Source organism: Nesoenas mayeri, assembly GCF_963082525.1.
Source record: "Nesoenas mayeri genome assembly, chromosome: Z".
In the NCBI taxonomy this organism is placed as follows: domain Eukaryota; kingdom Metazoa; phylum Chordata; class Aves; order Columbiformes; family Columbidae; genus Nesoenas; species Nesoenas mayeri.
Genome location: NC_137542.1, coordinates 11,042,317 through 11,093,539, shown reverse-complemented (window position 1 = coordinate 11,093,539; position 51,223 = coordinate 11,042,317). Strand labels below are relative to the sequence as shown.

Below are 51,223 nucleotides of genomic sequence, written 5' to 3'. Positions count from 1 at the left end.
TGCTTGTATGGAACTAATCCTTTGGAAGGTCAAGGAGGATAAGAAAAGGAGAAAACAATGATGATTATAGCTTTGGAGGAACAAGGTGTGGGGGGGAAATCTACTTCAGTTTGGCTTGCTGCTCTGTAATGCTTCAGTATTATTTTTCTGATTTAAAAAAAGAGGAAAATGAAAAAAATCTAATGGGAAAACCTGACTGTATCTGCTTCTGAGGCTTAAGATGTACAGGAAGGAGAAAACACAAATGCACAAAATACGAGTAAGATGTTCAAAGTAAGTTCTTGTGTTAAACAGCAAACCCATGCTTTTTTTTTTCCTGTTCTGTTATTATTTTTATAATTACCATTACTACTGTGGCTGAAAACTAGCATTTGCAGTAAGTGAAAATAATTATTTTTTTAAAATTCTGGATATAATTTTTGATTTTGCCTTGTTCAGCCTCTGAAATAAAACTTAACTCACACAGCAGAAACTTAAGATTGTTTTATTTATCTTTCCATTCCTGCCTCTCTCTACCTCTCCATCTACTTTGAGAGGGGAAACAAACTTGGTCATTTTTAATGTGGTAATTGACATAAAAAGGCATAATGGTAGAAAAGTGACCTCTTTTTGTAGCAGTATAAACTGGTCTCTTTTAAATAAGTTTAGCCTGCAGGAAGCTTTTCAACTGTAAAATCAATAAGCTTTGACTTGAAAGGGTTCCCAAAAAGCAGAGTATTTCAAGAAGTAAATATATTCACTGCTTCAGCTAAAATTGGACTATGGTCCAATACATAATTCCATGTCTCCCACTTAAGATAGCATTCAGAACCTGCTACCTTCAGAGGAGGATTTTAAAGTCTGTTGCCCCTTATTGTTGTGTTAAGGAAACATAAGGAAATTTTGTACAACACTATCCCTTGAGATAAAGTTCTGCTTTTCACTGATTTGTGAAAGAAAGCAGAGGCTGGTGAGGAAAAATGGTCTTGACTGAGGACTCTGCAAGAGAAGATTTGTAGTCTAAAGAAAATCTCACAGTTCTCACAGATGTGCCCTGAAGAATGAGTACAGTACATGATTAATCTATATTGAAGGTTAAAAATCACTGCAGCTGTTTCTCACCCATCAAAGTGTTGGGGGATGTGTCCTGTGAGATACCAACAGGAGACAGCTGTAGTTATAAATGGCATTGCCTATTTATTGTTGTGTGTCTGCTGCTCAGAATGTCAAAAATAAAAAAGCTGCTGATTTTTTCACCCAAGAATAGGTAATACTACTTTCAACATTAGTGTCTTGTATACAGGCTCCACTACAGCTTAGAGAATGGGATTTGGCATGTCCTTTACGGAAAAGTAGACTTGCTCATAGACCCTCCCAGCTTTGAAAGTAGGTCTTTTTACTAAGGATTGCTTTTATTATTTCACTTTGAGTAAACATAAGGAAAGAGATGAATGTCTGCTCTGTTCAACCTACTTAGCAGAGAAATCTGTGTTAGTCATCCAAAAGTTGTTGGCAGTAACCAAGCTGGTAACTCTTGAGGCTCTATAGGCCATCTAAGGAACTTTCATCATCTGATTTGTCCTTGTCATTACTTCTTCTTGTAGTTGACTATTGAATTTTTAAAACTAAATGGATAACATACTGTGCACAATAAGTAAAATAATTTTATATACTCAGTTCTTGTAAAAATAGCAAAATACTTTCAGCATCAGGAGATGGTTTTAATGAGATTTCACTAAAATGGAAAAGTGGTATATATATAAAAATACATTTATATATATACTGTGAAGTTAATAATTGGAACAGTGACTTAACTGACTCATTTCTGTCACCTCTCTCCTGCTGGCTGCCGTAAGCATACATTTCTCTTTCCCACATATATTTATGATATAGACTTAGCTACTGCAAAACCTGACCCAACATCTTCAGGAGCTGGAAGCTTAGTTTCTGTTTTGGAGATGTGAGAGGCTGGTGTGGTCTGGTTGGACCTCTAGAGTTTACAGAGGGACTTGCTGAAACTATCACCTCCTACCATGGGAATATGACTGCCTGTGTGATATATTGTGCTACTAAGCGAGTATGTGAGAGAGCTCTGAAGTATTGTAAGAAAACATTACACTAGGTTTGCTTGACTGAGGATTTTAAATTACAGCCTGGAACAGTTTGGCTTGCTTTGTTCCAGCTGTTTAATCAGTGTTCCCCTGTGTCCAACCCATCACCTTGCACATGGGAACAGCAGATCAGTGTCTGACTTGGGGGAAAGCAAAATGGTGTGTTGGGAGCTGGGAATGTCATGTAACAGCCCAGGGAGGAAATTAGCAGCAAGAATTCAAACTTGGGTTTCACCACAGCTGAACTATGCCCTTGCAATTTAATTGCTCATGCTCTGTAGCTGGTCCTCTGCTTGTTTTCTGGATTCCCCTTCCCCTACCTTGTAGAGTTGACAGAATCACAGTATGGGTGGGATTGGAAGGTGTCACCCAGTCTAGTCCTCTGCACTGTCCAGTCAGGCTTTGAATATCTCTAAGGCTGGACACTTTACAGCCTCTCTGGGCAACCTCTTCCATGGCTTGACCACCCTCAGTGGAATTTCCTTAGATTTCTGTTTATGCCGATTGCCTCTTATCCTGTCGCTGGATACTGCTGAGACAAGGCTGCTTCATCTGCTTTTGTTTTTTCCATCAGGTATTTATATGTTTTGATGAAATGTATGTAATAGTCAATACTTTATATTTCAGTTTCAGCAAATGCCTGATCATTATATTTTGGGTAGCGGAGAGGGGCTGTGTTTGGCTTTGAAGTTGTGTCAGGTGCAGTCTGTCCACAGGGAAGTAAGAATTAAATATCCCCATCATTTTTAAGACCAGATGTGCACCTTTTTTCTGTAACTGAGGAGCAGGAGAAGTGCAGCCATTGAGTGGATTAGCTGAATTCAGACATCCCCAAAGGGTAGTTATACCTTACTGTTCAGACAATATAATCAGAGTTAAGGTGATTCTTTGGAGTTTTTGTTATCCCTCCCCTCATGATGGTATCTAGTGAACCTTGCATTACACTATCTGGTGATGTCTGTTCTTACATTGTTTCTTAGCTTACCTGCTGAGTACAGTGTGTTCCTCTGTAGGTCTTGAGTTTTTCTTGGACACATTGAGGACTTTGTCTACACTGAGATTGCTGAACAATCAGAGCTGTTGCACTAAATGAAGTTGAGAATGGTGAGTGGGAGAGGGCTTGGTGAAGAAGTTGTATGGAGGCGTTGCTCCTTCCTTTTTGTTCTTAAAGGCTCCACTTTTTCTGCTCAGGTGTCTGATAACTTCTTTTTAAACTACAGATAACAGTTGATTGTAAACAGTTACCTGCCATTCTGCATCACATACTCCTCAAGGCATGGCCAGCTCTACTGGTCTGAAACACTTGTTTTCTTTCCTAGCCAAAAGCTTGTACAGAGTATGAGCTTGATAACTCTATGTGAGAGAATATGGGAAAACTAATGGTGTGGTATTACAAAAAACAGCTTAAGGAATAGCTGATAATACGCTAAGCTTGTGCATAAATGTTGACAGGTGTAAATAGATGGAGTTATACAAAGAATGTTAGGACATAGGGTATTTGAAATAATGCAAAACTGTTGGCACTGGTAGCATTATGTTCTTGACAGCAAAGAAACAAACGGAGGTCACTTGGGGAGGAGGGGACATGGAATGTGATGTATTGTGCTATGGAAGGCAGAACACACAACCTGGTAATGGTTAAGCTGAAAACAATATGCCACCTACTACCATAAATCAGGCTTTCCAGCACTGGATGCAGACAGTAAAATCTAGGTATTAAACTTGAGATACACAGTGGATGTCGTAAGCATAGAAGCAATTTGTCTGTCTGAGACTCACAGAACTGGAGAGTGTTTTTAACAGCTGTAGTTCTGTGATGTATAGACTGAACAGAGACATCTCAAGCTGTATATTTGGATTATTGTTTTCTTTTGTGTATTTTTTGAAATGTCAATTTAAAAAAATATATATACATTTCATTACAGCAGATTAGAATCTTAATGCATGCCACAGTGTTAAATTAAGGTATGGCGAACATTCATAAGGACACTTAAATGACCTTCAGCTAAATATACAGTGAGACTTGAGCACTTAAAATGCAGAGAGTGTTCAGACCTACTGGGTTGGTGAATTACACTGATTCTTTCCTTATGTGGCACATGGGTCCAAGTAAAAGTTTGTCACAGAAGAAGAAGTTCATATCAAGTAGCAGAATAGAGGGTCACGTCTGCTTGTTAGAGAGGTGTGAGACAATGAGCTGTTTTGGGCCCATGAAAATTTCTGTATAGAAAGCAGAACAGTTCCAGCAGAAGTTGCTAGCTAGCTTTACTTAGCAGCCTAGAAAAAAAACACGTGGAAATCCATTACTGTTCACCTCACTGGACTGCTAATGCAATACTGATGCTTCAAAAGTGCCCTGCAAAGTGGTCTTTTATGAAAAATACAATGGATTTTTTTTTCTTTTTGAATTTTGGAGTTGTTCCTTGGACCAATGAGCCTGTGCACTCTTTGAAAACTTGGATTGTGGCACCTGTACTCAAAGTGGAAGCTCTGCTTATCTCAAGGCCACACAAGTGCTCTCATCATCCTGTTTGTTGACTTATTCCCTTTTAGTGAGGCTCTCGGTGTTTTTCCTATTTCAGTCAGCCTGGCATATGCCAGTAATGTTACTCTGCTCTGATATCCTTGCCTTGTAACCAACTGAATTCCCACCCACAAGCTAAGTATAAGAAGGGGAAACCTTTTTCTCTTTCTCTCTCTAGCATCTTCCTCCAAGTCTTGGAGGGTGAGCTGATCTACCCAGCTAGAAAGTTGCTGGTCTGATAGTCATTTGCTAGCTGGTGAGCCACAGGGGGCTGAGGGGAACATATGTGCAAAGCATGATGTGAGCTGAGATGTGAAGTTTGAACAAGGTAAGTCCACAGGATCCCACGTGATCGACTTGATACCATAAGCTCAGGCCAGTCCTGCCTCTATTTGTCTGATCTTCTAAGGACTAGAAGATCTTTCTGGCAGGCCAAATATTTTTGAAGCATTTCAGTACATTATTTTTAAGAGGCCATACCACACTACAGGCTGCATAAGGGATAAAATAAGCAAAAGTAAGTAAGCCCTTCTTTTATATAATAGGTAGTAATCTATAATTATGCAGTGAAATTATTAAATGAAATACAAATTGAGTAATCCCCATGTATATCCCCATTAATTGTAAACATGTGTTTTACAATATGCATTAGGTTGGTGCAAAAGGAATTGCGGTTTTTGCATTGTTGAAAATTGCTGTTTGATATTGCAATACATTCTTAAGTAAATGTGGTTATGTTATACATCATTTTAATGTGCTTTTCTTGCTTTATTTTTTTTTGCTAATGACTTATTACTTGCTGTTTATTTTATATTTATCTTAGATTATGGAAATGATGTTAGACAAAAGCACATTTGAGCAATTTTCTTATTAGAGTTCAAAATGGGTAATAAAGCAGCAGAGACAAACTGGTAACATCCAAAACACACTTGGCCCAGGAATTGCTAATGGACATACAGTGCAGTGGTGGGTCAAGAAGTTTCACAAAGGAGATGAGGAGTGTAGTGTCTGGCCGTCGGAAGTTGACAATGAAAATTGAGAGCAATCGTCAAAGCTGATCCTCTTACAAATACACAAGAAGTTGTTGAAGAACTCAGCGTCAACCATTCTACGGTCATTCAGCATTTGAAGCAAATTGGAAAGGTGAAAAAAAGCTCGATAAGCGGATGCCTCATGAGCTGATCGACAATAAAGAAAAATGTGACTTTTAAGTGTCATCTTTTCTTATTCTACGCAACAACAGTGTACCACTTCTTAACCAGATTGTGACATGCAACGAAAAATGGATTTTATACAACAAATGGCGATCACCAGCTCGATGGTTGGACCAACAGAACCTCCAAAGCACTTCCCAAAGCCAAACTTGTGCCAATAAAAGGTCGTGGTCACTGGTGGTCTGCTGCCAGTCTGATCCACTACAGCTTTCTGAATCCCAGTGAAACCATTCCATCTGAGAAGGATGCTCAGCAAATCAATGAGATGCACTGAAAACTGCAAAGCCTGCAGCCAGTGTTGGTCAACAGAAAGGGCCCAGCTCTTCTCTATGACAATGCCAGACTGCACATTGCACAGCCAATGCTTCCAAAGTTAAACAAATTGGGCTACAAAGTTTTACCTCATGGACCTTATTCACCCAACGTCTCACCAACTGACTGCCACTTCTTCAAGCATCTGAACAACTTTTTGCAGGGAAAATACTTCTACAACCAGCAGGATGCACAAAATGCTTTCCAAGAGCCCATTGGATCCCAAAGATCTATATGCTATAGGAAGAAACAAACTTATTTCTCATTGGCAAAAATGTATTGAATGTGATGGTTCCTGCTTTGATTAATAAAGGTATGTTCGAGCCTAGTTATAATGATTTAAAATGTGGAGTCCAAAACTGCAATTACTTTTGCACCAACCTAACAGTATGTTCCTCAGTCCTAGGCTTCGTGATAATTGCTGTAAGGCTGCCTTCGATAGCATGAAACACTTCAAAACATAGGCGTAGTTTGCATATAGGCAGACATTGACTGTTAAACTGGACAATTAAAGAGCAATAGCATGCCTTATATTTTACAAGTGTCAATAGAATTTTTGAACAGATTGTTTCTACTAGCTCACTTTAACATTCACATAGAACTCTTACTTAATATTTACTTATCTTTGGAGAGCATACTGGATTGACATCTGCTTCCAACTCCCATTGTTGCATTAGGATTAGCATTTTTCTTTGAACCACAATGAAACCTCCATGAAATACTGCTATAATATACCAATTCTGCTATCAGTAGCTCTTGTTAAGTGTCAAAAATATCTTAAGATGGCAATACCTAATGCATTACAACAATTGCATGTATACACTGTATCTACATGACTGGGAAAAAAGAAAACCCTGCATATGAAGCAGCATATTTCATGACTTCGGTCTGTTTCTACTCTGAATAGTATATACACTTTGACAGCCTGTGGAGGCAGAGGTTACTGTGTGATATACACATATCTGTAGCAAAACAGTATGACTATGCTATGTACAGTTAGAGCTATACACAGTTCCACACAGCACATCACATTTTGGGCTCCAGCAGATTGAGTTTTGCTTCTCTTCAATGCATCGTTGGTTACTGAAGGTTTCGCCTGTTTTAAGCAGCTTCTTCAGCAGAGCAATCAATGCCTGCATAAGTAAACTTCTCGTACAGGGTAGTATTCACATAGGTCTGGGAAGGAAATAAACAGAGAGTGTGATGGAGGGTGCATTACCTTGAGAATCCTAAATGGTACTGATATTACTCATGGCCTAATTCTTTTAGAGGGATTTGTTCTTACCTTTCTTTCTTCTAACATCCTGTTCAGTGACACCAGTATCTGAGCAAACGATGGTCTTTCGTATGGTTTCTCTCTCCAGCACTGTCTCATTAGGTCATACCTTTAAAAATCAAGCATTTGATAGTTTAGATACATAAGTTAAAGCTACAAATTCATGTTTATTGGAAGACTGTGCACACCCCATTTTTCAAAGGAAAATGGATTTACACATAGCTGGAGTTACATTTTTCACAGCTGATTGCTGTTTGAGTAGGTTTTTTTTCTCTGGAATAATCAAAAAGGTGTCCTTGAGCTAAAGCCCAGCCATGGTGTATAAAGAACAGGATATGCTGCAGGAGCAGAGAGCTGGGAAAAGGTTCATGGCATATAATGTGTATTTGGTAGGAAAGGACTTAAGTAATTATTTCCACTTGTACATCCTTTAAAAAAATTATATTTTCTTAATGTAGTTTCTCTGTTTCCCTGAAAGAAAAAAAAAGGGCCTGGATTATTGGTTTCTTGTAGACATGATATATTTCCTATAGCAGATGTGTTATTCTGTTTCGTTCTTTTTACCAAGGCAGTTACTTACACTTCATCATCACAGTTGAGAGGCTTTTCCAGTCTGTACCCTTGAGGCAGTTTTTCATAGAGTTCTGCACAGGTCATTCCACAATACGGTGTTCCACCTAAAGCAGCATTTAACCATTGACATCAACACAATGGTTTTTTAATTAAGTTTCATTTCATAGTAGAAGAGAAAAAGAAGACTATCTTAGTAACAGGTAAATTAGGCCAATGTTAGGGAATATTTTGCAGCTACGTTTTTGTTGGTAATGTTCCCCATACTGCTTAACGCATAGCATCGAAGAGAAAAATAAAAGCTAGCATAAACTTTTATAATCTGTGGTGCTGGCCTACATTTCTCTACAACTCTAAGGACCTGCAACTCATTGTGTTTGAGCTGGTTTTGCAATACCCTTGATGGCAATAGGCAAGACATTCCTTCATTAGCATGGTATTAAGAAGATCATGGAGCTACTACTGTTAAGCTGGTTTTGCCCCTTTTTGCAGATGTTTGGTTGCTTAGACTCTTGGTTTTCCACACTGTGGTGTGTTAGTTCCCACCTGTACCTAGCACAAAACCATTTAGTAAGGAAATCTGGTAAGAAATTAGAGAGCAGTCAGTCATGGCGAGTCACACAATGTGCACCTCCGTCAGTGTGCATCTCTTGGCCAGCAGGCCATGGGGCACACTCCGAGGCAAATCATACAGGCCATGTAACATGGTCATTTTGAATGTTTTGAGGCCATATCACATACATCATGAATGGACTTGTGTGCAGAAATCAATTCTAAATTTTATTTGAAGATTAATATTCAAAACTTTTGAGAATACTTGGAGTAGATGTTTGCCCCTGCCCCCAATAGCCATTAAAATATGTCTTGATTTAAAACTCAGGAAGGCTAAGGAAAAGCCATCCGTCAAACTCAAAACATTGAATTAGAGCTATAAATCACGTGATATACTGGATTTTATATTTACATAGGGCATAGGTTTTACAGTGCAATGAAAACATGGTCGTTATGTTTTTCTCATTTAGAATGATACCTGAAATAAGAATGTGACAATTACATTTCCAAGCATACTGAAGAAAAATAAAATTTAGTAGAATGAAACAGGAAAAATAGAAATGTGTTGGAATGGAATAAATTTTTAACAGACGGAGCTGGCTTGGCTCAGATTGGTTTATTTGTGCAGTACAAAATTCAGATGATACTTACCTAAACTAACGATTTCCCATAATAGGACACCATAGGACCATCTGCAACAGAGGAATATTATGGAGTGCAACAAGAATGCAGTAAGATTTCATATTTTAAAATGGTAGATAGTTTTGCTAGTATTCAGAGAACACGGAGAAGTGTGACTAATTATTTTATATTTTTAAATTGTTTTTTGTGTATCAATAGAGAATGTAGAATCAGAAAGCAGGAGTGAGATCTTTAGCAAAATTTATTCCCTCTGAGTCCATCAACCAGAGTCTTCTACTAGACTGTGAGATCTCAGAAAACAGCACTATTGCAGAATTGCTTTTCCAAATATCACTTCCAGTTTCCTGACTAAAATACTGAGCTCCTCAGGGTCTCCCAAGTATGCGTTAGATTTATGATTTCAAATGAGGAAAATTGTTAAAGTAGTAGACTAAATCCAATTAGCTTGTGAATGCAGAGTTGGTTCAGATGCTGATGATTCAATAAAGTAACTTTTTTGTTGTGTTTCTTATTTTTGCTTCCATTGCTCACTCACGTAGACATGACTACTGATTTTTTTGAGCTGAGTGGATGTCCCACCCTAGCTGTCAAATTTTCCTTGAAATTGAAAAATATTTCTTTATTACAGAAGGACCACTTGAAAACATACTTACACATCACTGTTTGTGGTGTATACACTGTAATTCAAAGACTCGATTGCCATCCATCGCACTGGAAGCCGACCCTGGAAATTATTTCATGAAAGTTTATTTGCTGGTGGTTGGAATAGCAGTATTGCAATTCACACCCCAACAATTTTTCTGTGTGTTACCTTTAATGAAAACTGACTTTAAGCAAGTAAGCTTAATCAAGTCAATAAACTTATTTCTTTAACTTGTGCATTTACTTCTCAAAGGGACAGTTTACACATCAACCAACGTGAAGAGAAAATGGAAATAATTCCTGAGTAATATCTTATGATGCCTCTAACCAATGCTGTTCCCTTGACCACCCAGTGTTAGTCCTGGTCTGTGACTACATGATGCTTATTACACATCTTCCAGATCTTCCAGAGCATCAGCCCTGACATGCCTCTGTGGTTACTAACTTGCTAGCTTTGGCCTCATTCAACAGAATCAGACCAGCTTGCCTCAGCTGGACAAGTTTTGGCATGAAAATAGTATTTTCATAGCTGCACAGATCCAGCCACATGCACATATCCACTTCATACATCATAAGTATATTATATGGTTTATATAAAATGTTTTTACTAATCTTCTAACTGGCTGCAATATTGATTATTTTACTGCCATCCATATTTATAGAAATAATTTTGAATCACGCTGTATATTACATTATAAACATGGTATACAACTGATTAACATGTAATATATGTATATGAATAAACACAATATAGATATTTATACATGTTAATACATAACATTTAAATATTCACTCCTGCAGTACCTGAGTCTGCATTTTTGTTCATATGACACAACACAGAGTAAGAAACAAGGAAACAAAAAATGAGGAAAACAGACTCTATCAGTTTCTTTTGATCCTTACCATGGTCTTCTTAACATAAACTTCTTGACCTCTTGATAAGCCAAAGTCAGCTATTTTTGCAACATAGTTTTCTCCTACCAAGATGTTTCTTGCTGCTAAATCTCGATGAATAAACTAAAATTAAAAAAAAAAAAAGAAGAAAAAAGAAAAAAGGTAGTCACCACAGTATCTGTGAGCTTTCCATGTATTATCTTAGTACTATATTGAAAATTGCAAACATTCAGAATAAGAACAAAACTCAAAACAAATGGCTTGGTATGCCACTACCAAGCATTATCTGAAGATGAAAGCAGTTAGTTACAGTGTTCTTTGTAAGTGGTAATGCCTTTTCCTTGATTGCCCATGACCATAGCATTTGATAGCATTGTGGTTTCACCCAAGCTAGCCATACAAGCAAGAAAGCCACTCAGTCACTCCTTCCTCGCCCCCAAAATAGAGAAGAGAATTGAAAGGGAAGGGAGAAACTTTGATTGAGATAAACACAGTTTAATAAAATCACAAAATACTAATACACTACTAGTAAATATATATAAAACACAATATAAAAGTTACTCAGTGCAGTTCCTCACGAATTCCATCCACAACGAGCAGCCAGTCGCAGGAAATAGCACCTGGTCCCAACAGCTGATCGCAGGGATAGAAAAGAGGAAAAAGGCAGAAAGGCCCAGAGGCCTCTGCAAAACAGCAGGATGGCAAAAGGCCAAACTAACAAAAGTCCCAAACAGAATTCCCCTGATCAGGTGTCTTAGAGTGAAGAGAAGAGCCAGAGAATACACGACAGAGAAAACACTGGAAGATCACAACTCTCCTTAAATATGAAGCCTGGCACTAATGGGATGGAATACTCTTATTGATCAGTCTGGATGTCAGTCAAGCTCTGCCCCATCCATGCCCCACTTCCTCGCTGCCTCACACCTGTGGGCAGAGCGCTCAGAATGTCCTTGGCTCTCAGACCAGAGCAACTGAAAACATTAACTCTGTTATCTTCTTGTTCTCAAACTAAATACAAATAATGACCATGCTAGCTATGAAAAAGAAAGGTTTCTAACTGCATTAAGAAAATTAACTTGTTTCTAGTCAAACCAGCACAGATAGGGCTAAGTGAACACAACAAAATAAAACTCATACAGTAGGTACTATAGAAACTAAAATCAAAACCTTAATTTGATTTCATTAAAAGACACTGTCCCTGACAATTGAATTGGTTTGCTTTCAGTGGGTAGATAATTGAGGACCGACCTGTTTCTGGCTCAAGTAGTCCATCCCTCTAGCAACATCTGCTGCAAAATGCAGAAGCTGCTGAGAGGAAAGTGTAGATGCAGTACTGTTGGCAATAGCAAATGCTGGGTCTGTCTCTAGCACTCTGCTTTTCCGAAGGAAGTCCAGTAGATTTCCATGGGGGGCATATTCAATAGCAAGGTAAAGATATCCTAAGGGAACATCACATAGTGAGCATATCACAAGGTAGAAGATAGTCAGTATTCGGACAGTTACATTGCTTTGGGTAAAAAAGAAATAAATGTAAACCAGACTGCAGGGGAAATGTCATACACCATGATTCCTAGGTGCAGAGGAGAATTTAGAGCCACTGATGAACATAATTTCTGAAGTATTAATGTGGGCTTGTAGATCTGAAACAAAGTTTATTTGTCTTTTTAACAAATGTTACAGAAAGACCAGATTGTAAGATGGCATTTTTATGGGTTCTACGGGCTGTACAGTGTTTAAAAAAAACCAAAAAAAACCTATAGCGTATGTATTCAAGAGTTATCTTACCGCGATGTTCGCATGCTCCCAAAAGATTTATGATGTTGGGATGATGACCAAGTTTACAAAGAACTTCAAGTTCTCCAGCAAAGTCTCTGTGATCATCTTTGGAGGCATACTCTGAAAATCAAATGTGCATGCATTTATGTTTCCCTTCAAACGGAATTTATGACCATATTGTTGTTAATTACAAAGACTCTGGGCTGCGTGGGGCACTGCTGCTTCAGTCCCAATAGAAAGAGAAAAAACGCCGAGATATTTACTGAAAGAAAAGTAGGACTTTTCAATTTAAGGAAAAAAAAATAGAGAATCTAATGTCTGCAGCAGCCATTTGCAGAGAAGGAAAGCATCTTAATATAATAAGTCACTTCCCTTATTTTTTGAGACTGTAAAATGCCATACCAGATCATACAAAAACTGTCTGCCTGAAAATATTTCCATGTGTGTACTGTGCATTATTTCTGCCTGCGTACAGATTTGGGCTCTTTTTAAATGAACAGCACACTTAGGGGTGTTTCCCAATTTGTCCAGATAATGATCTAGTGAATTGCAGGAAAATATGTACATTATTGCGGTATTCTATGTATTATGGTTCTCTCTGGAACATGACAGTCATGCCCAAAGAGTACAAAGAAAATGAGTGATCCTCACAGTATGTGTGTGTATATATATATGTTTATGTATATATATATATATATGTTTATGTATATATATATATGCTTATGGATATATATATATATGCATAGATACAGTTGTCTCTGAATGGCTAAGATAAAGCAAGATGAGTGAATGCTGTTCCCCGAGGTATCTCTGTGCACCTTTCTCTATTAAATGCATCTTTTAACAGTTCCTACTTTGCAGGTGAACTTACACATGAAGTTCGTACTGACTTACAAATTGAAAATCACATAGTAGTTAATGAAGTTAACAATTAGAAATATAAATCAACCTAACTGTGCAGAAATACAGTCTTTGCCAGGGCACAAATATTGGCCTGGTGACGGCTGATACAATTTCACTAGCAACTTTAAATATTTTTAGCTTTAGGAGAGGTCTACTAAGCATTTCTTATGACAGAGAAACCATTGCAATAAACAACCAAGAAAAGTCTTTAGTGTCAGTGTCTCTTTACTACCTTTCATCCTTTTAATTGCAGCGTCCATGCGTAAGCCATCTTTCTTAATGCGTGCTTTCAGGACTTGCCCAAAGTTACCTTCGCCAATCACATCTTGAAATTTTATGTCATTCCACTCAAGAACTGGATAAATAGTGGGATCTGGGCTGTTTTTTGCTTTCCTGCTCAGGGTGAGAGTACCTGAGTTAAACTGCACAGCCGGCTCTTCCCTCTGTAAGAGTTAAGCAAACGTCATTAACTGTGATTTCCACTTTGCTGAGCAATGCTCCGATGATACTCCCCAAACATGCGTGTGCTCACTCATGTACACGTACACACAGAGCCTGATCCATCTCTTGCTTATGCAAGAGTGAGTGCAGGAGACAGTTACACCTACTTTAAACACTAGCTGCATCAGGCATTTCTGCCCAGATCCACAAAATTAATCAGGCTCCTAATATATGCATAAGTACCTATGTAGACCTAGGCCTCCAGAATAGTTTTATAACCATCCTGAAGATGAAACAGATGATGGGCAAAAATAATTTGGTAAAATGGATCTCAAAAACAGTTTTAAGTCTCAGGTTTGGGATTTATCTCACATTAGGCTTAACTAAATCCTGTATTGATCAGGCTCAGTAGGAAGACTGTGGAAAGAAGCAGCAAGGAAACAAAAGTGAGAGGAATGATCTTCCTCCATACTTGAGGAGACATCTCTATTTCAGTTACATGTTCCCATGAAATACTTCTGAGGAAGAAGTTTTGGGACAAGGAGCAGGAGCTATTCCGTGTGTCCTGGGGACTGATCATCTTTTTGTATCAGGCTCCTGTTTATGAAACAACCTGTTCATATCCATAAGGAGCAGCTCTTTAGCCCAGCTTCATTCTACTTCACTGATTCCCCTCTGAAGTTAGAGAACAGCACTGGCAAGCAGAGTGAAAAAGAGACTACAGCAGGTTGCAAATGTATTGATGTATAGAGAGAGACAGACATCTCTGTGATGTTACAACCTTCAGCAATTCCCAAACAGCCAGAACTATGATGCTGCCATTGACTGATCCCTGATGTACTGTCCACAAGTTGAAAAGCCATGATGGAGCAGTCACTGATGCTCAAAAGTGATGTAAAAAAAATATCCCAGTTTTCAAAATTGGGCACAACTTCATAGGGGTCGAACAAGCTCCTCCATTCTGTCTGGCTCGGTACTCATATACAGGTGTGAAGAGGCAGAAAAGTGAGAAGGATAAATGGTGTGCAACTTCGCTTGAGTCAGATTTTCTACCTCATAGCCTATAACTGTGATTACTTTAGCTCTGGGGTGACTAGGAGAGAAGATTTACAATAACAGTACTAATTGCACACATGAAGAGATGACAGCATTTGGGAAGGACAAGGAAAAGTACTTGGGGGAAAAAAAAAACAAAACCAAAACTAACCAACCAACCAACCAAACACAGGAAAAATGGGGCCAAAATTAATAACAACACTGATACAGGAAACCGGGAAACCCACCACAACATTTTGGAAAGCCTGAGCCATTCGGCGCTGGAAGTTGGCTCGCTTTAACTGCAGCATGATGAGAAAGGCTAGGAGAATTGTTATACAGGTCATCCCTGCAGAGCCAAGGATGGCAATAAGCAGCATTTTGCCTCCTTTTGATTCATATGGAGCTGTTGAGGAAGCACACAAAGAGTTCATTGTTATTTCCAGGTAATTCTGAAAAAGCCATTAACAATGTATAGCTAAATATTCCCGCCTTGTAAAATGCATTAAGACATGGTGATACAACCCTTTGTTTTCCAAAAATGTCACAGACACTGGATGTTCTGACTTTCAGACGTATGAGCACCTGCAGGTCCCACTGAATTCAGGCAGGGCAGAGCTGAGATCACATTCAGTGGTTTAATTAATTATTATACACAGCTACTTTAATTTATGAGATGTTGGGCAGTGGCTACATACAAATGGTGTATCTTGTCACTTCACCAATGCCATGCAGTGAACTGCGAATCAAATTTTGGTGATGGTGTGTTGTGTGTCAAAATGAAGAGCAAATTTAAACTAATATTAAAAAAAATAATATTATTATTTTGTCCTAGCTATCTAGTTTATACCACTGGCCCTGGTTTGTGCAAGTCCAGCATGCTGGAATAACCAACCTTTAGTTTCCGGAAGAGTCTTCAGTTCAAATGATGTGTTTGGGTTGCTCAAGCCAACGTTGTTCTTAGCGTTAATCTGAACCTGGTACACAGTGTTTGGCTCGAGGCCCTTGAGATGGTATTGAGTAATACTGGTGTTCTTTATGATAATATCGATGTGGTTGTACTCAGCCTTGCCATAAATTTTGTAGCTGATGTTGATCGAGGAGATGGAATGACCCTCAGCAGTTGTCCAGGAGATGACTGAGGATGTGTCTGTGGTGTTAGAAAACCTGACGTTGTACGGTGCAGGAGGGATTCCTGAGAACAAACACAAACACACACAAAGCATTGGAGTCTACATCCACCTCTTTCTCCTTCCTGCAGTGAGACAAGCACTTTTCTTTATGCTTTTGCTGTGCTAAACAGAAGCAGAATTTTGTCGATGAGCTATGGTAACTGAATGCAATAGTTTAATGAACTTGGTGTGCTTTCACCCATGTAGCAGTACTCCGTACTTCCAGCAGAGGATGGTGTGGCATTCACAATAATGCTGTCCTTGTCTAAAGATAGGAATATTCTGAGCTGTATGAAAGAACAACATAATTGTTTTCAAATTAATGCAGATAGGGTTAACTTCCTTCTGTACTGAATCACCATTTCCATGCAATTCGCAGGTCCTGTACTTTCATTGCTGCAGGGAGCAATTCCCTGTCAGCATACAGGCTGTTCGGAAGAAGGGAAATTGATAACAACGTGTCCACGAATTTCAACAGAAAACCACCATCAGGGGGGAGTGCTAGACTTGTGGACACACCCATGACTACTAAGCTAAGTACTTTTTCCTGGAAAACAGTACCCTTCTGTTTTTCTTAGTGCAGTTTGGCGTCAGAGTTCAGGGAACTGGAGTGTCCCATGACAGCCATTGAAACTCCTGTTAATACATGTAGGATCTCAGTGAGTGTCTCCTTACATCACCTGTAAGGAGGAATTAGGCCACCTTTCCACTGTGTGGCATGGGCAGTGGCAACCATCAGCCATTCAGACAGACATAGGTCATTCCTTATGTCATTATGGAAGGACACTACTCAGGTAATTTAAGGGCGGTCTCTGGTTGTCAGTGTAGCACACAACTACTCTTTGGTCACAAGGCTTTTACTCTGCATTGTACCTTCTCTTCCTTCTTTAACTACTATTTCTGTATCAACATAGCTGAATTGCAGGGTCTGAATGGTTTTTGCAGTAGGGAATACTGTGGATTCATCATTATGAGAAGAGGAAAAATGCTACATGTATCAAAAGCATGGATCACACTGAAATAAAGATGTGGATTCCCAAGCTTTTAGTTTTTTTCCTCCATTTCTTTTTAAACTCATTATTAGTTCCTGATAATTCCCAGCACACAAATTTCTTTAGACACTGAGCTATCTTCGTAATAATAGTAATAACAACCACAAGTGATCATAAGGAACTGAGTGTTACCAAAACAAAGGATGACATTTAACGTAGTAATTAGGTGACAGTCAGTCCAGTCACTGGGGGAAAGAGGAAGAACTAAACAGAAGGATGTGAATCAGCTACTTACTGTCACTGAAAGTCCATGCATACAGATAGTTGCTCCATTCTCCTTGGGACCTGGTGTTCACCCGTACCCTGCACATATATTGCTGTCTAGGCTCAAGATCGTTAATGATCAGGGTGGACATATTTCCTGGCACTTGAGTAATAACACTGCTCTCATCACCGTTGTCATTCACGCTCTTCCTTTCCACTTCAACACGAATGTCATCCTCTGTCCTCAGTGTTAAAGGATGCCATGACAAATTCAGTGATGTCGTACTTTTTGGAAAGAGAGTGAGACCTTCTGGTGGAGGAAGACCTTGGAAAAGCCACAGGGAGACAGGGAACAACATTTCATGTCTGGTATGGAAGCCAAAATAAAGGTACCAGTTATTCCTAATCAGTTGCCCTAGCCTTGGGTAACAAAGGGTAATCCTCCCTGATATACGACCCAGTTTGGCAGAAATTACATCTAAGAGGTGTTGATACTCCCCAATTACCTTATCAACAGCAGTTGTGTCAACAAAAAGGTCTCTTCCGTGAGCTGGTATTGCAGGTGCACTTTTTAGACACAAAGAGACAGCTTTTTTGCGCTCTTGTTAGATAGCTTCTGGTGTAATCCTCCTTTATTTCGTATGTGTCTATGTCTCTATTCAGTGTGATCTGTATCATCAGTGGTTTAAAAGATTTTCTGCTTTTTCAGACATCTTCATTTTTAAACTAAACTGATCTAATACTAAGAGGAAGGGCTGATGTGGTATTACGAGGAAAGACTGTCAGGAAAAAGAAGTGATTAAGTGATTTGTATCTCTAATTCTGCTGCAGAGCCAGCCAAAATATGTAAATTTTCCTTTCCCAGATTCTCCATCTGTAAATTGGGGAAAATAAAAGCTCTGTCTTTTTCTGGTTTCCTTCACCTCTGTGTTCCTCCCCACCCCCATTTGCCTTCTTTTTCTTTTTCTGAGATTATTTTGAAAGACTCTACAGAGTTTTCAGGTCCAGCCACATTTGCTCAAATGAAAGTGCTCTGGCAGAGATCAGAGAACAGATCACAGAGTAAAACAGCTGAAACAGCCCTTCTGTGAAAAGCCAAGACGACAGCTTACCAAGCGCAGCTGTTGTGAAGCTAGCCTGTGGTCCAGGGTGGCCTTCCCCACCTTCCCCTCGCCGGCTCAGCTGAACACAGAACTGATATTCTGTTTTTGGTTCCAGGTTGTCCAGTCGTTTGGTTGTGCCTTTTACTGACAACAAAAGGAGAAAGTAAAGCTATAGCCCATACTGAAAAATGTCAAGGAACAAAGCTTTGGAAAATTTTTCTGAAAGGTGAGGTACTCAGGCTCTTCTTTTGTTCTTGACTCATTAAGATAACACATTTAGAAGTATAAGATACCTTTTTTTTTCAGTTGAGATCCAACCCAGCCCAAAGATTGTTTCAATCTGTCCTTCCTTCAGGACAGAACAAGACTGGTTGTTTAGGCAATGCAAATTGCATATGCAGGTCTTGGGTTATCTTGAATTAGGAACAACAGATGTTTGTTACTTGTTAAGGTTCCTTTAATGTTTCACAGAATATTGTAGTCTTTGCATAAAATGTTTTAAAAGGCTGGAAGAGGTAATCAGCTCACAAGCAGGCTTCATTTTGCCCATACCATTCCTGATAAATATTTAGGTAAGAAATTTATCTAACCAAAGGGCACAATAGACAGAAAAGAACATTTTAGATGCTCCAGAACATCTCCATACCACTCACTGCTTTCAAACACCTGCTATTTACACGGGAGTTTTCAACAGCTGGGCCCAGCACTGAGTACTCTTTACTTTAAGGAAGGAGATGTAACTATTTGGTTACTGAAAACTGGATATACACTTTTGACTACTGTTGGTGTACCACATCGACATTAACATTATACATAGCAATATACAAAGACTCACATACCCCGTAATAAATGATTTAGGCTCTATGCACTGTAGAGTCTTTGGAGCCTAGTCAAGAACAGACATCACATTATGTTTCAGCATGTAGCTGAAGTTTGCGTTTAAGGGAATTAAAGAACATCCACCTACCTTCCACAGACATCCAGGACTGATAACGTTTTGCTGGCTTGTACAGGAGTTTTGTTGACACAACAGGTCCATCTCCAAGATGTAACTCAGCATTGATATCAATTATGAGAAAATTATGTCCACTGTCTGTCAGCCTTGGGGCATACTGTGGCACAGGAGGAACTGAGCAAGAATGCAAGTATTAAACCAGCCTTTTAGTTCTCTGTGTCAGAAAAATTCTGGTGTCTTACTAGATCTACAGGAAAACGGGAAATGTTCTTCAAATCTTTTACAAATTAGACATGGGTTTCTACTCTAAAGCTGACAGTTTAGATCTTGAAAACAAAAGCAAAAACAAACAAACCAAAACCAAAAAAAAAAAGTAAGTTTTCTTCTAATCATTACCATCACACTAATTTTTTCAACGGATATAAGTAGTATGTTGTCTATAAAGGGATCTGTTAATATCCTGCCTGAAGATATTTATTCAGACACTTTTCTGCAGTGCAGAGAACAGAAAACTCTGCCATGTTAGATTATAAAGCTGCCCTTAAAAGTACAGAGGCAAAGACATTTGAAGAGATTCACACTTTTACCTTTGACTGTAACTTGAAATGGTTTTTCCGCCATTCCTGCTACTGTCTGCACACTGCAGACCCAGGTTCCTGTGTCACGGGGCTGGACTCGATTAATTGTAAACATGGCTTCAGAGCGATTACTGGTAACAGCTAGGGCAGGCTGAAATGACAAAAGACATACAGGGCCTGAAAAATGTGGGCATTTAGGAACATTCCCATTATACTTTCTCACAGTTTAGCAACTCATCTAGAGTTTAGCAATATCAATAGAAAGGATCTACAGTGGTTGGTTCCATAATTTCATATGTGTTCACAAGTTCAGGAGGTATCTCAGCATATCAAAATTTCACATTATGCTTGTAAACCACAGTGTGCATTAACTACAAAGTCAATATAAACATCAGAAATAATAGGGAGCAATTAATCAGGACTCAACCTTTAGGACAGTTCCGTCTTGCTTCAAAAGTTTAAATTCTTCAGATTTAGGAAGTGGCATCCCAGTTGCTATACAGAAGGGCTTGAACTCGACGCCAGAATTGAGTTCTACAGGATCTAGTAAGTTTTCTATCTGAGGTGAAAGATCTGCTGAACCTACAGAAGATATACAGGACTTTAATTTCAGCCTTCAAACAGCACTTTGAAAAGGCAGCACCAAAACAGGTTTAGGTGCACAATGAGCATAAACAGCACAGGTGCCTGGTTCTCCCTTCATTCATGTGGCCATATGCAAGGATCATGCTTACCAAAGTCAGCACTGTTACATTTGTGGAAATATGTCAGAAGGAACAAGTTCTGTTACCACTCTTCTTTCTTTCCTCCTCCCTTCTCCTCTCTTTCGCATTGACATTCTATGCACAGACAGGCTAGCTATGGTAAAATCATGCACGCATTTCTTACTGTCTGTGCAGTACCTATTTGCCCTGCATTTTGACTGTCTATAAAACCAGTCAGATTACAACAGCATAGTTTGGCTGGTTGGATCACAGTCTTATTTCTCTTCTTCTTTTTGTGCTTGTCAAGCTTTCAAGCTTTTATAAGTTAACAGTGGATTTGTCAGTTTATTTATCAAGCAGAAATAATAGATAATATATAGATAATAATATAAAATACCGTGTGTGAACCTTGCCTGAATCCAAAGAGATTCTGAATGAGGTATGTTCTGCTTTGCAAGCTTAACTTTCTCTCAGAGAGACAGAGCTGTCTTAAACTCTGGGGTGGTCTTTGTGTCTCAGTCATCAATTTCAGATCATGAGGCAGATGCTACAGGAGTGTATACAAACGAATAAGAGGAAGATAATGGTAAAGTACCATGAACCTACCCAAAACTGATTATGCAGGTAGGATGTGCAGCTTCTGTCATTAACTGATACTAAAGCCGTTGCCAAATCCTGTGGAGTAAGCTTTGAAAATCTACCTCTAATGAAAACAAAAGCAGATAAAATGGTAGCATACCAGCCTGCTAAATGCAGCATATTGGGCAGAGGCTTAAAAACACTGTATTGCAATAAGGATGTATAGAAATGCCTGGACCCCTGCAACGTAATTGACAGAGCAAGGATACCAACCCGGGGTGGTACTGGTGTACCAGCACGAAGATCTGTTTCAGTTACACTGGGAAAAGCCATTTACTACCGTGTTACCTTGCTTTACCTTCTTTTTCACATTGCAGACCATGCCATCCAAGGGAGCAGATGCAGCCTTTAAATCTGTCGCATATCCCTCGATTGTGACAATTACATTTGAGTTTGCAATCTGACCCATAAAAACCAGGTTTGCATTCTGCAAGTACATACATTTCCAGTTAGTGTAAAGGTACTAAAAAATGTCTTGCATTAGTTTTCAATCTCATGCATCAATTCTCTGGTTGGGTTTACTTGCCTCAGTTGTGTTGAGTTTGATACATTATGTATTAGCACTAAATCACCCACAGAGCATCCTGAGAACACACTAATGTCGAACACATGGAGTACATTTATATCTGTGGCTGTGGTTTGTAGGCTAGATATCAATGTGGAAGCTTCTTCAGTCTCCGATGTTTTTTTCACTTACACTATGGTAGTGTCTGAAAACTTCATCAGAGTTATGTCACCACTGAACAGGATGGCACATATTCATAGAGGAAGATGTGCTTCATGTCCCAAAGAGGTTGCAGTCGGATTGAAATTAATAAGGCTGATTATGCTCAGTATTGCTCAACAATGTATATATGTTTGGCACCAAATTGCTCAGTGTGACTTGTAGAAATACAGCAGTACTGTATCTGTTAGAGAATTTTTAAAGTCTCAGTAGAATGTCAATTAATTTTGCAGAATAATTTGAATAGTTTTCTATTTTAATATCTCCTTCTTCTGAAAAGCCAACATGGTCCACTGAGATGGTTAAATATTATTATCTTTCTTTTACAGAATGTAAAAAAATCCTGTCTTTTACTGTTCTTTGTTAGTTTCTTTCTATGTTTCCTATGTGCAGCACACCAAGGACTCTCCACCACTCCTCATATTTTTTACTGTACCTTTATCACACTCCAGTCCCATCCATCCTGTGGCACAAGAACAACCATATGGATCTGGTAGACAGAACATATAGTTTCTGCAGCCATAGTTTTCCTTACAGCTCTCTTCACATGTTTTGCCAAATGTATTGGCTCCACAAGCTATTGAATGGAGAGAAGGAAAGAAGACCCAACAGCATTAAGTCTACAAAAGAACTGATGCTTCTAATGGTACACCTTTAGTCAACAGAAAACATGAATTAAAATTTAAAATAGCATTTTTATCATTCAGATATTAGATCTATTAATACCTGAAGCAACTTAAGCCATGGCTGCACTAATGGTTGAGTTCAGGCAGCAGAAACAAACTTAACTTTCTCCTGTGTGAGGATTCATCAGCAAAGCAATAGTATGAATTCAGGCTGGGGGTGAAGGGGTTGAGAGCAGCCCTGCAGAAAAGGACTTGAGGGTACTGATGGATGAAAGATTGGACATGAGCCGGCAATGTGAGCTTGCAGCCCAGAAGGCCAATTGTATCTTGGGCTGCATCAAAAGCAGCGTGGCCAGCAGGTCAAGGGAGGTGATTCTGCTCCTCTGCTCCGCTTTGGTGAGACCCCACCTGGAGTCCTGTGTCCAGCTCTGGAGCCCTCAGTATAGGACAGACATTGACCTGTTGCATAGGGGCCAGAGGAGGCCACAAAAATGATCAGAGGGATGGAACAGCTCTCCTTTGAGAACAAACTGAGAGAGCTGGACCTTACTGTGGCCTTTCAAGGGCCTATAAGGAAGATGTGGACAGACTTTTTCACAGGGCCTGTTGCAATAGGACAAGGGGTGATGCTTTTAAACTAAAGGAGGGGAGATTCAGGAAGAAATTTTTTTACAATGAGGGTAATTAAACACTGGCCCAGGTTGCCCAGAGAGGGGTGTTAGATGCCCCATCCCTGGAGACATTCAAGGCCAGGCTGGATGGGGCTCTGAGCAATCTGATCTAGTTGAAGATGTCCCTACTCATTGCACAGGACTGGACTAGATGACTTTTTAAGGTCCCTTCCAACCCAAACCATTCCACATTCTGTGATTGTTTCGGATATGGGGGGACAAAGCTTCAGCAACAAATGCTCTTTATAAGCCTTTGTAAAATAAGATGTGCTAACAATGCCATGAAAAGGAAATATTCTTAGAGGTCATTGCAAATGAAACTGCCAAGTGCAAGGTTTTGTTTTTCTGATACGATCAGTGATACATCAGGGTGGTTCAGATATCAACTGTTACAATAGCTTAGCTCTAGTATTTCTAACACATGGCTTCATTTCCCAGTGCCAATGTATCCTTAAGATCTCATATTCTGTCATGTCTTTAAAAGTCATAATCTTAAGGCACACTGAACTTCAGGGACAACCCAGGCTGCAAGGGACCACAAAACATCATCTGGTCCAGCCTTTCATGGGAAAGGGAGCCAAGATGAGATTATCTAGCACACTGTCCAAGTGCATATTGATCAAGAAGGGTTGGAAACATTCATCTTCCCTGCAAATATGATCTCTACTAGGAGAAGAGAGGGAGAAGTTAAATCACAACTGCAAGAACAGCCTTACTAATGCAGGGTTCATGTCACCCAACATTGTCCTCTCTGCAACACCAGCTGTAAATGCTATAGCTATGAAGAGTAAAACAAGGTTACTCCATTTGATGCTTCCCTCAATAATCTGCCAACTTCTGCTACTGAGAACAAATTAATAAGCAACCTGTGAAAATAATATTTGCTTACCTTTCTCACATGTTTTTCCCATAAAACCTGGAGGGCAGATGCATTCCCCAGTATCTTCATGACAAATGCCATTGTTCATGCAGGAAGGGCAGTGGGAACTACAGGAAGGGCCCCATTTCTGAGCTTCACATCCTTTTGTGCAATAATATTATTACATATTTTTTTGTCTTCTTATTCAGTAACCAGTCAAGTAGTAAAATTCTTCTTAGTTAAGACAAACAGTAAAAAACATACAAATACAATCCATATGGAGCCCCCCAAAACCACAGCTGACTGACCTGATGTAAGGAATCACTTTTTATTGTGGAAGTGCCCCTATTTCTGGAGCAGAGCTGTTGCATTTTATGCAGTAATACTGTGTAACATTTTGAAGGAAGGAACTGAAAAAGTCTTGCTTTTTTGAAACTAGACATAGGTGGTTTTGTTGTTGTTGTTTTGGTTTGTTTTTTGGTATTTATTTTTGGTTTTTTGTTTTGTTTTGTTTGTTTATTTGGAAGAGTAAATTTGGAAGTTGACGAAGATGTTCTATTTGATACTTCTGTTCTCGCTGCAGGGATCCTAGACTTACAAAAGGTCCAGGCTTCACATGGACGTGACTGTACTGGTAGTAAGCCAGCAGGATCAAGCCTGGCATCACTGGTATTGTACCAGCATTTGTCAAGTCATGATCTTTTCCTGTAAAAATCTTTTTCTTGAAAGTTCACTAGATGGAGTTAACATCTGTTGTATGTTCATCGTCTTTACTCGGTCTTTCTAACATGGATTAATCAACTGGTGATCTGTTTCTGGAATAAATGGACTAAGAGTAGTTGGTTGGTTTAATGCCTGTCATGATTTCCTTTCCTGCTTTGTAATTTAAAAAGGTACTACTACCATTAATCCTGCCAGTGAGAGTCTTGATTCTGATTTAACAGAAGCAGACCTGAAGCTCTAAACAAGTATATATGACTTCATAATGCAAATGCCTAATCTGTCCATACAAGATGCAAAATTCTCTGAGCTGCTTTTGACATCAGTGTGAGCTAAGAAGACTCAATAATTTTCAGTATTTGATTTATGACAATGATGTCTCTTACATCACAGAAACTGACTTTCGCTATTTTCTCTAGTGTAAAGCTAGGACTGAGAAGGTAATAAACTGTAAAGTCCTGAGGCAGGCTCACTAAAACTGGGTAATCCAAGTTTGAATGGGCTTTTTCAGATTTCAGCAAGCATTTAATGAATTAACATGGTACTTGGAGCTCTATCTCTTCCTTATTCAGGAATGAAATCCTTATACATGGATACTTTAAAAAAAGCTTTGCTAAAAGTCATCAGTCTGTGTCTATAATGTTAACTGAAAGAAAGACAGGACATGTGTTTGAGCAGTGGTATGTAATCATCCATTCTCTCTCTTGTTAGTGTGCTCTCCAACACTCCCCATGACTGTGCCCCAGGAGTTTTCCCACTATGCAGGGCTGGAAAGAGAAATGCCTATTTCAAGGCAAGGGGCAGAATTTACAGGTAAGTCTTCTGCTGTGCAGCTTGGCACCAGAGCAGAGAACAGATCTTGGACCATTTCATTTAGTAAGGTGGCAATAGATTCAAAATCCAAATTTGGTGCATTAAATTTATTCATTTGCAACTCCTGGCCGTATCCTGTGGATGTTAGTGAGTAAAATGTATTACCATCAAAAATATTTTCTCCATAATATAGGATATTTGAACAGCTGTTTACTTTTACATATCAGTTTTATGTTTCTATCCAGTTTAACAGAATATAATTTTCTTTATATCTGATGAAAATGGACATAGCAGCATGAGCTACAAGATGTGTAGAACACCCAGTGGAAAATATCCACCTGCTTTGTAAACTGGCCCTGTCATCCACTGGGAGCTGAACTTTAACAGCTAACTAAGGCTAGGGTAGCTTGTGAAATTACAATAAGGTATACTAAAGATGAGAAGACTTAGAACAAACGAGGTTGGGATATAGCCCACTATAAAAAACAAAGGCATTTGAAAATTCCTATTTTGTGCTCAGGCTCACATCTCATAATCACAGGAGACACAGTGCCACCTTCCTCATTCATATTTACTTAGTGTTTGAAAAGCTGAGATGCTGAGAAAAAAGCCAGCTCTCCTACCAATAGCTAAGATGAACTGAACCTAAATCTGCTGGTTTGTGCCTTTTTCCCCCCGCCCCTCTCAGCTGCTTAAATCCGTATCAGCTGGTACCAAAGATCCTTGGGAAAAAATGTCTTCTGACACAATCTGATGGCAGTTTATGCCAAGAAAGACTTTGGGCCTTATTTGGGCACAGTATAAGTTTCATTTCAGATTCACTATGACTTTAAACAATTAATCATTGGCACATATTAATGGAACTTACGTCTTACAATAAGCCTTGTGTAAGCAGAAGTAAAGAGGTTTCCTCCTATATATCTGGCAGAGTAAACCCCTGCGTCCTGTGGTTGAACTTGAGGATAGGAGACTTGCAGCTCCCCTGGCACTTCATGCCTGGGCACAGAGTGGATGAAGGAACCTGAGGAAGGAGCACAGGGATACAAGAGAGAGAACCCATTCAGCCTCTACAGACAGAAGTGTTTCCATTGGTTACTGAGGAAGGACAGCTGGGATGCAGCAGAGTCTATTAGTTATGAACTCACTGACAGCTCTGTAGCTATACCAGTTTTTGATAATTGGAGAGATACAAGTGAAAAAGAAAGCTAGATCTTGAGGAGATTTAGTAGACAAATGGGACAAACAACTTTGAGTTCAGCATTGTTTTAGAGGAACGTTGCTAAGAGTCCAGTGGTTAAAAGTGTGCATTTTGTTTCTTGGTCTGTCCTGAAGTGAGGGGTAACCATCTGTGAGGAGTCTAGTATGACTGGAAGATGTCAAATATCAAACACCAGACAGGTCCTATCAGAGTAGCACAAAGATCTACTGAGTAGACCAAAGCAGGAAGAACACAGCACAGCTTTATCTTTTCTTCTCACACTTAACATGTTTCAGTCTCTTCTATTTTTTTCACCAAGGGAGCTTATCTATGTTATTCTAGGTTTGCTGTAGTTGGTCATACATGCTTGCTAAGTAAGGCAATAGCATTTAGTCTTCTGCCATTCCTCTGGATCACCAAGTAACAACATTTGAACATTGGCTTCTGCCAAAGAGAAGCTGCATCCAGTGGACTTCAAGATCCCTGGGAGTCCTCCCACTCCAGGCTGCTAGAGCAAGGCTGCTGCAGTCAGATAGTGCCAGGTGCAGCCAGCTGTCACTGGAACATACACGCACGTGCTCTCACACATCGTGCCAACAGTGCCAGTCACCGACAGACACACAGACCAGACCTGTGCCTTTACAGGTACTGCATGTGCACGCAGGACTCACATACACAGGAACAAGTCAGGCTTGCTGCCAGATCTAATACACTCACACAGCTAAAACTGGGTCTTAGCTGGCCTGAATCTACAGTCTCTCTGATATCCGAGTCTCAGACCTCTTATCCTACTCACTGGTTAGACTGGCTTGAAGTTCACTAGTGTCACACAGGCGAACCCACATGTACATGCACACACAAATGCGTCCCTGCCGTAACTGGCCTTAGACACTTACACACGTAGTCTCGCCGACTGCTGGCCCCAGACATACAAGCCCCCTTGAACACTGACATGTGTTTCCAGTTACTAGGAGTCAGACATGTTGGGCCTTCTAGTCTTGCCTGAAGGTCACTAGCAGATTTTACATATGCATACCAGGTAGAGAGCATACCTCATACCAGGCACAGAGCACACTTATGTCGAAGAATAATTAGCAGTAGAGTTTAATAAGATCAACTGTAGTGCAGAGCTTGGCCAGACTAGTGGCACCTCTCACCTGCTTCCCACTCCATTTTCCTGTGCTTGTTCCTTTCCCATTCACTTTGAGCCCTCCCTATCTCCCGTCTGGGTCTTTCTCTAGATATCCCATTATTTCACACATGCTCACAGCTCCCCTGAATCATGCCATAATGTGTGTGCTTTCCCCGGGAGATAATCCTGCTCCCCACGTCTTATACCTACAAATCTCTGTTTGAAACTGCTCAGAGCTCTGTGTTGTTCCCTCAGTGGCCCTCAGAAGCTGGAGACCTCTGCCCTTTGATGTTTTCCCTGTCAGCTGCTGCTCCCGAGGTCTTGTGTGTCTGTTTATTGCTTCTCCTGTTTCTAGTATTAGTCTTTTATGCTGAATGACCATTAACCAGATTACACTCTGACAAATCAAATGCCCTTGCCTTCCACCTCCCCTTACAGTTACACTGACAATGAAACAACTTTTTTCACTTTGCTGAAATTATTTAGAAGGTAAACAGCATTACACAGGACCCTTCCTATCTGTGATCACACATATTATCATACTATCTATTTGATTATAGGCAAATTTAGGCAGCCTAGAAACATAAAACTTTGCTGAGGATCATAAACAAAACATCAAAAATATCTTGGGTCAGTTTAGTCCGCGACAACGCACAACTGTTCTTCAAGAAAACAGGGCCAAAGAAAAGACCAAAGGCCTAAAATAAGAATTTGAATTAGTTCTGCAACTGTGGGGTTTTTTTATGTGTCTTTTGAGTTATTAGCTACAAAACAAACTTGACAGCAAAGTATTAAGAAAGCCTTATGCTCACAGTCTGTTTAGCAAGGTCAGTTTTTGTGTCTTGTTTTCCAAGACGGCACGTGTTTTGCCAATGTCTTAAAGCAATCTTGTTTAGCAGAACAGTTTCATTCTCTATACAGCCTTTGTGAGGAACTGCAAGGAGGGAGTGGTATTTTAAATGACTAAAGTCAAAGGCTGCAACAGTTAAATACAACAGGACAAGTATTTTCTCTTCTTTGCCAGCTGCTGTATCAGGAATCCTCAGGGATGCTATTTCAGCTGTGATCTCAGGTGGAGAACTTGACCTACTGTACAGAGTCATGGTTAATTTGAGGCTTTTTGCCAGATTTCCAGTTGGAATCCCAGTTAGGGCAGCACCATGATATAAGCACTCCTGCTCCTACCTATCAGCTGGTTCTTGTATGAGAAAATGCTGACAGGAGATCACAAAATGTCCTGGGGACCCTAGAAGGGCAAGTTATGGCAAACTTTCTCCCTGTGTGCTGCCAGAGATGAATCTCTGAAGAGGGAAGAAATAGGTCTTCGAGAAATTCTGCTTTGTATATTGACTTTTTAAAAAGACTCCTTTTGGTTATTTTTCTCCTCCAGCCCGTAGAGAAGTGCTCTGAGTATTCAGTAATGGGCTGAGGCTGCCCCACTGCACAAGTTCTTCTGCAGTGTGCTGGAACTTCCTTACTGCATCCTGCTCTATTCACTGCCTGTTTCCTGGTAGCTCACTGTAAGCTGTGTTATCAGTAGACAAAGATGGACCAGTACATTACCTGTGCTTTCCACAACTATAATTTGTTGGTCTCTAACACTCTGATCAAGCATGCAGGCACTGTGAGTTTTAGTGACCAGTATTTTACTACATTTCTATAGGAGGCAGATAGCAAACGACTCATATTTCCAAGTGTCAAGCAGCAGCACACAGCTGAACAGTGAGTTACATGTCATTCAGGTGTCATGTTAGATAGAAAAGCTGGTGTCATAAATTTTGCAACATGACTAATTTTTGTAGTTGAATGAAATAGGTGTTAGATTTTGTTGGTAGTTTCGATTTTCTGATGTTAGATTGCTTGTGCTTAACTTCTTATCATAAAGAGCATCATAGAAGCTAAAAGTGGCCTCTAAAAGCCATTTGAACAAGGAAAGATAAGCACTTGAAGAGAGAGAAATGCAAAGAAAGTTGCAGTAACTAAACCTCCACAGTGGCTCAGTAAAAAAAAGAAAAAAAAAGAAAAAAAAAAGTTAAAATGAGCCCAGCTAATATATGAGGGGTTATAGGAGGAAATACAAAAGGAAAATAAGAAACAAAGCAAAGGTATAAACAAAGGATTTGGCATTCTAGTGGAAGAGAAACAAGTCAGCTCAATATACTGGATATGGCAAATGGCTCCTTAGGGAACTCTAAATGCATGAAGAATTATGTCTGCTCCAGTTGCACAGCATGGCCTTCATCAGCAATGACTTTAAAACAGTTACGTGGCACTTGGCTAAGACAATGATAGCAAGAAGAAAAAAGAAAAGAGAGAAGTTTAATCACCATTTTTGTAGATCACTGCATCTTCTTCTTTTGCTGCCATTCTGATAAAAGAAATATTCACATGCTCTCCCCTGTTTGCTGTAACGGTTAATGCCACTGGGTGGAATGAGGCTGAAAACAGAACAAGACAGAAGTAAGGGATAATTAGCAGCACGTATTGTCTCTATCTGCCTTCTGGGCCAAAAGCTGAGAATGGTTTACAGCATGACCTTGACTCAGATTTTGACATTCAAGTATCTTTAGAGCACACATTCTTTAGAGCGCACAGACTCTTTATCATCAGCAACCTCAAATTTATGTTTTGGCAGAGACAGAGGACTCACCTATGCCCTGAAACAACAGACTGCCGTGAGAACCTGTGGCATGAAATAATAATAATAAAATATATAAATAATTGAGTTTGGCTGAGTAACTGGAAACACTTCCTAACTAGGAGCTCCATCTGGCTGTAAAACACTTTCACAAGTTTCTTCATCCCTTGAGACATTTTGAAAGCAGACTGGACAAAGTACTGGAAAATGTGTTGTAAGGAACAAATTGTCATTGGCAAACAAATACCCTGAGTGACTCAGTTCTTTTCTGTTCAAGTTTTTTGATGCAGAACAGTCAAGATCATTCAGGGGACCAAAGTCATGCAGGGTTCTGGGCGAGATGCAGTAAGATACAGTAGGTCTGTGCTTGGTTACTTTGCCATGTTCTCTATAAATACTGAGTGTTGGCTTGCACTAAGAACAAAAGAAAAAAAACATATTCACAGCCAGTGGTACTTACAGCAAACTATTCTTATCTGAAAATGTGGCTTAATTAAAATTAAAATTCTGTGGGAGGACCTGTCTAGATGGGTGATATTTTTTCAGTCTCCCAGGTGGGAAACGGAAAATAATTTTCTTGCTTAAACAGGAAGTATTTTATACATTTTTTTTTATAGTTCTTGATTTTAGAAAAAGAGTAAAGTAGTAGGTAGAGGGATTTTCACAAGATATTTGCCTTTTCCTTATCATTAGTGGTAGAAAACATATCAGAAGATAATTGGGGAAGGGACAGAAAAATCTCAATAAATAGTTCTTTTCAAAACCAGTGAAACAATGATTTTAATTGCAACATTACTTTCAAACAAGTTAGAAGTTAAAAGCACTTCCTTTCGTTCAGTTGGAAAATTCCAAGGTGAAGCTATGAAGTTTTTTGAGAACAAATTCAGTTTTTCTGACCATTTCTAGCTCTCAGCTTTTATGCTATACTGTCATTGATATGTCGTATGGCAAAAAAAAACCCAACAGAAACTCTCCTACAATTAGGCAGAGTCAACTTCCAAACTATTCAGTTCTTCACCTGATTGAGAATGTTACACATTTGTACGTCCCACTTGAGAGCACCCAGGGGAATGAGACATTGGTTTTCAGCAGCCTCTTTTCCCTCTCTGTTTTTGAGACTGTTTAGCCCTGGAGTTCCTCCTGTGCAAGCTCCTCCTGGGCAGTTCCATCCTTCATCTTGTTTCTGTTCAGCTCCTGCGAGTCTGGTTCAGCTGCCACCTTCCTCTCCAATGAGTGGGTGGGACAGAAAGACCTACCTGGAGCTGAGCTGGTAGGAACCATTGAGGAGCCGTTCATGCTCCTAGTGAGCTCCACAGCTGCACAGGTTTCACTTCTGTTGAAGTCAGATTTACTTCACAGGGAATATTTTGTTTAAGGAACACATCTATAAGTTGGTACAAACTGTTAGACAACTTATTCTTTAAAAAATTATATTTTTCCATAGTCATGCACCCCCCCTTTTTTAATTCACTTTTAGAAAACTGCCAATGGAGTATACTTTGGTTCATATCAATGGTTGCAGAAAACAAATTTGGACTCTGTGGCTGAAATTTGGTGGCAAATAAATACACAGGGATAGGATAAGAAAGCGGAGAAAAAAATTATAAACAAATTTTATTTTACATATGTAATAGACTTGTAAAAAATGAGCAGGTATATGCTACATCAAAGCTTGTATGAGACTGAAACTGTGTTTGTATCTCCACAATATTATGTTGTAAAATATGAGGGGGAAAAAAGAGTAGTAATCCTGCAATATTTGGGCAAAGAACGTTTTAATACTTCAATTTCAGAATGGCATTTTAATTAAAAATCAAAACGTTCATGTTCTATGACAGAAAATCAAAGAAAATGTGAGTAAAAATTAAGATCTTTCTATCAAGTCAAGCCAACCTCTCTTCCAGACTTGGATGTCCTTGAGAATTTTGACATTTTGATGTTTTATTTCTGATTGGCAGTAAGAAAACTATTGAAAACTCACATTTCTTTGTAGAATGGAATTTCCTTCCCCTGTGCCATTCTAGTGTTTATGCTCTCTGAGCCTCTGCCATGTATTTTCGTTCCTTTGTAAGTGCTATCCAATTGATTTCAGCTGGACTCTTCCTGCATGATAATAAGCACGTGCATGGGAACCTAACGAGCATTTGCCATGTTACTTAGGCACTGGTATCTGAATTTAGAGAAACAGAGAATTCTACTACAGAATAATGAAACAAGATCTTGTTAGAAACAGATAAACAAAAACTGAAGGCAGTCCTGACTTGCTGTCAGCTCCCAAGTTAGAAGTTATTTATGAACAACAAATGGATGGTGAAAATCATGATCTATTCACAAAAAGAAAATTCAATAGCTTTCCCAAAAATGAATTGCTACTTACAAATGATCCAAAGTGGTTCAGTTGCAGTGTTTTTTGGACCACATTTAATGAGGCATTAATAATTGTTTTAACAAAATATTAAACTTTTTGTTTTCCCATTTTCTTTGTATGTCATTTAGCTTAACCACAATACTTTTTATTCAGAGTATTGTTGCAATGGAAAGGAATGCATACGCCTTGGTGGGCTCAGTTCTGATGTATTTTTAGATCGTGACTTGTATTTTATGATTTCATATCTTCAGTGAGCCAATTCCTTATAGAGACATAATGAACTGAGTTGCCATCACACTCTGTTGCTAGCATTTCCATTATTGTCCCGTTGCCTGCTCTAGAGGGTTTCTGTGGGGGAAAACTCAACTGTATATATGGAAATACACAACTATGGTGTAGAGAAATTGCAGAAATTATATTTAGCTAGATGCAGAACAGGCTATGTAGTGTTCTGTTCTAGATATGTGTGCTGCATACACTATAAGCATTATTCCCCATACATATATGAAGTATAACCTGTCCCCTCTCATCACTTGTGTGAATATTACATGTGTAACCATAATGCTAAAATATAAATAATTCAGGAGGATGGCATATCTGTAGAGTGAAACAGAAAAACGAACCTGTAATTATTACCTACTATACAGCAGAAATCTTCACTGTATCTGCATATCTGATGACAGGTACATAATCAGGCAGTGGGGCTACCCAAGAGATTAATGCTTAGTGAGAGTTTCAGCAACTTTTTGCCCTGAGGCTGCAAAACAGTGGCTGGATTTTCTCAAGTGCTGCTCCTTCCTGTGCCTTTTTTGTCGTCAGTAAGAAGCTGCACATTTCACCTCTTGCTCACATTTTGGTGTTGAAAAACACATTCTGCCTCTAAAAATTATTCAGACAATGACAGTAACGGGGAAAAAGGCCTGTTTTCCAACTGCAGATACTTTGCCAAACCTCACAGTCCTTCACCGACCTCTCCTTCCCCTTTCTGTGCACTTCCATAGCTTTGAGAAGTTTTGCTGTGCCGCTTTCTTACCCACCTAGCCTGCTTAGATTATATGGTTTCACTGGCACGTTGCTAGCTCAAATTTTGTCAGTGAAAGATTTTACAAAGACAATCTGAAAAATGGATTCAAACCCAGAAATTATTCAAAGAAATCTACCTATCTCTGGCATGAATGCTGTGTAATTTCTGGTTAGAACAATTTCTGTCACATAGGAAGCTCTCGAAGTTTAATGATTTTACATTTCCTGCTCCTAAGTCCACAGATACCAATTGCAAAAACCTGGCTGATTCACAAGACACTCTTCCACTCATGGATGTTGTTCTACATGATGGCCAGAGATGTGCTCAGCTCACTGGCATTCTGCCACAGGCAGGGTCACATCCACTTTCCATGGACTGTTATCTTATCTCCTCCTCACTGCAGCCTCCTTTGAAACAATGGAATTGTCAGCCTGCATCTGCAGAGCTTTCTTGGTGACCAGTCCAACCCTTCAAAGACTACATTTGGTCAGAGAAAACATAAGCCAAACAAAAACACACTTGTCCTGCCTACCTTGCTTCCAACGTTTCCACACTAAAAGAAATAAATAGACACTAGCTGTAATTTTAGGAGATAAGACCACTTCCATTTGCTCTTACTAAAACCTTATAAAGAAAGATTTAAAGTGTCAAGTCTCTTCAGAGACCAGCTACTGTAGCATAAAACATTAGCAATACAGTGAAGTCTACTAAAAATCTGCTGAAGTTTTGAATGCTTGATTTGTTGCAGAAAATTAGCCAAAATTTCTTGCACTTTTCTGCAGTTTATGGTGATCTCTGATTTGGAACTTGTGCCAGGAGTCTAATGAGGTCCACAAACAAGTGAAATTTTGCATAAAAGAAAATCTAATTTAATGGCTAGAGTGCTGGACCTTGGAAATCCCACCATCTCATCCCACCCTCTGTCTGCTGTATTTGCTTTTTCTACTGTGCATAGGCTTAAAACAAAAAGCAGTTAACAGTAAAATCCATAATGGATTTTTGTGAATAGCGTTCTTAGATTTTGGGAAACTTTTCTGGAGTTTCTTTCCAGTGTTGGGCTGATTTTTTTTCCATACTGACACAGACTGTGCAGATCCAGTGTTGCTCATCTGTAGTTTCACTTAACCTTAGGCAAGGCACTTACTTTCTAGGCTCCAGTTACCCAATTTTTAATTTTTTTTTTTTTTTTTTTTTTTTTAAAGATAGTGATGTCTAGTTATCTACATCTCAGACCTGTCAAGATTTTAAAATGGAAGCATGTTTAGAGATCAAGGGTCTGGGATGTGAAAAAGCCAGTGCAGGAGTTACTGTATATATTATTTCATGGGGTCAGTGAGGACGGTACTTACTGTATTTGCCACCTGACTTTGTGCTCCTGGCAGTAGCCAGATACAGGCAGAATACCTACAGATGCCTGACTAACTTCCACAAGGAAATGACTAGCATCTAGCATCAACCAGTTGCCTCTGCACTTTAGAAAAAAAACCTCAACAAACATGGGCTTAAACTGAGTCTATTTTTGTTTATTCCAGACTGCTTTGCCTGCTCTGGAGCCAAGTTTGCGCCCACCTGTGTCAACCAGGGATAACTGTCAGTCTGCAAGCAGTGACATGCAAAATTCAGATCTGACCACCATACAGTACCTTGCAGTGGCATCTTCATGGTATGTATCCTTGTCACCTCATCCTTGAGTTTCCCTTCACAGTAATATGCTCCAATAGTTTCACTGGCCTGTTCCCTCTTCCACACCACTGTTTTGGCTGTTGCTCTCTTCGAATCTTCATTAACCTCCAGTGGTTCCCGGTGCTGGTTTGTCACATCGTCCTGGTCTCGGTCTATCGTGATGGACTCACGGGAACGCCATTTGGAAGTGATACAGATAAGCGATGTCTCGGAGTTGCCCACCAGAGGGAATGAATTGATCAGTATGAGGTCCAGTGCTGCTTCCACTTTACCTACGGAAAAAAAGCAGCAAGTGAAAAAAATTTACTGCAGAGTTGGGGTATGTGGCCGATCAAATCTCCCGGCGAGCTGTTTCACCCAGTACTCTGGGCTTCTGTGGCTTGGGTCTTGCACAGCTTTTGTGCAAAATATGAAGACTGTAGATTAACTTTTCTGCTATACTGACTTCAGGTTTCACTTTTTATGTCATAAACAGCTGGAGCTTGTTTTTCTCAGAAGAGGAGATAAACCTTGCAAACTTGTGGGATTTCTTTAAGGAGCTGATGCAGAAGCCCAGAGAAAACCCGAGTTGCAGAAGCAGACAGATCCTTCAATAGTTAGATGTGTACATAAATGCAAGTAGGATGCTTTGCTGGTAATAGGGTCAGTAGATCATAAGGTTGTCAGCTTAATGTCTCTTCTATGTCCTTTACATGGATTTACTGCATATGAATTGATGTAAAGTTGGTATGTCTTTCAGTTATAAGAACTGGTAGTACTTTGAGCACTTGGAGTATTTTTCGGCTGTTTTATGAATTTAGATTAATGATTTCATAACAATTCACATGTTAACCATTCGAAGCCCTAACAGACACTGGCAAGAACTGTGGCCCAAAGAAACTTTCTCAAAGCAAAGTGCAAGTTGGCGGCACCAGTAAAGACATTTTTTACGAGGTTAGGTTTGAAGCAGTCGAAGTGGCTGCCTTTGATCAACAGAACATCCAGAAGTACACAAAGATGGGAGTTCTTTGAAAATGTTAGATACGACCCTAATTAAAGCAGTCTCTGGCAGACTGCTACAGATTTAGTTGTTCAAATGTGCATAGCAGGAGGGAAATACAGCTATAATCAACAATTTGCAAATAGCAGGCGTTTCCCTTTACTTTTGAAATTCAGGGTAAGGAGAAGGGAAACAGTAACATTTTTTCCAGCTGAAACAGGAAGAATCATTGATTTCTTTTATTCATCACATCTATTTTCCTGCTTTGGATACAAGTATATTTTGTATTTACGCAGAGAGGCCCAATGTTTAGTGCCGCTCAGCTTCCAAATGTTTCTCTGATTGGAAGGAAGGGGTATAGTCTTAGATAAGGGAGGTTGAAAGGTCTCAGTGCTGGCTGCAGCCTTTGCGTGTGTCTGTGCAGAGGTGGGGCCAAGGGAGGAGGTCCTCTGCTTTCAATGCCAGCAACCACTCTAGGGACCGAAGTATCTTGGCAGCATGCTGACACCACACCCAGCCAGCCCGCCACGGGTACCACCCTTTAATGTGCCAGCCCAGATAACTTGTAGTTACATAAAGAAGAAATGAAACCTTCTGGAAAGGATGCAACAGCTGCTGAACTATTGCATAAAGCTTCAGGTCAGCGAAGTCAGTGCATCCTGCTGCATGTTACAAAAATAAATCTTTTCAACAAAGTCAAACAAATATGTGGTAGAAATGAGGCCATGCATTCATTTTATAGGGCATTTATCTCAATGTTTTTACTTATATATGAGGAACATTTGTGCTCTCACTATGGATCTGATGCAGCAGCTGAAGGCAGATGTAATACAGCCAATGTAATACAGCCATTACCAACACTGAAGGCAGAGGGCTTCATGTCATATTAGCAAGGATCATGTGCCACGTAGAGATATTCTTAAATGATAAACTGCAAGTTCATGATTTTTGCAAGCTTTTGTGAAACTCAGGATCAAATCTGGATCCAAACTCCGCGACTGGACATAATTACCTGTGTTGAGGTCAGACAGGGTGCTACAGATCAGAACTGAAACATTTTGGTGTTTCTGCCCAGCATCTACAGAGCACAGAGCTGCCACTGTCTTTCTAAAACAGAGGTTTGGGCCCATGTTCCTGTTCAAGCGATGGCTGCTCATCCAGGGCTCCAGTTCCACTTCTCTAGCACTTATCTGTTCCTCTGACTTCCCACACAGATTGAAAGGTGAAAATAACACCTCTTTCCCCACCTGCATCTCAACCTTTTAATAAGCTGAGAAAAAGCAGTAGGTTAAGTCTGAGTTTTGAGGACTAGCTTTCATGTCGCCTTTGATCCCCATGCAAGACATAGCAAAGCAATATCACGTCAGATTCAGGGCATTTGCTGGATGCTTTTCTGTTTCTTGGTAGCAATACAAATCACATAATCAACTTGTAGAACAACCATAGCTCATGGGTATTACTTATTTATGGTTGTGATTATTCCAGATGAATCGAAATCTAGCCAGTGGTGGATGGATAGTGTTCTGATTGATTGTCTAAACATAGGTGTCTTTTTTTTTCCATATTAAACACTGTAGAGTGACTCAGACACGTGTGTGAGGCAGATGGAAAACAAATGGAGTTTCATGTCTTCCAGGAGAAACAATAGAAGGCTTTTCTTCATCTAAAAAGGAGTAATGTCTATGCATAAGTATGGAATCATATGTCAAGCATGATTTGGCAGCTGAAGTTTAACAGCTGAAATATATTGCAAGCAGAAATTAAAATATATCCAAATTACATTTTTGCACTGAGAAAAGCTATACTTTAGGTATGTTTTGGAAAACAAACAAACAAACAAACACAAAACCACCACCACCACCACCAACAACAAAGAAAAAAGCAAGCACCCTAGCAGCACATTGGCTTGAAGTCAACTCACTCATTCAACTCAGAATGTAACAGGACTGGCATTTTAAAGTCAGCCTAAGGCCTCTGAGGTGATAGCAAGGCTTCCTTTAACTCCACTGGGAGCTGCTGCCCTCAAACAGTGAAAAAAAAAATCAAAACAAAACAAACCAACTAGACAGAATCAACAGAAAGCTTTAAAATGCACATATGCTTTCTGTTTAGGGATTCCTACAGTATCTCTTCCTGGTAATGCAACTTAAACTACCACAACTGTGCTTGCTAAAAATGAATTTACTTGGTCTTGCAAAACTTAGGCAAATCATACCCTTGATGTTAATGAAAACTTTGAGTATATAAGGACCAAGTAAGGACAACAGGATTTATCTCTCTTAGAAAAGCACAAAAAATACAGACAGGAAACAGCCTGTCTCTGTACCAGCGACAATCCTCTGTGCTTCCTTAAAAGATCCTTTGACTCCTGCCCTGGTCCTTGAAGACCTGACCTTATCAGGAAGGCAATTTGCTGTGTGTGCAAATAGGCTTTGAGAGCAGTTGCAGAAGGCTAATGCTGGAGACAGGAGATACCATGCAGAGAGGATTTATCACCCTGTGTTTATGAGACACGCTCATTGTGGTGCTGTGCTTTGAGCCCTTCCAGCACAGGGAAAATGGCATCCTCTAAACCAATAAGTTTACATAATAGCCCACACACTAGAACCCAGACAACAAAAGGAATGCAAGGAGACCTTTGCAGTTGGTCTTGGCCCACTCTTAATTACAGGATTGTGATCACTCTTGCCAGGTAATACCTGGCTGTATCATTCCCAGTTCTCTAGTACAGATTCACCTGGGGAAATTGTCCTAACAGAGAATAAGTGTTTATCACGCTGCCTCTGCAGCCCCTGTGTGTTCTCATTCCCTGCCAAAATGCCACTCATACGGGCACAGAGACATCATGGGTTTTGTGCTGCATTGCACCAAGAAAACAAAGTCAGGTCCAGCTGGAAGAAACAGCTCTCAGAAATTCCCTGGAACACGTCCCAGACACAGGTCTGCTCTAAGAGCAAGAAAGTCTCTGATAAGCTTTAAAACAACATTTACCTAGATCAGAGTTGGTGCTAGACACTAGTTTGTGAATAAAACAATGCAGTGGTCTCTTAGCTGAGGTATTTTAATGCCACAGATGAGTGCACAAAGCAAGTCTTACAAGAACAGAAAAGTGTTATGATTTGTCCTTTGTCTCAGAAAGTTCCTGCTCTCAGAAAGTTCCTGCTTAAATGCTTCCAGATTAACGTTGTTAACCCTTGTCTAGACTCCAGGAAATCATGGAAATATTATATTCAAGATGATTTCTACTTAATGTGAGGCCTCTGCAAAGTTGACTGTTAATTGGAAGAGTGTTCAGTACTGTGGAGTGGCCAAGACTCCCCTACCACAGCAAACAGCTCCACCAAGGTAAAGGACAACCGTACTCCACTGCCCCCTAAGCACGTATTTAATCATTAGGCCGTATTCACAAGGTGTATTGAGAATATCAAGTTCTGAGTAAATGTTTCAGCTATTAATTAATACTGAGTAGCAGTGGAAGGAAATAAATTGTTTAGACATCTAATGATGTATTAATTTTCCTCATACTTGTACAGCTTTATTGTTAACTGCTTGAAGTGACTACAAGCTGAAAGTCTTCCCTTGGCTTTTGGAGCATAACAGAGGAAAAAGAAGAGCTGTGGTAAGATGTAAGAGGAAAGAGTAATACTTTTAAAGTACTAAATATTTAAGAGAAAAGGGGAGAGAAGAAAAATCCAGTAAATTCCACCTTTTTTTTAATCAGGTAAAGCAAGGAGAATAAAAGGTGCTGTAATTTGAAATGCTTAAGCAGTTCTTATTTTTGTGTTGTTATTGAAAACAAATTATTTCTGCTATTGACTATCTGTGAATGTGAATATAAAACATATAGGTACTATACTAACAGGGAATAAATACAGAATCTCTACTTAGTTTAGGTTCGTTGTTATGCTGAAAGTAAAACAGTCAGTTACATATAACACTCGCTACAGGATTTAAAAGTAATTTTGAAACTTCTGGAAATGTATGTCTCAGTCTGTGTCAACTCATCAACCCCTCCTCCTTCAAGTATCTTAAAAAACAACAACAAGCACTCCCTTTGCTTCAAAGAATAAGGTTTTTGTTCAGAACAAACCTCAATTGCTATATAGCCTTTCTCGTAGTATTTCTCTTTGTGTCTTGTTCCATAGTTACAAGCTCAGCTGCACCCTCCTTGATTGTGTTCTTTATGTATAAAACCACACAGTTAAAATTCCTGTTTAGGAATACAAATGGCAATCACATAAAGAATTTTGCTGAAAAAGTATAGAATTTGCTTAATTATTAGTAAGGTACTGAATAAATTACATTGATGTTTTCTTTCAATTAACTAATTAGCCTATTTGAAAGATAATCAGGATGGAAATAATACAAGTGAAATATGAAGAAGTCAATGTATTGGGTACTGTCCAGGCACAGATGAGGAGCGAGTTGAGTCTGTGGGTAAGAATTAAGGGGCAGGCTGGCAGGGGTGATACTGTTGTAGGTGTCTATTACAGGCCACCAGATCAGGGTGAGGAAGTTGATGAGGCCTTCTACAGGCAGCTGAGAGTGGCCTCACAGTCACAGGCCCTGGTTGTGGTGGGGATTTTAACTTCCCTGATGTCTGCTGGAAGGACCATTCAGCCAGCCAGCCACAGTCCAGGAGGTTCCTCCAGTGCACTGATGAGAACTTTGTGATGCAAAGGGTGGAGGAGCCGACCAGGAGAGGTGCGTTGTTGGATCTCATCCTCACTAACAAGGAGGGTCTGGTTGAAGCAGTAAAGGCCAAGGGCTGCCTGGGTTGCAGAGACCATGAGATGGTGGAGTTCAGGATCTCATGTGGCAGGAACAGAATGCCAAGCAGAATCATAACCCTAGACTTCAGCAGGGCCAATTTTGGCCTTTTCAAGCGATTGCTAGGGGAAATCCTGTGGGAAAGGGTACTTGAAGGTAAAGGGGTCCAAGATAGTTGGTTAGCATTCAGGGACTGCTGCTTCCAAGCTCAAGATCAGAGCATCCCGACATGTAGGAAGTCAAAGAAGGGAGCCAGACCTGTGTGGCTAAGCAGGGAACTGCTGGGTAAGCTCAAGTGGAAGAGGAGAGTTTATAGATCATGGAAGGAGGGGCTGGCTACTTGAGAAGAATATAAGGCTGTTGTCAGAGGATGTAGGGAGGCAACTAGGAAAGCTAGGGGCTCCTTAGAATTAAACCTTGTGAGAGCAGTCAAGGACAACAGAAAGAGCTTTTTCAAATACATGACAGATAAAATTAACACTAGAGGCAATGGAGACCCACTGATGAATGAGGTGGGTGCCCTGGTGACAGAAGATACAGAGAAGGCAGAGTTACTGAATGCCTTCTGTGTCTCTGTCTACTCTGCTGGAAGCTGTCCTGAGGAGCCCTGTACTGCTGAGGCCACAGAGGAAGGCAGGACAATGGAGGAGTTTGCCTCTGTTGATGAGGACTGGGTTAGGGACCAATTAAGCAATCTGGACATCCATAAATCTATTGGTCCAGATGGGATGCACCCACAGGTGCTGAGGGAGATGGCTGAGGTCATTACTGACCACTCTCCATCATCTTTGCTAAGTCATGGGAAACAGGAGAGGTGCCTCAGGACTGGAGGAAAGCAAATGTCACTCCAGTCTTCAAAAAGGGCAAGAAGGAGGATCCGAGTAACTATAGATGGATCAGCCTCACCTCCATCCATGCAAGGGTGATGGAACAACTTATCCTTGGTGCCATCTCAAGGCATATCAAGGATAAGAGGGTCATTAGGGGCAGTCAACACGGCTTCACCAAGGGGAAGCCGTGCTTGACCAAACTCATTGCCTTTTATGAGGACATAACCAGGTGGATAGATGATGGCAAAGCAGTGGATGTGGTCTATCTTGATTTCAGTAAAGCATCTGACACCATCTCCCACAGCATCCTCACAGCTAAACTGAGGAAGTGTGGTCTGGATGATCAGGTAGTGAAGTGGACTGTGAACTGGCTGAAGAAAAGAAGCCAGAGAGTCGTGGTCAATGGGACAGAGTCTAGTTGCAGGCCTGTATTTAGTGCAGTGCCTCAAGGGTCAGTACTGGGACCAGTGATATTCAGTATATTCATCAATGATTTGGATGAGGGAATAGAGTGTACTATCAGCACGTTTACTGATGACACCAAGCTGGGAGGAGTGGCTGACACGCCAGAAGGCTGTGCTGCCATCCAGAGACCTGGACAGGCTGGAGAGTTGGGCGGGGAAAAATTTAATGAAATATAAGAAGGGCAAGGGTAATAGTCTTGCATCTGAGCAAGAACAACTCCAGTTTCCAGTGTAAGTTGGGGAATGACCTATTAGAGAGCAGCGTAGGGGAAAGGGACCTGGGGGTCCTGGTGGACAGCAGGATGACCATGAGCCAGCACTGTGCCCTTGTGGCCAGGAAGGCCAGTGGCATCCTAGGGTGTATTAGAAGGGAGGTAGTTAGCATGTCAGAGAGGTTCTCCTTCTCCCCGACTCTGCCCTGCTGAGACCACACCTGGAATATTGTGTCCAGTTCTGGGCCCCTCAGTTCCAGAAGGACAGGGAACTGCTGGAGAGGGTCCAGTGCAGGGCAATGAAGATGATGAAGGGAGTGGAGCATTTCCCTTATGAGGAAAGGCTGAGTGAGCTGGGGCTCTTTAGCTTGGAGAAGAGAGGACTGAGGGGTGACCTCAATAGTATGTAAAGGGTGAGTGTTGTGAGGATGGAGCCAGGCTCTTCTCGGTGACAGCCAATGGTAGTACAAGGGGCAATGGGCAAACTGGAACACAGGAGGTTCCACTTAAATTTGAGAAGAAACTTCTTCTCAGTGAGGGTGACAGAGCACTGGAACAGGCTGCCCAGGGGGGTTGTGGAGTCTCCTTCTCTGGAGACATTCAAAACCCACCTGGACACATCCCTGTGTAACCTCATCTGGGTGTTCCTGCTCCAGCAGGGGGATTGGACTAGATGATCTTTTGAGGTCCCTTCCAATCCCTAACATTCTGTGATTCTGTGGTTCTGTGACTTATGAACAGGTTGAACAGGACTGGAGCCAGTTCTGACCTGTGGGGAACCCCACTACCTACAGGCCTCCAACCAGACACTGCACTGTTGATCACAACCCTCTGAGCTCTGCTGTCCAGCCAGTTTTCATTCCATCTCACCATGTGCTCCCCCCACTCACAATTCCTAAGCTTTCCTACGAGAATGTTTCTGTTTCTTTCATCAATCTTTGCTACTTTTTGTTCATTCTCTGCAAAAATAAATAATTTGGGGTGGCCTTGAAATCACATCTTAATTTTATAGGTCTGTAGTCTCTTTGTGTCCTGGAAACTTCATCTGGGATGTGAAGACAGCAGCAGCTCATGTAATTTCTCCCAGTGAGTCAAGTTCTCCCCTGACAGCTCAGTCCTCCACAGGAAAACAAAGCTGGAGTTATTATTACCCAAAGAGATTAAGGTTCTCTGCCACACAGCAGCAGTAGGGAAAAAAGAAATGGAAAAAAACAAAACAAAACAAAACCAAAACAAACCAGAAAAAGCAGCTACTGAAAACCAGCGCATAAATGACCGAAAATTCAGGTTTCCTAATGAAACATTTCTTGTTGTCCATAGAAAGAATCTTGCTGCTTGTATCTTGTAATATAATCATAGAATAATTTGGATTGGAAAGGACCTTCCAAACTCATCCATTCCAACCCCTGCCATGAGCAGGGACATCTTCACCCAGACCAGGTTGCTCAGAGCCCCGTCCAGCCTGGCCTGGGATGTCTCCAGGGATGGGGCATCTACCACCTCTCTGGGAAACCTGGGCCAGTGTTTCACCAACCTCATTGTGAAAAAATTTCTTCCTCATGTCCAGCCTGAATCTCCCCTCGTTTAGTTTAAAATCATCAGCCCTTGTCCTGTCACAATAGGCCTTGTCCCCAGTCTGTGATGCTACTGGGCAGTTGTGGGATGGGTCACAGCTTAAATACTGATACCTTCTGCCTTTAGAAATAGGGCGTTATTTGTGGACAGAAGGCACTGTGACACTAATAACAGACTAAAAATTAGTGACAGAACATAATTTTGCTACTTAGTGGTAAAACCACAGAACAAATGGGAAAAATAAAATAATCTGTCAAGTCTACTAGGGCTAATGGTTTCTTACTGGCCCTTGGGTACATCTGGAGAAGCTGAAGGAAATGCAACAACTGCCCTCTTGAAAAATACAATGTAATTGTTTTTACTGCATTTCAGTTGTTTCACAACCCATCAAAGCAACCTTTTAAAGATGAAAAAGCTAGAAAAGAAGCACTGGTGCATCTTTGTTGGGGGTTTCCCAGTGAGTGTGCCTAAATGTGTGTGTGTGAGTAACCAAAATGTAGAAAGACACTTTTTCATGACTTCTGCCTAGGCCTGGTTGACCATTAGCAAGTAAAGCATAAAACAATAGCAGAAATTTCTTGTTGAACAACCAGCTGACAATATGCTATGTAATCCTGAAAAAGGATGAGGATTGTGGGAAAGCTCGAGTGGGACAGGCTTGTAGTTCAGCGAGGCAAAACTTCCGTCAAGAAAGTACTTGCAAGCAAGAGTAAATATGTCCATAACGAGGGTGGTCCTTGTAAGTTGCATTAAGAAGCTACTATGTATACTGCATATGTATACTGTACGTTGTTTGTGTGCACGTGCCAGGCTGAAGTACGCAAATTAACGTAGGTAATCAGTCTTCACAGGATACATGCATAAGTTTAATTTTCTGGAAGTGTCTGTGAGCACTAGCTGCTGGATGGACACCCTCTAATATGCTATTGCCTGTACAGCAATATACCCTTACTTTGCCACTCAGTGACTTTTCTGAGTAGTGGGAGATGTTTCTGGTGACGAGCACAGTTTGTGACTAATGAGGCTAAGGTGCCTGGCCAGCAGCCGCCCTGGGACGAACAGCCAGAAGATAATACAAGAGAAAATCACCAGCACAATCAGAAATGCAGATGGAACTGCATTGTCAAAAGAGACTTGTTACACTCTAGAGGGGAAATTAACCAAGCCACTTCATTAGACAATCTGAGACAACACAAATAGTAAATAAATACTAGGCAAGCAAAACATCAACCTTGAAACAAAAAGTTTACATATATTACTATTGAATAAAAAAAATGTCATTTGTGAACCTGTCTTTCAAAAATCCTCTCAGGACTTAGTAAATGCCATATATCTTCACACCCTAAAAGTGTTTGCATTTCCTAGGGATGAATTTTAAAAAAATAATTTTGATTTTTTTTTTTTTTTTTTTTTTTTTAATGATATGACCCTTGTTTAACATTAATAGTGCATGTTCTTAGTTTGGATGTTAGTTGTCGAACATTTATTAAATCTGCACCCTAAAAGCAATTGGCATTTAAAATTCTTTCCACAAAAGTCTCCAGTTCAGACACAGGCTGGTTCTTTGCTATGTGTCTCCACTGAAACCGCAGTGGAACAACATCCTAAATATGATCTGGTCACTAGTGCAGGGTAGACACTGTCTTTTGAGGACAGTTCTTCATTGCACTTTCTCTAAGATTTTCATCCCCCTAGTCCCAGATAGGTCTTGCATCACAGTGGGAGCTGAACATGGAGCTATGCATCTGTCTCACACAAGTGGTAGACGCATCCATTTTCGGTTCACTCCTGTGCCTGGCCAGCACCCTCCACACCACGATGACTTCTTGGTCTTCCATGGAAAGCTGAACAGGTTTTTTGCATGTTAAAGAGATGGGTCTGGGCCAAGCAGGCTAAGTCCATGTGATCAATACAAAGCAGCTTTCCAACCCAACTAATTCTCATTGTGGGCACTTGAAGGACCAACTCCATGTCTTCCCTGCCCTAAAGCCAGTTGCTCAGCTGCAGTCAGTCTCTCTGACTTCTGCGCTCCCTCTTGATTATCTAAAGCTGTCCAGATGAAATTCTTGTGGGTGGATCAGACCACCTCTGCAAAATGTTGCAACTTTGTTTTTTTTCCCTGAAATTAAATTTCAGCAAAAAAGTAATCCATCCAACCTGCTTAATTATGACTGAATACTCCAACAATACAATATATATGTATAAATTTATATATGAAATCTGTATCTGAAACAATACCATATGTTAACAGTTGTGAATGCAGTGTGACTTCATCTCACCCTTTCAGATTTGATTCCTCTGGGTGTGATGCAACAACTTTTCACTTCTGACTATTTCCAGCTGCTGAAATGGTCTTTGTGAGCACAGGCTTCCTGAGCGCTACTCTGCCTCTCACTAGGTCTGAACCAGGCACCACATCAAAAGCAAGCTCTAAAGCAAAAAAACACCCCAAAAGAACAGGAGAGAATCAGCCCACTTCTGTAAATCTACTTAGAGTAGGTGCACGGAGCTGCCTGCACAAGTTGAAGCTGTTTCGTTTGGCTTCCAGCTGCAGAGTCAGGGAGTGGTGAATTAGATCACAGCTAGAACACTTTATTTTTCGTCCCCCAAACATATAGCCAACAATGTAACTAAAACAGATCAGCTCTCTTTCTCCCATAAAACAGATCCATCAATTTTGTGGTCATGACTATCCTAACAGAACTGTGCAGAAATATCTACATTCAGCAGGTCAGCGACTCAACCTGTGGCAGGTCCATCATTTCTGGAATAGATGAAGGCTATATCTCAAGAAGAGTTTAAATTCCATGTAAATTTCAGACTCATAAGAAAGGCAAGAGGACATTGTTTCCTCTGGGTGAATAAGCTAAGCGTGGCAGGCAGATGCCATCACAAATCAAATACACCTCAGGAACAAGGAATGAAAACTGTTTTTAAATTCCTCTTGCAATTCACATTAGTAGTTTGATAACTTAGGTGTCTGAAAGGTTGTGTATCAGTGTAATGTCTGGTCAGCATAGTTTTGAGATAACTGAGATTAAAAGCTCAAATGTGGTTTGTATCCACTGCTTTGGCTGTGAGTGGCTCAAAACCCCAGAACCGCAGCTTTGAACATTCAAACAGACTGTTTGAATTTCAGGTGCCATTCTTGTCTGACAGCAGCGGATTTCAAGATACTCACACAGGCCTCGTCTCTTTCACTACAGGAAGAATTACATTCATGCTCACTGTCACAGATATGCATTAACCAGAGGTTAATGCAGGTTTTCCTTAGGTTAATTTAATCCTCACAAGAGAAAAACAAGTCCTGAAACAGAATTATTAGAACTTTCCAGTCTAACAAAAAATTATGACTTCTTGTAATTTTGAAGACCCTAGAGCATTATAATGGTGCTTGTGTGTCTGGCAATGTATGTCAAAAGCTGCTTAACTTTCTAGATATTTAAACGAGTCACATAATAATGGTAATATATACAATTATTATTATTATTTTTTTTTCAGAACGCCTTCTGTTCCCAAAGAAAACACAGCCATCAACAGGGATGATAGAGAGCTACCACTGAATGCCACTGCACTGTTGGCTCCACTGCTACCCTTTCTTAAAAGGCTAATGTAACCTTTTGAGACTTTTACCATATATAGGTCCAACAGCTTAATCACATAAAAAAAAAAGTGCAGTATTTTTAGAAACCGCTGAATCTAAGATTATTGTTAGAGCAAAGCTATAGCACAGAAGATTCTGTCTGTCTTGGCCAGCAGAGGCATCTGACAATGCATTTGTTTCCTGCCAGAAACAGTCAAAGAAATGTGCTTGAAACTGGTTTTAATTGTTTCTGGTTTCCACAGATCTCCTACTGATGGTGGCCCTCTTGCTAAAATAAGGCTCATATATCAACATTTTACAGCCCACTGTAAGAAGCTGCAAGCGAATTTCCAGACCACCTGAGGATCTTGCTGAAAAGCAAAAGGCAAGTTACGAAACTAATTTATTTGTTTTGCTCAGCCTTCCAAGGGAATAGGTGAGTCTGTGACTCTCCTTTAGTCAGGACTTAGCAGATTGTACCTAGCCAAAACCTTGGGGTTTTACTCCATGCTTCAGGATGGATGCCAGGATAATTTTGATTCCACAAAATGTTGACTGGAGTAGAATCAACCGAAGAAAAACAAACGGTGATGCTCAGTATGGCTTCAAGAATCCCAAGATGATTAAATTCAACCCCATGTCAGTTTAATTAAGCATTTGCTATGGCAAACAGTGACTCTATATACCATGCAAAAGTGAGCACTTGTGTATATTTTGAATGTTATCTACCAAATAAGATCTTTAGCTTTAGTTACAAATAGAGTACTGGTATAAAAAAAAAAATAATAAAAAAAAAGAAGACATTAAATCTAAGGCCATTTCTTGTGATGGGAGCCAAGCCGACAGTCTTCACGTTGGAAAAGGGTGGGGTGGATTTTGTGCCTACCCAGCAACACACCCAGAGAAGTTGACGATCATCGGGACAAGGTTAAGCCAGTTCACTGTCTCTAAATCCTCCCCTGCTCGGGGAATGTCATTCCTGCTTTCCTCAGCTCCGCCTGCAGTATCTAGAGGAAAGCGGGGCTTGCATTGTCTTCCCCCTCCCCCCGCCCCGCTCGCCCCAGGAAACATGATATCATTCTCAAACAAAAGCGGGAAAGCTGACAGATCTATTGAGATGGGTGTGACTGCAGCACACACCTCGCCGGGCAGCCCCTGTGGAAAAGGCAGGGGCCAGCAGCTCTTCAGAACCAGGCTGTCTGCACTGTCCCTGTTTACACCTAATCTCTGCACCCCACTTCTGTTGCTCCGGTATATGTGACTTCATGAATGCTGATGCTTTCTGTGCCATTTAGGTGTATGTTACCATGTAGAGAATCAGGAGAGACAAGGAAAAAGAGTTGGGGTAACTGAACTTTCTTTTCTTCTCCATCCATAATGCTCACAGCATGAGATACCTCCTTGAAGTGAAAAGCTGGAAGTGATTCGAGGGCTGGATACGTTGAATCAATGTGCAGCTAAACAATCAAGAAACTTAAGCCACAAAAGAGGAATTGGTAAACAATATGCAGCCTATTACAGCAATGGCTAAATGAGAATACTTCCAAACATGCATTCAACAGATTTTAAACAGATTTTTTGCCCGTGTTAATCTCTAGCCTTTTACAGATGCCACAGTTACATCTCAGACTCATTTGTTCATAATTTCTTTTAGCTATTAACATGCTGCTAATCAAGAAGATCTGGAAATTGTAAAGCAAGTTACACAGCAATGAGGACTTCTGCCTTTTCTTTCTACTTTCTTGTTTCCATTGCAGCACAATCTGTAGTTTTACAGCACTTTACCTTTTTACTGTGAGATGGACTGCAACGACCGATGCATATCTCAATGAAAGGGTTAGCAGTGAGTTAAGAGTCTAAGGTTATCCTGCGACTTGTATTTCTCTTTTACAGATTTTGCTTGGTATGTTACCCAGAATAAACTGTTTAGAAAATCAAAATAGGGATGGTGAAAGCAATACTCAAATGCTGAGCAGTTAAGAACCTGATGGAAAGACCGCGGGTTTTCTCAGGGCTCTGCTTGTGACAGCTTCAGCAAAGCATCTCTAACAGTAATGCTCCAAATAATATAAACTTAATTTGCGTTAATAACATCTTACTGTCTGTGTTTCTGGCAATGTCTGTTATGACAAACTTCTGACTTGCTGAACTACTGACATTTGGTGATAATACTGATTCATTCTTTATCTGTCTTTGAAGTGTTATTAATTGATCTTATATAAGGTGCATTTTTCTGCCATTTTTGTCCACTGAATTTCATCTAGACTCCAGTGTGGAATCTTATCTAAAAACTTTTCTAAAATCAGATACTGAAATACCTAGAAGCATCAACATTTCCTACTGCACACCCAGTTCATAAAGTCAGTCACAGAAAATGTCAGTATTTAGTTTGTATTTAAAACTGATATTCTTGGGGAAAGACATTATCAATTTATGAAAATGTTAATACCATTACGCAGAAAAGAAACCCGGTTGCAATGTGTGTATGTGTCAACAAATGACTTCAACAATTATAAAGAGGTAGCAGCAGATTCTACATGTATCTAAATCCTCCCCAACAGCTTGGCCACAGTCCTTCCCGCACTTTGAGAGTGCTGCACAGAGACAAATGGACTCACTGAAACAAACACAAATACTTAGATCAATACAAGTAAGTGCTGGAGTAAGGAGTAGGGAGTCCTGAGTTTTGTCTGCACATTGCATGAGAAACAAGCGAGGCATGGCAGGTCGACAACAGATACTAAAGCAAAGGCTTACCTGAAATCATCAGGCTGAATCCATAAAGAACTAGATGTGCTAAAGGGTCCATGCTTTCCAAAATATATCCATCCAGTTCTTACAGTCACTCATGGAGTATCGTTTTCTCGGGTCGATGTTTACTGGTGACTCCTCTCCTGCATGGTACGCTGTTTACAAGTCACAGGCAAGAAATCGTAGCACTGGCGCAGGCTGGAACAGTCTCATTGCTGTCTGAGTACAGGGAGTTTAAGTTCCTTTTTCCTGTTTCCTTTGTAGATTAGGATGGGAAAGGCAGGATCTTAAAGGCATTTTTGTATCAGCGGGACTGCAGGGCACT

At 40.2% G+C, this 51,223-nt stretch overlaps 1 protein-coding gene across 1 annotated transcript; it reads right to left on the bottom strand.

Moving 5' to 3' along the window:
* Positions 1-7,241: 7,241 nt before the first annotated feature.
* Positions 7,242-50,956, bottom strand: TEK (TEK receptor tyrosine kinase; the record flags this gene model as incomplete). The annotated part of the gene is made up of 23 exons (XM_080362275.1): positions 7,242-7,316; positions 7,426-7,525; positions 7,997-8,093; positions 9,190-9,230; positions 9,834-9,904; positions 10,726-10,839; positions 11,965-12,155; positions 12,502-12,612; positions 13,628-13,838; positions 15,120-15,277; positions 15,767-16,066; positions 17,331-17,624; positions 18,412-18,546; positions 19,370-19,531; positions 19,945-20,086; positions 20,363-20,517; positions 21,577-21,705; positions 22,439-22,579; positions 24,189-24,320; positions 26,560-26,712; positions 30,349-30,459; positions 35,695-36,006; positions 50,905-50,956. 23 exons carry the CDS (start codon positions 50,954-50,956, stop codon positions 7,242-7,244), a joined length of 3,387 nt encoding a protein of 1,128 aa, XP_080218401.1.
* Between the last annotated feature and the right edge of the window lie 267 nt (positions 50,957-51,223).